General features: G+C 43.4%; 2 protein-coding genes and 1 pseudogene across 3 annotated transcripts; 1 reads left to right on the top strand and 2 right to left on the bottom strand.

The window, feature by feature from the left end:
- Positions 1-1576: 1576 nt before the first annotated feature.
- LOC143888610 (uncharacterized) lies at positions 1577-2050 on the top strand. Its single transcript, XM_077393052.1, has one exon. The coding sequence runs from the start codon at positions 1577-1579 to the stop codon at positions 2048-2050; it is 474 nt and encodes a 157-aa protein (XP_077249167.1).
- A 37818-nt stretch (positions 2051-39868) lies between these two features.
- On the bottom strand, positions 39869-56512 carry LOC143887682 (U-box domain-containing protein 35-like). 2 transcript variants are annotated; one of them, XM_077391811.1, is made up of 10 exons: positions 55949-56512; positions 55748-55845; positions 53293-53414; positions 48667-48849; positions 47280-47610; positions 45718-45819; positions 45169-45597; positions 43067-43583; positions 41905-42254; positions 39869-40289 (listed from the first exon to the last, which is right to left on the bottom strand). In XM_077391811.1, exons 1-10 carry the CDS (start codon positions 56121-56123, stop codon positions 40101-40103), a joined length of 2496 nt encoding a protein of 831 aa, XP_077247926.1. In that variant the 5' UTR covers positions 56124-56512; the 3' UTR covers positions 39869-40100. The 2 variants fall into 2 exon arrangements, with proteins under 2 accessions (XP_077247926.1, XP_077247927.1); XM_077391812.1 differs by having other exon boundaries at positions 55945-56124.
- On the bottom strand, positions 44946-45064 carry LOC143889084 (5S ribosomal RNA; annotated as a pseudogene).
- Positions 56513-72089: the final 15577 nt, after the last annotated feature.

Genomic DNA, 72089 nt, shown 5'->3' with positions numbered 1-72089 from the left:
CCTTGGAATAACTATTCTGACCTCTGAACCTCTGAAATAACTGTTCTGAACTCTGAACCTCTAGAATAACTGTTCTGAACTCTGAACCTCTAGAATAACTGTTCTGAACTCTGAACCTCTGGAATAACTGTTCTGAACTCTGAACCTCTGAAATAACTGTTCTGATCTCTGAACCTTTGGAATAAATGTTTTGACCTCTGAAATAACTGTTCTGAACTCTGAACCTTTGGAATAACTGTTCTAAACCCTGAATCTTTGAAATAACCGTTATGAATATATGTTCGGAATTTTGAACCTTCAAAACTACTGTTTAGAACTTTGAATCATTGGAACCATTTGAATAATTAAAATTATCTGAACATGAACCCTTGATACCTTCTGAACACTTATGTGGAGGCTTGGATTATTTCTACACCTTGCCATATAGGGGTAAAACATTTGGCAACTCTGGACCCACCGTGGGGGTAGTACACTGGAACTTCTGGCCCGTCAGTGGGATAAAACGCTGGCCCTGTCGACTTGTATCTGAACTTGAGGAACTAGTTCTGACACCGTGGACTGTCGGTGGATAAACAATAACATGTCTTCTGGCCATGCCGATGATTCTGAAGTGTATTTGAACTCTGAACACCACACGGCTTTGACCATAGCTTTTGAATTATGAAAACCTCTGACTTTGATCAGAACTTAGACATTGAATTGCTTATCACACTTTAATTCAGAACCATATTTTTCATGCACACATATTTACCTTGTGCCTATTATTCAACTGTGAACTCAGTCTTCTGCTTTGACTCTAATATCCAAACCATATTAAACCTTGGCATGCTTAGACTGTACTTTTGTATTTTATTATGTACTGAGCTTTTCAGCTTTGGACTTTGACTCGGAAATTAGTTTATTTGTTTTCAGATTCTTTAGGAAGTGAGTACTTTGAATAAGATGTAAAGACCATATTATTTATTTCCTCGTTGACTCTTTGGGGAGAGATGAGATTTGATTTGACTCTAATGGGTTCGCATTAATTGAACTTTGATATTTCAGTTATGAATTGTCAGGTTATTTTGTTATTGCTTTGTAGCCTTGTACATTTGTGGGATTCGTCTTGTAGGTGTACGGCGCTGCCACGTTCTACGCCCAGGGTGGGGTTTGGGGCGTGACAGAAAAGTGGTATCAAAGGTTAGGCTTTAGGTCCTAGGTAGAATCATTTGAACAAAGGACTTTGACTGTGAGAGTTGGGGATTTAGATAAGGAGCAATTTGGAAGCGCTTGATGGGTTTGTGTGTATTGGGGACGCCTGATAACACATAAATCAGTCGCGCGATCAGGGCCCAGTTATAAATTCAAATGCACCTGTGGACGCTTGGGAAGCATGCGAGTTTGTGATTGGGTAAGAATCATGAGAAATATGTGATGGGTAGATATTGGCTCCAAAAAGGGAATGCGTTGTATTACTATATGAATACACTATATGTATAACCGAATCAGTAAGATGTGTCCTGTCAGAATTTGAAATAGAGAACTGTTAGCATATCTTATCTTGCTTGAGTTGTCTGATTTTGATGTGATTTTGGGTATGAACTGGTTGTCTGTCCATCATGCTTTAGTAGATTGCTATAAGGAGGTAGTGAATTTTGAAATTCCGGGAGAAGAGAATTTTTGTTTTGAAGGGAGTGGAGCTCACACGACTCCTATAGTTTTGTCTGCTATGCAAGCTTGTGGATTTCTTAGACAAGGTTGTAAAGCTTTCTTGGCCTCAGTAGTTGAGGTCAATGATAATGATATGAAGATTGTGAACGTCCCTATAGTTAGGGAATTTGTAGATGTGTTTCCCGAAGACCTTCCAGGTCTACCTCCGAATAGGGAAGTTGAATTTACTGTTGACCTAGCTCCTGGAAAGGTGCCTATTTCTAAGGCCTCGTATCGTATGAGACCTTTAGAAATGAAAGAATTGAAAAATCAGTTGGAAGAACTCTTAGAGAAGGGTTTTGTGCGACCCAGTGTTTCACCATGGGGAGCACCAGTGTTGTCTGTTAAGAAGAAAGATTGAAGTATGAGATTATGTATAGATTATAGGGAATTGAACAAGGTTACCATAAAGGATAAATATCCGCTTCCTCGGATAGATGATTTGTTTGATGAATTGCAAGGGGCATGTGTGTTTTCCAAGATCAATCTTCGATTGGGATATCATCAGTTGAGAATCAAATCAGAAGACATTTCGAAAACGGCCTTCCGTACTTGGTATGGCCATTATGAGTTTCTTGTTATGCCATTTGGTTTTACCAATGCCCCGACAGCTTTTATGGACCTAATGAACAGGATATTCAAACCATTATTAAACCAGTTCGTGGTTGTGTTCATTGACGACATTCTGATATATTCTAGAAGTCAGTCTGATCACGAGCATCATTTGAGAATTGTCGTAGAAACCTTAAGAAAAGAGAAGCTTTATGGAAAACTGAAGAAATGTGAATTCTGGCTTGACTAAATCTCATTTTTGGGTCATGTGGTCTCTAAAGACGGTGTCTTAGTAGACCCATAGAAGATTGAGGCAGTAACATTATGGAATAGGCTGAATAATGTTCCTGAAATTCGTAGTTTTCTGGGATTGGCGGGATACTACCGCCGTTTCGTTCAGGACTTTTCACGTTTGGTTGCACGTTGACCCGTTTGACACGGAAAGGGACAAAATTTATTTGGTCTGAAGACTGTGAAAAGAGCCTTCAGGAATTGAAAAAGAGGCTAGTTTTTGCTCTCATCCTAACTTTGCCTGTTGGCGAAATGGGATTTGGCTTTACAGTAATGCCTCGAAGAAAGGCTTAGGCTGTGTGTTGATGCAGAATGGCAAAGTGATTGCGTATGCTTCACACCAGTTGAAACCTTATGAAGAAAATTATCCAACTCATGATTTGGAATTGGCAGCGGTTGTGTTCGCCTTGAAAATTTGAAGGCATTATCTGTATGGAGAACCTGGTGAAATCTTCACTGACCATAAGAGTCTGAAGTATATCTTTACTCAGAAAGAATTGAACATGAGACAGAGGCATTGGCTAGAACTGTTGAAGGACTACGACTTAACAATAAGCTATCACCCTGGAAAGGCTAACGTGGTAGCTGATGTTCTAAGTCGGAAGTCGTCTGTGAATTTGGCAACTTTGATCACTTCTCAGAAGTATATCTTAGAAGACCTCCGAAGATCAGAAATAGAAATTCGTGGTCCAAACTTTGGGGTACTGATGGCAGCACTCCAAGTACGGCCCACATTGTAAGAGATAATCAGAATAGCTCAGAAATCCGACCCAGAATTTTATAAAATCAGAAATAAGTTAGAAGATGGATCTGAATCTGAATTCCGAACTCACAATGACGGTACCTTGATTTTGGTAACCGCATTTGTGTTTCGAATGACTCTGTTCTGAAAATAAAATTTTGAAGGAAGCGCACAGTTCGCGTTATTCTGTACACCCTAGAGTTATGAAAATGTATAAAGACTTGAAATGAAATTTCTGGTGGAATAATATGAAAAGAGAAATACCTTAGTATGTATCTCAGTGCCTGACTTGTTACGTGATTAAGGCAGAACATCAGAGACCACCCGGAACATTGCAACCACTTCCCATCCCAGAATGGAAGTGGGAGGAGATTACGATGGATTTTGTGTCAGCTCTACCTCGTACTCCCTCAGGCAATGATTCCGCATGGGTAATCGTCGATAGATTGACTAAGACAGCTCATTTCATACCCATCAGAACCAGCTTGACTTCTAAAAGGTTGGCCTGGTTGTATGTTGATCAGATAGTTAAGTACCATGGTGTGCCTAAAGTCATTGTATCTGATAGGGACGCCCATTTTGTATCTCAGTTTTGGAATATCTTGCATTCAACAATGGGATCTTCCCTTAAATTCAGTACATGTGGGACCCGATCCCGCGAGAGGGGCGGCGCGAGTGACGCCACACCCTCTCTTGGTTTCTCATACCCACGCGGTTGGCGTGTACTTTTTATTATTGATTTAATTCATTTTTCTGTGAACTTGGGATTACTAAAGCAATCCGAACTCCACGTAAAAGAGAATGACAAAGTCACCACCTAGATGAGGGATCTATGACCCGTAAATGACTAGAAATCTAGATTCGCTACCTGATTACGAGAATGGAAGGTACGGGGAGTTACCACCACAAGCACCATTCTTGCCCGATAATCCGGTCTTCAATTCCAAAAGTTAACTCTCTTGAGTTTTTTTTAAATGACTCATTTAACTCTTTATTAATGTGCGAACTATATGACATGCATCCTGAAATCTAATTTCCATGTATTCCATAGTGTGTATCTTGATTTTTCTTGATTTGTTTGGATTCAATCTAAGTGAATGTTCTCCTAAAATTCTAATTTGAGAAAAATCCTATATATTTAGTTAATTTAGTTAAGAATTTAGAAAAAAAACTAATATACAAAACCCCACCATTTGTGGTGGGCCGACTCGTGCTCGGTATGCCATTCAAAGCATCCAAAGCTGTCTACGCATCCAAGCCTCAATGGTATCAGAGTCGATCGTAGTTCGGTGCCTGAACTAAGCAATGTGCCTAAGACATCTAGGACACCAATCTAGACTGGAAGGACTGTTTCAACAGTTTAAGAAAGATTATTTAGTTCAAGTTGAGTAGATTTTATTATCCTATGACCCCATCTAAGATGTTATATGGTCCTATCTAAGTGCAAGACATCCCTTAGACTAATGCAGGTGAACCTACATCCTAGGTAACTAGGCTTGTCCTATGGGAAAAAGGGGTAACTACTGTAAATAGATCAATGACTTAATTGCTAATAATAGCAATCGGTCGTGATGAGGCTGAACTCCCTAACTTTAGGACCTCCTAAAACCTAGAACATGACGTAAGTGTTCCTAATTGGTTTTAAATGTCATTACGAAGAGATACCGTTATCTAACGGTTCCAAAAGCATGGATCAAATGATCTTAATTTATTAAGTTAAAAATTTTCAATTTTTCAAAGAGTTTCAATTCCTAACATCTAAGGAATACCAAATGCTCTAGGACTTGACGAATTTCAGCCTTGAGTTGCATTCATGAAAGGGAATCGTGCTTTCCACCCTTGCATAATTTAACTCGTAAGTTATAGTATGTTATTGCCTGGCATATTTCTCAGGATTTTCGTGGACAGTGGACCTCGGACCCAACAACATACTATAATTTAAATGCTCAAATTATTAAGGATTGATCGCAATTAAGATACGATTATGAACACAATCTTGGTGATTAAACTATCATAGCAGAGGAAATCAATGACTCCTAAAGTTTCTATTTCAATAATTTAAAGATTGAATATATAATAGCGCATTAGAATTTTTTTGGAAAATTTTGACAACAATTTGAATTTATTTTGATTTTCTTAAATATTTTAAAGAAATTCAGTTCAGATTAGAGATTTACACATCAACTTATAGCAAATCTATTCCAATTAAGCTGGAATTTTTATAGTAGCTTTCTCTTGACCAAACAATATTACTGTAAAATGTTCATAAATTATAAATATGTTTTGCTATCAGTTTTCCAATGTTGAAGAGTTCTGTCCAGATTATAGATTTACACAGTAACTCATAGTCAATCGAATCTAAAAAAGTTCAAATTTTTATAGTAGCTTTCTCTGGACCAGATTTAATATGGCATGCTTGATTTGGCATAAAAAATCATAAACAAGAATCTAACAGCAATTGAAAAATCTTAAAAATTTAACAGGAGATTAGATCAAGTCTTAGTTACTTCTCATCCAAATTTTATCTCTGGAAACTATTTTTTTTTTTTGAAAATTAGTTTTTTCCAAAAATACCCTGAAATTAAATAAATTTTAAACCCCATAACAAAAATTCAAAATTCTTCAAAAAATTTGTACTATTTCAAAACCTTAAAAGTCTATTATGTTTAATTTTTTTATTAATTTTGACCTGTTTTGATATCTTTTTAAATTTGATCTTTAGAATTTTACCCCTTTAAGGGTAAAGTTCAAAAGGTCAAATCGTGGTCAAAACAAAGTCAAAATTTTTGAAAATTCCAGATTTATATACTTTTTAATACACAAAAGACTCAAATATTAAAAAATTTAAAACATTTTAAAGGTTTATTAAAGTTGCTTTGTAAAGTGGATTTAAACCCTCTTAATTTCAAAATTAGATTTTAATATTAAAAAATAGATTTTTCAAGAAATATTTTAGATTATGAAATAACCTAAACCTGATCTCATCTCCTCAAAATTTCACATGCAAACAATTTCATCTTCATAGCTTTTCAAAAAAAATCACAAATTCAATCCTAGCATGCTTCTAGTTTAAACTACATGAAAGAGGGTTTTGGAAGACCAACCTTGCTAGCTCTCCTTGTCTCTAGGGTAAGAAATCTTTGGATATACGCTCTGACTTACCCTTTTAATCGCAAAGAAAATCCTGAATAGCCTCCAATGTTGAATATGTTGAATATATAAAAGCACTTTGCGTAGAACCAAGTGATAGAGATGAACATCAAAGCAAACAAAACAATGGAACAAATTCCAAGATGGAGGAGAGGGATGAAAATTTCTAGAGAAAAATCAAAGGTTGTGCTTGCTTTGTTTTTATAGAAAAATTAGGGTAGATTGGATTTGAAAGTTTCCAATGTGAGGACTCCTACCTTTAGTTAGTTTTCAATTTGTGCTTTGACTTACTCATTCTTTGATTTTCATATTGAACTTATTTCTAAACCTTATTTCTTGCAAGCTAAGCAATGCTAAATTACACAATGAAGATTCTTAAAGATCAATCTTGAAGCCTTCTCATATAGGAAACTAGCTTTTATGAATAATTTTCGTCCAAAAAGGGTTGCCCAACGTTTGAGCTCATTGTTGACCAATTTAGAGGCTGATTCAGGAAAAGTCATAAACTAGAAAGTTGTAGATCTTTTTGAGACGTTCGAAACAAGTATAATAATAAATTTTTCTGGACGAGAAGGTAAAATGTTATGGCCGTTTTAGTAACCTGATCATACAAGCCCTTTCTAATTATAACTCTTCCTTTCTTTATTATTTTTTCAAAACAAATATGATGTCACCAACCACCTCATCCCATGTTGGACGTTTTTGCATGTGGCCTCCTCATGTGGGGCGCCCACTTATGTAGCCGACCCCATGGGTGGGTCCACAAGGACCCCCACCTTGTGAGCTTTAGCCCAATGGGCCTTATGACATGTATTTTTGGTTCTTTTTAATGAAAATTCAATAAAATCCTTTAAATTTAAAATTTTTATTGATGAACCCAACCCATATGACATTTATGGTGCACCATCGACATATGGTCGAACCATCCCCTTTAGAAAAAATAATTTTTCAGACCAAAATACCCCTATTCGACCATTACACATCTAAATGCGACCGAAATACCCTCAAATTGGTTCACCCCTTAAAGGGGAAAGTTAAAAATGGAAAGTCTTTATGGTGAAACTTCAAAAATAGAAATTTTTAAAATTAGGTCCTTTTGGTGGGCAATATCTAACAGGATCATTTGGTACCCCCTGAAAATACCCAAAATGCCATTGACACATAAAATTTCCAAGTCAAGCGAAACTCCTGTGAAACTCTAAATTTAGCAGGCTTTCCAAAATTCATGAAATGATCTAAGATTCCTTAGACACACACCCTAGAGGTCAAATGAAACATATTGTAAATGACCAGATTACCCCTGAGGTACAAAATTTGGTGAGACTAGGGAAAACCCTGAGAAATTCTAAAAATAGCAGGTTTTTCAAAATTCATGGAATCGGTCAAGATTTCTCAGACAGAACTCGGGGGGTCAAACGGGACAGATCGGGAATGACCAAAATACCCCTGTAATGCGAAAATGGGCAAAAATGAGGGAAACCTTGAAATTTCAAAAACTAGCAGGTTTTTTCACTTGCTTGGAAACTTGTACTTTCATCTTGTATCTGAACTTGAGGAACTACTTCTGACACCGTGGACTGTCGGTGGATAAGCAATAACGTGTCTTCTGACACCGTAGACTATCGGTGGATAAACAATAACATGTCTTCTAACCATGCTGATGAGTCTGAAGTGTATTTGAACTCTGAACACCACATGGCTTTGACCATAGCTTTTGAATTCTGAAAACCTCTGACTTTGATTAGAACTTAGACATTGAATTGCTTATCACACTTTAATTCAGAACCATATTTTTCATGCACACATATTTACCTTGTGCCTATTATTCAGTTGTGAACTCAGTCTTCTGCTTTGACTCTAATATCCGAACCATATTAAACCTTGGCATGCTTAGACTGTACTTAGAGTAGTATTTTATTATGTACTGAGCTTTTCAGCTGACTGTGGTTATAAAATATTTTCAGGTTTTGACCCTCGTGAGGTTAACGAGGAACAGGACGCTTCGTTTTGGAATTTGGACTTTGACTCAGAAATTAGTTTATTTGTTTTCAGATTCTTTAGGAAGTGAGTACTTTGAATAAGATGTAAAGACCATATTATTTATTTCCGCTTTGACTCTTTGGAGAGAGAAGAGATTTGATTTAACTCTGATGGATCCGCATTAATTGAACTTTGATATTTTAGTTATGAATTGCCAGATTATTTTGTTATTGCTTTGTAGCCTTGTACATTTGTGGGATTCATCTTGCAAGTGTACGGAGCTGCCACGTCCTACGCCCAGGGTGGGGTTTGGGGTGTGACACTAGGGTTGAACAAAATGCTTAGGGTTTGTTTTAGCCTCAAAATGATATATTTATAGGCTTTCTTAAGAAACCCTAATCCAAGCCAAATTCCAACTGACAAAAATGCCCCTCTTTAGACACCCTCATTTTTCTACACTTTAACCTACGGTAGCCCAATACTGATCAGTGGAATTTTTCCTCTAAATCACTCAATCTCACTCCTAGTGTCCGGAATGTCCAAAATGTGGCTCGAAAAATTGGAAAAATGCCTTGTTTGATGGCGTGAGTGTACTGAATATTGTAAGAGACCCTATCTTCTGAATTTATATACTTGAAGCGTCAAAACCCTAATCCAACTCAACGGATCATCAATTGGGATAAAATTAGGTAGGGTTGCTTCACAGCCCGGGCCCTAATTCTGTTCCGAGATCCAATTTTTATCGAATCATCAAATCAAGGGCTGAGATTAATTCGGGTGTTTTCTCAATAAATTATGGTCATTTGGTCAAGATTAAATTAATCAGGGTCGGCCTCAACCCCGATCGAACATTGAGTCGCTCAATTGAGGAAAAACCCTGTGAAAAGCCTTAGATCAGTTCTAATAAATTAGAGCCGTCAAAATTATTCAATCCTATGATCAACAACAGATTTTAAACTCATCAATTGATGGTTTGAAGGCTCGGATTATTGATCCAAAGTTGATCAAGTTGGTTGGTCCAATCGAATTGCCTATTTGATCAACGTTGGGAAAAACGATCTACCGTTAAAGACCGACGGCTCTTATTGGACGAAAAAAATTAAATTTGAAATTTATATGGAAATATTGGGCTTAAAAGAATCAGAAAAAATCAGAGAACAAGAATTGGTAAATTTCCTAGAAAACTAGAGACAAAATCTCATAAAAATGTCCGATTTTTACTTTTCTCGTACTTTCTCTCTCCTCTCATCACACGTTTTCCCAAGCTTGGGAAAATGTGCCATGCTTTCCCCTCTATTTTTTGGAATATTGAGTAGATATTTTGAGATTTGGTGAAAATCTTTAATAATTGGAGAAGGGACATGTGGCACAATCTCAGTAGCTTAAGCAATTCAAGCGGACACATGTCCGTATCCAATTGGGTTGGCCTCTTACTAAAATTCCAGTAAAGAGAAAAATTTAGATGTTTCCTCTTTGCTCTCTAATTCTTCCCAAGTTGCAAGATTTTGTGAGACACATGGCCTCATCTTGTGCTCCCAATTTGTTTCTCAATTTGTAAAAGCCAAATCTAGCCGTTTAAATTCTTTCTAATTCTCAATTTCCATGCCCTACATGAACATTTCTATCGCCTAAATATAGCAACCTTGCTCACCCATTCACTTATAAATACCCCTTCATTGCTCCATCCCAGGACACAATTAAAAACTCCAAGAGAGCCCAAAAAATTGATTCTTAACTCTCTCTCTCTCTCTCTCTCTCTCCAGATTTGTCCCACTTTTTCCTCTCTCTCTATCTCCCTCTCCCATTCCATAACCGGCCACTTATTCTTCGCCCCCTCACCTTCCAAGCTTTAGGGCCTGTTTGGTTTGCAAGAAAGGTGTGGAGAGAGCTGGAAAGGAAACCCTTTTCCACCTTTTCACATCTTTCTAGTGTTTGTTTGTAGACGGAAAGGAAATCCTTCATGGATTGCTCTTTCCATTTTTTAAATAAACTCGTCGCAAATCCCCGAATTTCTTTCTGTCTGAGAACTTGGAATGCGTGTTTCCTTTCCACAGACGGAAAGAAATATCGGGGTTGTATCACAACTTATTATGTCTCACATACTTCAGTGATGTCTAGGGTTTGGTCTGTCATTGGGTTTGGTTTCTCGATTTTTCCATTATGTTCTTATTGATTAGTTTCTGATTTAGGTTTTTCCTTGTCAGATCTCAGATGTCTGTATATTTTTCTTCTTAGCTGTCGACTTTAAGGGTTTTTTTGTAGATAATCTGGGCTGCTCGATTTTAATTTCAATGAGGATTTTCCCTGATGGAGTGGGCACGGTAAATTGGATGCGAGTGGTTTATTGCAATCGGTTGATTGATTACATGCTCCAAAAAGGCATTACTCCTTATGCAAATTTGTACCACTGTGATCTTCCTGAAGCACTTGGGAAGCCATACAAAGGATTGATAAGCCGCCAAGTTGTGTATGTCTGATTGCGAAACTTTTGTATTTTGTTCAATAGTTGAGGACTGGATTCCCTTTTACTTTTAAATGATATAAAGTCTAGATTGTGGTATGGAGTTCCGTCTCTTGTAGATGTAATTCCTCATTTAGGCATAATTTTTTTCTGAATCATCCTATACTGGATTTGGATCACATGAGTGAGTGCCATGTTGTCCCACGACATGTTGGTGTACATGATCAAGAGTGTTGATTAGAAAATTATAATGCACATTTGGGATTTAAATGTAGAGAATTCCTAACCATCTCGACTCGCATGGAATGAGTCGTGGCTGTTAATCTAGCGAACTACCGCATGGGTTCTCAAATAGAACTAAACTCATAGAAATCCTATTATCATAGCTATCCATCAATAGCCTACTTATGTGACAATCATAGAAGATAGAACAGAGAATTAGAAACATCCAAATTTCAATAAGAAAAATGTAGGCCCATTGGTCATTATTAATCACTTATATAATGTGCTTACATTTCTTTTCCCAACAACATGTATCCAAACAAGAGAAATATCTTCCTAGTAAAAAGCTTTCTATTTCATGTTTCTTGTTGGAAACGACGAAATGGATTTCCATGGATAAGGAAAAGAAAAGGGTTTTCCCGGAAAGCCTTTCCAAGGTGGAAAGAGCTTTACTACAAACCAAACAGGGCCTTAGTTAAAACTCACCCCCAATCTCCTCAATCACTTCAAAGCTTGGCTGAAATTGAAATCAACATCACCAAAGGTCTTCTTCAACTAATCAAAGTGATACGTGCCTAGATGGTCCCATTTAGAATGAAATAAATTACTTTCTTATTTAAAAGAATAAGATCAGATCTGGTAAGATCTGATATATTTAGTAGCGTGGTTCTAGTAAGATCTGATATATTTAGTAACTTGATAGATTAGAATACTAATTTAGATTAGTATAATCTTTATTTAATTATTTTTATATTTATCATAAGATATTTCGAGATCTTTCTATGTTTATCTGGGAGTGCTTTATATAAGCACATGCTACTGTAATGGAAATCAATGAATGAAAAAATCGTATTAGAAATTGTGTCTTTCGCACAAAGGAGGATTGATCCTTCCCTCGAAGTGGATCAAGAGGCTGATCTTCCCTCTAAGAAGATCAATCACGTTACGAACCGATTCGGGTTTGTAACACAAAGATCTCATCAAGGGACTACAAGAAATCAAAGGAGTTAAAGGAGGGAGGACCGCCATCAAACCCCGAAAGAGGTAGGCCAAATTTTGTTTTTTATGTTCGCATGAAAATTGGTTTTGAATTTCGTTTCCTCTTATTTCTTTTTCTCTTCTTTCTTTTTGATACCTCAAACCCATAGTTATCCCATGATTCAGTGCAACCCCGAACCGATAGTAAGAACCCCTAAGTCCCAAATATACCATACATCATCTAGACCCCCATCATACCCCATAAGATTCCTTTCCAATGAAACCCATCCAAACCCACTTCTCATAGCTATCACCTTCATCCTATCACAGCCTATCATAGCTGTTATCCCATTCATCCATGTCAACCATGCAATCGACACCCACTCACGCCCATACTAGCCTGCGAGAAGTACCGGCTGACACTCAAACTCAACCATGTACAACACCCATCCATACTTAGGTTTAGTCACGATCAATGCACCCCCAACACCCAGCATTGCCTAAACTTATACCCAGCTTTGCTACGACCAAACAGCACCCTAACCTTGCTTCAACCCACGTCCAAAGAAGCACATAAACCCACGCAATTTTACCCTCAAACCTGCATGCATCTACCCCCAGATCAGCGTGTATAAAGCCTAAACTATGCGGAGTTAGCCATGCATCCATCCCATACCTAAAACCCAAAACCATGACTATCTAGGCCCTTTGACTAAACTACATGTGTTGTTCATATAAATGAGTGTTAAACCCATCTTGAATGACCGAACCGATGCACTATTTGAATGTGTTGTGCATATATTGAGTGTGTTGTGCAAATAAATGGATGGCCAAACCCACATGTGTTGTGCATGTAAATGGATGGCCGAACCCCCTGATGGCGTCTGAATCCGGGTCTGTGATCGCGCGGTCGGTAGAGGGCCTCCGCGGGGTCTGCAATCACAAACAAAGGGGGTCAGGGGCTCCGGGGTGGGTCCCGGACGACCACTTTGACCAATCAATATAAAGGACAGCAAGGAGGAGAGAGAGTTTTGGCCGGGTTTACCAGGACCAAGGCACAGATTCTGTTCTGGGCGTGTGGGTGGATGGGTCGGAGGGGACTAACTGGGAGAGTGGGATTAAGTTCCCAGCCTCCTCTGTTGTAGTCCTCCCTCTTTTTCCGGTTGTTTCTGTGAGGAGTTAGTCAAGAAAAAGCTCCCTCCTTCTTTCCCTTGCCTCCCTTTTAAAGGGTGGCGTGTGGGCCTCTTCATCATTATGGTGAGAAAATCTTCCTTAGTAGGATTGGGCCGTCCCCCTGTCCGGACGGCACGCATGGCTTTGGTAGGATAATCTCTTCCGCAATTTGTGATAATGAGTTTTTGGGAGACGAGAAGGCGACTCGTGTTGTGGTTGAGCCGCCTTGTTGTTTTCCCTATGTCTTTCTGCATGATGGCGGGGCTCTAGTAGTGCATGTGTGACACGTGGCGAGCAAAGGGGGCGGTGCCGTATTTATGTCTCATCATAACACCCCCTTACTCCTTTGGTCCATTTAATGGGCCAAGGGAGTAATGTTGGTGAAATATCGTCATGGCGAGGACATTGATTGGGGCGCCGGGATACGAGGAGTCGTGCCGTTTTATCCGATGGTTATCTTTGGGGAATGGTGGCGTTATTATGGGTTGCCTTGTCTCGAGTTTAAAAGCAGGATCATCCTGGCATTTCGTTATCACCTCGTTTCCTTTGTTTTTGTCGATATGTCTGGTTCTCCTTCGCGAGTTCGAGGTAAGGCTCCTCTTTTCCCAGAGTCATCGGGTGATCCCGACCTGTCTTCTGATTCGGAGGGGGACCCTTGCGGCCCGCTGGTAAAGGGCTAGGACGGATCTGGGCCCTCCCCCGGGTTTTTCTCCCCTTCGTCTCTCTTCGTTGCCTGGAAGGGATAAATCGTCTCGCTTCCGTGTTGCCAGGGAGTGGTCTTTCTTTTCCAAGGTTTATCGGCAGGGGATGGAATTGCGTGACAGGGTCGTAAAGATGGACGGGGAGATTGAGGACCTGAAGCGGAGAAACGCGGATCTGCAAAGGAGGGTCCATGCCCTTAATGAGCAGCTGCTGGAGTATGAGGTGGACCCCTTGCTGGAGAGCTCTTGGGAGGAAGAGGGGGATTCTCTGGAGGAGGAGTCTTCTTCCAGTAGCTCGGGTGATTAGCTTTTTTGGGACCAGGCTTCCTTTGCTTCTTTGTTCCTTTCCTTTTTTGTACCGGGCCTGCGTGCTCTGATCTTTGGTTTTTTTTCTCTTTTGTAGGCCCGTGGGCCAGAAGGATGTGACTATGAATGGATGGCCCCTTTTTTTTGTGATGTGTTTCTTATGTTGCTTCCCCTGTCTTGTTTGGTTGCTTTTGCACTGTGTTTGGCGTGGACTGCCCTTGTTGTGGTGTTGTTGTTTTTTGTTTGAATCCGTACGGGGTTCTAGGCCTTTATCTGGTGCGCTAGGCTTTTTCGCCCGTTGTGCTGGTGTTCCGAGTGCTCGCGCCATGGCTCAAGGCCCGGACGCGCGTTCCTTCTTTGGCGGGATTACGGTCGGACCTTCTTGCTTGATTTCCTATTTCCGGACCCTTCCTTTTGGTCAGGTGGGGGGGTCGGGTGATTAGTGGTGATGAGGGTCGGACGGCGGGTGACGCGTGTCGCAATCGTGCGGTCTCGCCGCTTCCCAACGTCTTTCCCTGTGACGGCTGGGTTTTGCGGGTGTAGGGATAACACGTGGCGGGGTGTGAGTGCGGCGCCGTTTTTTACGTCCCATCATACCTTTGGTCCATAGGACGAATCGAGGTAGAGGGTTTACTAGTCTGGTCAAAGAATATCGAAGGCATTTATGAGGGCCTTGGAATGCGAGAAGGAGTGCTGCCTTGTCCGGCGGTTCCTTCCCGAGGAACCGTGGTGCCGCCGCGCCATGCTGATCATTCATTGAATAGGAGGCGGACACGCGTTGGGCAAGTCGCTTCGTTTTCCTGCCCGCTGGCTTCTCAGTTGGCTTTATAAATGACGACTCTTTTCTGTTTTTCTTACGCAGATCGCTTTTTTGCTCTTTTTTCTTCCTTTGCTATTTTTCTGTCTTTCTTCGGGACTCGTCTGAGATGTCGCTGCCTTTTGAGAGTCTCACTATTGGTGACAAGGGGAGGGCTACCTTCGAAGGGGGTTCCCCTAGCAGCCCTGAGACGAACCCTGAGGGGCTGGAGCCTCGACAACCAGTTCCTGAGACGAGCCTGCCTCAAAGGTTTGTCCCACGTTTTCATCCTCCTCCCCCCTACGAGAGGGAGTCTCATGAAGCTTTCGTTCACCGCAACCGTTCATTCTTTTCCTACGTCCACCGTAGGGAAATGGAGGTCTTCAGCCGGATGATCGACATGGACCGGGAGATTGCAGCCTTGCGTGCGGAGAACGATTTGCTGAGGAACCGAGTGTGGTGGTTGAATGACCAGAGGGCGGCGAGCCCAGCGGGTCCGGTCTGGGGGAGCTCTTCGGAGGGGGAGCGTACCGATGGGGAGCTTTCTGACGCGGAGAACTCTTTCAGTGGCCATTCGCTTTAGGCCGGAGGGAACGGGATGTGGGAGGCCTTTGGAGGGGCGCTTTCCTCTGTTTTCTCTCCTCCCTCCCTTTTTTTTGTTGTTTTTTTTTTGTTTTGGGGGCCTCCTGGACTCGGGCTTGCTCGCCCTATCTTTTTTATCTTTGCTTTCCTTCCCCCTTTTTGTAGGCTTGTGGGCTAGAGGGGGAATGGTTGTGAATGGCTTCTTTTTGCATTTCTGACTTGTACTTCATGCTTCCTTTTTATTCGCGCAGTAGCTGAGCCTTTTGGATTTTTCCATCTGGTGGATTTGTTTGCCGGGCCCTTGTGACGGGTCCCGGGCCTTTCTTCATGCACTTGGGTTTTTCCATCTAATGGATTTGTTTGCCGGACCCTTGTGACGGGTCCCGGGCCTTTCTCCATGCACTCGGGTTTTCCCATCTAGTGGATTTCTTTGCCGGGCCCTTGCGACGGGTCCCGAGCCTTTCCCCACGCACTTTGGGTTTTTCCATTTAGTGGATTTGTTTGCCAAGCCCTTGTGACGGGTCCCCAGCCTTTCCTCATGCGCTTGGGTTTTTCCATCTAGTGGATTTGTTTGTCGAGCCCTTGCGACGGGTCCCGAGCCTTTCCCCATGCACTTGGGTTTTTCCATCTAGTGGATTTGCTTGCCGGGCCCTTGTGCTGGGTCCCATCTTCGGATACTCTCTTTTCGTTGGGCGGGGAGGACAGGGAGATCGCTTGCTGGGGAAGCCATTCAGTGGTAGGGGCAGTGACGTCTTTTCAGCCAGCGGAGACTGGCGTTTCGATTTTGGCGGTTCCCTCGAATTTCCCAATCGGCGCCACGTGTCCACGTCCCATCGGATTAGACAGGGAAGGGGACTAATCGACGCGTGTCGAAACCCTAACTCTTTTTAAGACCCCTTTTTTTTGTTGGGGATTTCATCCTTGCTTTTCCTTTGTTTCTCTCGGGTGAAGTGGGCTCCCTTCTCCGCTGGTTCCTCCAGATGCTGTTCTTCACCAACTCCTCTGGTCTTTTGTCCTTTCCTGCTTATCTGCCTCGGTGAGTTTCGTGTTTTTTACTTCGTCTGTCGTTTGGTTGTTTTACGATGTCTTCAGAGTCAGTAGAAGTAGTGGAGAGGGTTCTGCCAAGGAAAAGGAGGCGGTTGGTAAAGGGTGGGGATGGTGGCTCTCGAGATGAGCAGCAGCCTAGGGAGTTGGAGGATAGCTCCGGGGCTTTTGGGTCATCATCGGGGGCCACTCCCCTTGAATCTCCCTTTCGTGCTTCTTCTGCTCGTGAGACGGAGATTAGGGATATTCGATCTGGCTCCGTCATTCGCCCTGGCCCGGTGGCGGGTTATAAGAGCACTTTGGGAGAGGGGGCGGCGAAGAAGATTAGGAGGGAGTTTCACATTCCCGATGAATACTGGATTAGGGTTCCCTCTTTTAGGGAGGGGGTGTGCGAGGGTGGCACAGAGGAAGAGGTGGCCTTTTATGTCGAGGCTTTTCGGGCGGCGGTCAGGTTCCCGCTCTTGGGTATCATAGTGGAGGCCCTCGAGTTCTACCGGGTGGCTCCCTCCCAGCTGGCGCCTAATAGTTGGCGTACTCTTTTGGCCTTTGTGGTCAAGACGGGCCTTCACAAGGTTCAGCCTACCCTTCGTCTGCTTCGGAGTTGCGTAGCCCTCAGCCCATTGGTGAAGGGGAAAAACAGCTGGTTGTACCTGACCCAGCGTCCCCAGGTAAAGATCGCGGCGAACTTGCCTTCCTCCATCAAGTAGTGGAAAGAGGAGTTCCTATTCATCATTCCTCCGTCGGATGCGGATTGGGGCTTTCCCCGTTCTTGGAGGCGTTCTGTCGAGTGGCGAAGGAAAGCCCTTCCTAACGAGTCTGACTGTAGCAGATTTGATTTGGAGAAACTTGCTTCCGGGGAGCCCGTCGACGTTTTAGAGTTTAAGTGGGAGAGGGGCCTGAGGAGGCTTGGTTTGGTGGGCACCGTAGAGGGGAGGGTCCGCTGTATGGGTGAGGGAACGGGGGAGAGTTCTGCCAGCCGTTGTGGTGAGCCTTCTTCCCCGGGTTGGTCTCTCCCCCCCTGCTTCCCTTTTTTTTTTCTTTTTTTCCTTTTTCTTTTATTTTAGCTTGCTATTTGCTTCCGGTTGAGTCACTGTTATGCTTCTGTTTTGGGCAGCGGACATGTCTTCTCCTGACGGCGTTGGCAGGGGAAAGGGGGTCGCGGTGGCGGCGACCGGGGGTCCGGCTGCCCGTAAGAAGATCCTTTCAAACTTTATGGCAGCGGCCAGGGTCGAACGGACGCAAACAAGGCTTCCCTCATCCGCCCCGTCGAGTTCCTCTGGCCGGTCAGCCGGGGCGAGGGGTCAGGCCCCCTCCCAGGGAGTCGGAGCCCCCTGCTAAGAGGGTGGCTTCTTCCGGTGCTGATAAGGGAAAAACTAGCCGGGGGGCCTGTCCTTCTGCATCTTTTGTGGAGGATATGCCGAGTCGGCTGGAAGGGTCGGTTATGACCAAGGTGCTTCTTGAGCTGATGGAGCTTTCTCCGGAATTTTATCGGGCGAGGGGAGAACTTTTTAAGCCCGACTGGAAGGTCGGTGTAGAAGACAGCATTCTTGCGAATCCCCGGGTTGGGGTGGAGTTTGGGTTGATGGCCGCCCTTCCTGGTGACAAGGCTGAGTTGGAGAGTTTTGACCGTAGGGTCGTGAGGGCTCGGTATCTTCATTCGATGTCCTGCGTAAGTACCAGATGGTGGGCCCTTCTGTTTTTCTTTTTCCTCCCCCCCCCCTTCCCCTTTTTTGCTGTTTTTGCGGCAACCTTTCTGACATTTTTTGCCTGTGGTGGGGGCTTTTGTAGGCCCAAATTTTTGCTAGGAAGATGCTGCAGTATATGATCGAGGAAGAGTCCGAGATCGGCGATTTCCAGGACCGAGTCCGTAAGTTGAGCGAGGACCAAGAGAAGGGTCAAGCCGAAAAGGCGGCGTTGGAGGACACGGTTACCCAACTCAGGGCGGAACTTGGGGTTTCCAAAGACGTGAGGAATCGCACGGCGAATCAATTAGTTGTGGCCTAGGAGACCTTCACTACGGAGCTGGCAAAAGCGCGGGAGGAGTGGCGGGACTCCGAGGAATTTTTCAGGTTCGCCGCCGCCTTCAGCGTTGATATTGAGATAGACGCTTTTGCTGAGTGCCGGCGGCGTGTCCGCGAGGTTGACCCCTCCTTTCCTCTGGAGAAGCTGATGCATGAAGCTGAGGAGTTTACTCCGGGGGGGTCCTTTGCCGGTGCCGACGGATACCGCGAGGCCGGCCGAAGATCTGGCGGTTGCCCCGGAAGCTCCTATAGTTACTGAGACTCCTGCGGGAGCTTGGTGAGGCTCGGGCGCCCTTTGGATTTCGTTTTTGCTTCTTTTGATGGTTTCTGTAATAATATTGTGGACTTTTTATGCCATGTACCGTTGTGTATGCCATGTGCCGAGGGCTGTTCGAGCCTTTTGGTGTTTGAATTGCCATTTGTTCGGTGAGAGCGTATTTGGTGCACCCCAGTGGGGCATCTTATTTATGGAAGGACTATCTTCCCCTCGAGTGATCAGCTCGGGGTCAATGGGTCCCGTCTGCCCTTTAAGGGGAGGTCATTTTTTTCATGGGGAGCGTTTTAGGGTATTCTCGGGGGGATCAGCCTCGATGCTACCTCTGTCTCACTCCCTGTCTTTTTTTCTTTTCATGGGGAGCGTTTTAGGGTATCTTTGGGGGGGGGGGCGGTGGCCCTGATGGTACCTCTGTTTCACTCCCTGTCTTCTTTCGGGTCCCTTATTTATCATGGGCCGGAAAGTGGAGATGTGTACGGCTTAAGTAGAAACGCTATCCCATTGATTTGTTAAAGAGGAAAATACATCTTTGCTTCTAGAACACAAAAGAGAAACAAACAAAACACTCGTCATATTTTTTAAAGGAAAACACGGAACTTACCCTATCTTTTCACTGGTAAAACTCTCGAAGGTTGTCCATGCTCCAACTTCGAGGGACTGGGGTCCCGTCGAGGCGTTCTAGTTGGTAGGCCCCGGGGCGGAGTGCCCGAACGACCCTGTATGGTCCTTCCCATTTAGGTGCGAGTTTCCCGGAGTTGCGGGGGTCGGATACCTCCGCCCGTCGTAGTACTAGGTCTCCAGGCATTACCGAGCGCTTTTTTACTCGGGTGTTGTAGTACCGTGCCACTCTTTGCTGGTAGGAGGCGATTCGGAGGAGGGTCTGTTCTCTTTTTTCGAGCACGAGGTCGAGAGTGTTCCGGAGGAGTTCGGAATTTCCCTGTTCGTCATAATTCTCCGTGCGGAGGTTGGAGAGGCCGATTTCCAATGGAATGACTGCCTCGGCCCCGAAATTTAGGCTAAAAGGGGACTCCCCGGTCGCAGTTCGTGGCGTTGTTCGGTAGGCCTAGAGGACGCTAGGGAGCGCTTCTACCCAGTTCTTTCCGGCTTCTCCCAGTCGCTTTTTGAGGCTTTGGAGTAAGATTCTGTTAGTTACCTCTACCTGCCCGTTGACCTGTGGGTGCACTACGGAGGTGAAACGGTGTTCGATGCTTAGATTATCGCAGAATCTGCCAAACTCCGTACTTGCGAACTGGGGTCCGTTGTCTGTTACGAGTATTTTTGGAATGCCGAAGCGGCAGATCACATCATGATAAAAAAACTTCTCCGTTGCTTTCGAGTTGGGCTTGGCCACGGCTTTGACTTCGACCCACTTGGTGAAGTAGTCGATGGCGACATACAGCATCGTGTTTCCCCGCGGGGCTTTTGGGAACGACCCGAGCAGGTCCATCCCCCACATGGAGAAAGGCAGGGGCCCTGCCATTGCGGTGTAAGGGGTGGCCAGTTGGCGGGGGGTCGTGGCGAACCTTTGGCACAGGTTGCATTTTTTGACGAACTCTTTGGCGTCCCTGAGGATCGTGGGCCAGAAGTAGTCGTGCCTTACGATTTTTTGAGCCAGGGTCTGGCCGCCGCCGTGGTCCCCACAGATTCCTTCGTGTACCTCCCGTAGGGCGTAATCCGATTCGGAGGGTACCAGGCATCGGAGGTACGGCCATGTGTACGACCGTTTGTACAGTCTGGGCCCATGGACCACGTAATGGGCGGCTCTTGCGATTAGGCATCGGGCTTCCAGCTTGTCCTCGGATAGTATCCCGTCCTTTAAGTATCGCATGATGGGGTCCATCCAGTTGGATCCTGGAGGAATTTCTAAGACTTGTACCTTGTCGATACTGGGGTGGGGCAGTATTTCTGTGAGCACGGTGCCGAAGTCATGAGTCTCTTCGGCGGCCATTTTTGACAATGTATCCGCTCGATTGTTCATATCTCGCGGTACCTGGAGGATCTCTACCTATGCCATTCCCTGTAGTTTTTCTTTTACCTTCTGGAGGTATCTCTTCATTCTGAAGCCCTTGGCTTCGTATGTTCCGTTCACCTGGTTGACGACGAGCTGGGAGTCGCTGTGGACTTTTAACTTTTCTGCACCGAGCTCTGCGGCTAGGCTTAGTCCTGCTAGCAAGGCTTCGTATTCAGCCTCGTTGTTGGAGGCTTTGAAATCTAGCCTGAGGGCGTATTCCAGTGTGAATCCTTCTGGGCCGCGGAGGACCACTCCTGCCCCGTGCCCTGTTTTGCCTGCTGAGCCGTCAACGTGCAGGGTCCAGTGAGTCTCGTCGCTCCGTTCTGCTGAGCTCGGCGCCATGTCTTCGCGAGCCGTTTGTTCAGTGGGGCCCTTGCCATTCTCTAGTATTGCTGGTTCCGCGGCCAGGGCCGTGGATTCCACTATAAAGTCAGCGAGGGCTTGGGATTTGATAGCTGGCCTCGGGCGGACTTGTATGTCGAACTCTCCTAACTCGACGGCCCAACTTACCATCCTGTCCGAGGTCTCTGGTTTTTGGAGAATTTTCCTCAGGGGTTGGTTGGTTAGCAGCAGAATGGGGTGGGCCTGGAAGTAGGGGAAGAGCTTCCGGGCGGCGCAGACGACTGCGAGGGCGAATTTCTCTATGTTTAGGTACCGGACCACTGCACCGTGGAGAGTCTTGCTCACGTAGTACACCGGATGTTCCCTCTTGTCGCTTTGCGTGGCCAATACCGCACTCACCGCTGTGGGGCTGATGGCGAGGTACAGAAATAGTTCCTCCCCCGGCTCGGGTTTGGCGAGTACGGGTGGTGTCTGCAGGTATTGGTTCAGGGCGTCGAATGCTTCTTGGCAGGCCGGTGTCCACTCGAATTCTTGTATATTTTTCAGTTGTTTGAAGAAGGGTTGGCATTTCTCCGCCGACTTTGGCATGAATCGGCCGAGGGCCGTGATTCGACCCGCGAGCCTTTGTACTTCTACCGCTGTCGTCGGGGGTTCCATGTCTAGGATGGCCTGGATCTTTTCAGGGTTGGCCTCGATCCCTCTCTGGCTAACCATGAACCCTAAGAACTTTCCAGAAGTTACTCCGAAGGCGCATTTGGCGGGGTTCAGCTTCATCCGGGCTCGCCGCAGAGTGTTGAAAGTTTCCTGAAGGTCGGAGATGTGCTTGGAGGCTTCTAGACTTTTCACCAACATGTCGTGTACATACACTTCTATGTTTCTTCCGATTTGGGCCCGGAATAGCTTATTTATGAGCCGCTGGTAGGTGGCGCCCGCGTTTTTTAACCCAAAGGGCATGACAGTGTAACAGTAGACGCCCTGATCGGTAATGAACGTTGTTTTTGGGATGTCTGGCTCGTGCATTTTCACCTGATTGTAACCCGAGAATGCATCTAAGAAGGTGAGGAGTTCGTGTCCGGATGTGGCATCGATGAGTTGGTCTATGCGCGGGAGGCGGTAGGGGTCCATTGGGCAGGCCCGGTTTAGGTCTGTGAAGTCTATACAGGCCCGCCAGCCTCCACTAGCTTTTTTTACCATGACGACGTTAGACAGCCACTCAGGGTATCGGATTTCTCTAATGAACCCGGCTTGTAGCAGCTTCTCCACTTCGACCTTTATGTGGGTTTCACGTTCTACCGCGAAGTTCCTCTTTTTTTGCCGGACGGGTTTAAGGGCTGGGTTCACGTTTAACTTGTGAACGGCCAACTCCTTAGGTATCCCGGGCATGTCCTTGGCGGACCATGCGAACATGTCTTTGTTTGCTCAGAGGAAGGTGATCATCTGGTCTCGCAGGGGGCCTTTCAGTAGCGAACTTATCCGGACTTGTCTGTCTGGCTGATCTTCGGCTATGGGGATGGAGTCTACCTCCTCGGCGGGTTCTCCTCTGATTGTGCGGGCCCGCTGCCGGGGGTCTTCACTACCGATTGTGAAGTTTTCGGCCGGAGCATTGGTTCCTCTTAGGCTCGCTGCGTAGCACTGGCGTGCAATCATCTGCTGCCCCCGGACCTCCCCTACTCCGGTTGGAGTGGGGAATTTCATCTTGAGGTGGGGGGTGGAGACCACTGCCCACAAATCTCTTAGAGCTGGGCGCCCAATGATGGCGCTATAAGTGAACGTGCGGGACCTGTAGCCCGTCGAGGTCTTCATTGGAAATAGTAATGATCTGGTCTTGTCGGGGCGGATCCGTTCGGGCCTTTTTGGAAGGCATATCCATGGAGAACACCCGCTCTGCATATGCCCACCGACCAGCTGTTGTCGGTCCTCCCGCTATCGGTCCTCCCTCGATGATATTGATTTTTCCTATGATGGTAGGCGGCTGTTCGTAGGCCTGCGGTTGGTCGGGGAGCTCGTCTTTCCGGGGGCGCTGGTGGCGGTGTGTGTCGCGCCTGCTACGGGATCGACGTTTGCTTTGGGAGCGATGCCTGCTCGGGGATCGGTGGCGGCTAGTGGATCGGCGGCGGCCGCTGGACCGGCGCCTATCGGGTGACCGACGCCTGCCTCTGGGCTCGTCGGGTGGATGCTAGACTTCGCGCGAGCTTTCGCCAGGGCTCCTGAGATATTGATTCAGGTGGCCCTCCTCGGCCAGCTTTTCCAGCTGGAGGCGGAGGTGGAAGCAATGGTCAGTTTCGTGGCCGTGTCCCCGTGGAATTCGCAGAATTTTTTAGCGGAACGCTTCTTTGGGTCTGTGGCCATTCGCTTGGGGGGGTCAGGAGACCCTGATCCCTGATGGCTAGTAGGACATGGGAGAGGGGAACCTTTAGTGGGGCGCTTCCCAGTCTTTCGAAGACGGGGATGGAGTTCCGGCTCGCCTGTTTCTGCTCGGCCGTCGTTGTTTTTTCTTTCATCGGGGCCGAGCTGGTTCCGCTCTCGGGCGCAGGCTTCTTCTGCCCGTACGAACTTGTCAGCCTTGGATTCAAGTTCATGTAGGTCCCGTGGCGGCTTGAGGGTGAGATGCAACTTGAGATTCGGATCGGTGGTGGCATGCTTTAGTGTGGCGACCGCTATTTGGACGTCCATGTTAGAAAGTTGGGCCAATTCGGCGTTGAATTTTAACATGAAGTCTCTTAGGGTCTCGTTTCTTCCCTATCGGAGGGCTAAGAGGGCGTCCGCCGGATCATGGCGGAGGCGGTTGTTGGCGAACCTCGTGCTGAACTTTCTCCCGAATTCGTGGAAGGATGCGATGGAGTCGGGCTCCAATCTCATGTACCTATCGTTAGAGGTTTTTCTTAACAGGGAGGCAAAGGCTCTGCACATGAACCCGTCCGACGAGCCTCGGAGCGTCATTACCCTTTTGAAGGTTTGGAGGAACTCGAAGGGGTCCGTGCTTCCATCGTACAGGCCGAAGCGGGAGAGGTCTATGCCTGCTTCTGCTGGGGTTTTTAAGACCTCCGAGGTGAATGGGGATGCCGTTTCCCTCTCCCATTCGTCGAGGATGTCGTGGGCGTAGGGCTTTTTCATTTCCAGTTTTACCTCTCGGATTTGCCTCTGCAAGTCAGCTATCGGGTCGGTGCTGGGCGGTTGCGCTGAGGTTGCTACTTCTTCCGCCCGTACCGGGGGCGGTTCCCAGAAATGAGTAGCCCGAACAGGGGGAGCGCGGCTTAGCGTAGCCTGCCTCCCGCTGTCTCGCTGGTGTCCCCTTGCTGCGGGGGGCAAGGGGCTATTCGCCGACGGGGATAGCGTTCGGCGAGTCGGTGCTCGCTTTTGCCGGGGATGACGCTCCCCGGGCCGTTCCTTGTCGCCTTCGTCATATGCTTCCGTCTGGTCCTACGTTGTCAGGGGCCTCTCCGGAGCTGGAGCGTTCGGCGGGGGCAAGCGTTGGAGTAGTTCTCGGCGGAGTTCGTTGAACATTTCCATGGTGGGGACCATCTGCGGTGTGCTGGAGGAGGGCTGGTGTTGGCCCGAGAGCGGTGAGTTGGGCTCCCGGGAGCTTGAGGTGTGGGTTTGTGCGCGTTGAGCCTGGCTCCTGGTCATTACCCCTATTTCTTGCTGTTGGGTGTGGTTTCTCATCGCCATAAGGCGTTCAGTACTCGACGAGTCCCACGGATGGCGCCAATATGATGGCGTCTGAATCCGGGTCTGCGATCGCGCGGTCGATAGAGGGCCTCCGCGAGGTCTGCAATCACAAACAAAGGGGGTCAGGGGGTCCGGGGTGGGTCCCGGACGACCACTTCGACACCCAAAGTCAGATCCTTCGACCAATCAATATAAAGGACAGCAAGGAGGAGAGAGACTTTTGGCCGGGTTTACCAGGACCAAGGCACAGATTCTGTTCTGGGCGTGTGGGTGGATGGGTCGGAGGGGACTAACTGGGAGAGTGGGATTAAGTTCCCAGCCTCCTCTGTCGTAGTCCTCCCTCTTTTTCCGATTGTTTCTGTGAGGAGTTAGTCAAGAAAAAGCTCCCTCCTTCTTTCCCTTGCCTCCCTTTTAAAGGGTGGCGTGTGGGCCTCTTCATCATTATGGAGAGAAAATCTTCCTTAGTAGGATTGGGCCGTCCCTCTGTCCGGACAGCGCGCGTGGCTTTGGTAGGATAATCTCTTCCGCAATTTGTGATTATGAGTTTTTGGGAGACGAGAAGGCGACACGTGTCGTGGTTGAGCCGCCTTGCCGTTTCCCTATGTCTTTCTTCATGATGGCGAGGTTCTGGTAGTGCATGTGTGACACGTGGCGAAAGGGGGGCGGTGCCGTATTTATGTCTCATCACCCCCTATGAACGAACTCATGCATGTGCATGTGCATGTGCTGTATGCATTTATTAAAATAATTTTGTATATGTGACACATGCGTCCCCTAAAGTACATGTGTTGGGCACATTCAACAGATTTAATCCAAACCAACCCGAGCCGCTTCCAACTTGATGCAACCCGAACCCCAACCCGGCCCGACTCGGACAGAAACTCAGCCCCAACCCGGTTCAACCCTAACCCCCAACCTGGTCCAACTCGGACCCGATCTTACCGCACCCCAACCCACCCCTAAGTCGCACCCCTAAGCCGTAACCTAAAGCCGCACCCTAAGCCGCACCCCTAAGCCGTACCTCAACCGGACCCGTAACCTCGATCCACACCCAAAACCTGTACCCCAAACCCGCATTGTACTCAAAACCACCACCCTAACCTGGCCTCTCCTACCTAGCCGCGCCTAACCCGGGTCTGACCCGACTCAACCTGAGTTCGCCTGGACCTAACCCATCTCAACCACAACCTAACCCAATCTAATTCAATCCAACCCAATCCGATCTGACCCGGGATCCAACCCAACTCTAACCGGACCCACTCGGTCCAACCCCAACTCAACCCGGTTCGGCTCCATCCAATCGGTCCATCCAGGACCTAGTCCGATCCCAACACGCAATCCCTAACCCGCAAACTGACCCCGAACCGGAAGTCGAACATGAACCCGAGTCCTAATCCCAGCCCGATTCCCAACCCGAATCTGAAATCAAGTCCAACCCTCCCTAGTCCAGTCCACCTAGCCGCACTACACCCCAATCCGCACCTACCTCACGCCCCTCCCCAACCCATCAGACCCCACCATTTTGCACCATTCATCATTGTTTTCCCCATCCATTTAATATTTCCACCATCAGACCATACATCATCATTTTTTTCTTTTCTTTTCTCTCTCTACTCATCACATTAGTTTCACATCCATCCCATACCCCATAGCTTTTAGATTAGTTTCATGGCCCTTAGATTAGACCCATATCCTATGTCATGGCCATATACACCATATCATACACCCAACATCCCCTTATCTCATGCCATAGCAATGTACCCATAGCCAAAATTAGTCATAAGGCCATCTAAAACCCATTCCAACATACGGACAGCCATGATTAAACCTGACCCACTCAACCTGAACCTAACCTCGTCCAACCCAAACCCCAATCCGGGTTCAACCCGGACGGAACCCTACCCAACCTAGACTCAACCCGGACCATAACCTACTCACCATAGGCTACCGTAATCCACTTAAACCTATCCCAACGGAATGCATCTTAATCCCATGTAACATGGCCTACTCGGTCTTGTGCACCAAAACCTAAACAGTACACTCCAAACTAATCACATTCATCATGTATCCCATAATCTTACACATGTCCACACATCCTCACCATCAACACCATATATTAAAGCCATCTCCCACGCATACCCAATTATTCATTCGGTCATCCCAGTTAGCCTCATCCTTCATCAGACCAACTACTTACCTCATCCTCCACATCTTGTAACCCATGATTGCATAACCATACATCACATCTGTGCATGCTTCTCTACACCCACATTTTCCTATACAACAACCCAGCATCTAGTCTTGCATATACCCAATACTCCCCCACTTGCACATGCCTGGCACACACCCGATCCACTTGAACCCAATTCGCACTACCCGAGACAACCCCGAGTCAACCCAAACCGGACCCACCCGGTCCGACTCTACTTGCCTAAGGAATTCAACTAACCCAACCTGGTCCAACTCGGACCCAACTCAAATCAATTGGGCTCAACCCGAGTCAACCCAACTTCAACCCGAGTCAATCCAAGTCAACTCGACTTAACCCAAGACAACTCAATCCAACCCAACTCCAACCTAAACCGAGTTGACTCATCCCTACAAGCCAAATCAAGTCACACCGAGTCACATCCTTACAAGTCAAACCGAGTCACAACCGCGTTGCACCCTCCCCTCACCCAAACCGGGTTACATCTACTTTCAATTTAACCAAGTTAAACCTCGAAACCTGAACCCAATTCAAAGTTCCAATATCCAAAAGTACAATTCTAAGATCCAAATCCGAGTTTCCAATCCAAGCTCTCATTTCAATCTCAGACCCGACGGAACTACGTGTGGCTTGATCCCCACCACGGGGTACGTAGACAACTTGGCAAAACCAAGTTCAGTCGCACATTTTTGCACCTTTCTCCATCATTCTCATTCCCCTACACCCTTCTTCATACTTTCCATTCCCCAGTCACCATTCCAATCCCTTTCCAAAAGCCCTTTCTTCTATTGTTTGTTATTGCATGTTTAGTCATTTTTGCATGATCTCACATGTTTAGTATAGTTTCTTGTCTTTTCATGCTAGAAATAATATGTTACTTGCTTGTTATTCTTAGAATTCGCATGCTAGGCTGTTTGTTTCAGTTTCTTTCATGATTAGAATAATTGTTTGTATGTTTAATTATTTGTGCTCAAGTTTGGAACTCTAAAATAATTCGAAAATCTAAAAGAATCTAAGAACTTACATTCATTGGAAAATCAGTAATTCAAAATTTTAAATTTCAAAAGCATAAAAGCTTTAGGTTCTCAAACTTAGAAATCACACACTAGGTTCCCCAATAGAACTCTTAGAATCCAAAGTTCACAAATATACTGAAAATGCAACATAGGAACATTGCATTAGTCTTAGAAGCATGTAACGTAGTTCACACAATTCAATCAATCTAATCCAACTCAAACCAAATCTCATCAATCTCAATAAAACGTCAAAAAAATAGGCATGTAGTTGCATGTAGGATGCACTCCTGGCCCGCATGAGTCTAAACTGTGAAGGCCAAATCATTAGTAATATTTAGGTCTCTCAATAAAAATAAGCATTTAACCCTTTTAGTTAAAACTTAAACAATTAAAGCTTTTAAAAGTAAAGACCGACATTTCTCAGGCAAGAAGGGTGCCTAACATCTTCCCTTCTTGTAATCAGATAACTTACCCGACTCGAAATCGTAGACCAAATTTACAGAGTTAATTATGGGTCCTAGATCCCTAATCTAGGTAGTGACTCTAGTCATGGCTTCTTTCGTAAGTTGGGGTTTTCATCTCAAATTTACGAGAAAGGTGATCATATTTAAAATCAATGGACAAAAGCGCTATCATAAAACACACCCTCGTGGACCACGGAAAAGGGGATGACCCTCCAGACGGGATCCACAGATTGGCGACTCTGCTGGGGATTGATTACCTAACTTTACAACTTTTAAAAGTTTTGGCCATTTAGGTTATAATTAAAGGGTATAAATGTGAAACAAAACACATAAAAAATTCAAAAACTCAAAAATTCAAAGGAAAAAAAAGCCGAAACGAGAACTAAAAGATGTTGTGTGCTTAATTGTGTGGGAACAAAAAGTGAAAATCAATTCTACATGATCAGAAAATGTAAAGAACAAAATGTATCTTGTGTGAAAAGATGAACCTTGGTGTTGCTCTATTCATGAACAAAAAGGAAAAAGTGAAAACAATAATCCATGTTCATAAAATGTAATCACCCAAACCTTCAAAAGATTAATTAAAGGACTTGAGGGATTAGATGTGACTCCCCAAATTGCACACTCTTACATCACTTGCATCCACACCATTGCATATCACATGCACACACGTCCTATTTTGTCCCTCGGAATGCGTCTCTAGCATGGTGGGCTGGGAGTGATGAGGATCAAATTGATTATAGTTAGGAGATGGATAAGCAATTTGTCGTGGTTTGCATAGAAGCAGAGCAGAGCATTGAGTTAGGGACTACTGAGTGACAACACAACTTTGAGCCTGAGCCATGTACAAAGGGTCACTCCATAGAGTATTCTTCTTCTATACTGCATCATGATGAGCATGAACCTATAGCATATGTAGAGCAAATCATATTGTGTTAGATGAGTGGACAGCGGATGGCTTAAATGCTAAGATGATAGAGGGGGTTCTTGATATAACAGAGATTAGTTTTGAGGAAACAAAGGAAAATTTGGAATTCACCTTGACAAAGGTGAAAATTCGGATTTAGTTTGAATCGAGTTTTTTACTCGTGACGATTTACAGTAAGGATACATGGCAAATATAATTGTGTCATGAGAATTTAGAGGTAGCAAACAAATGTATGATCAAGAGCAAGGATAGAAAGAAAACATCATCAGTATTATTATTGTGATGGAAGATACAGACGAGAGATGGTTGTATTGGTATAAGTGATAAGCCAAGGATTCAGAGACTTGCAAGAGAAATATTCGTGTTTGATCCCGACATTGACATCATACTTTTCTTTAGCAGAGTAGAGGGGGACAGAATCCTAGCTTGCCTGTTGACCCTGGTCTATATCCCCCTATTAGGATGGAGCTGAACTTGCAGAGAAGCTCTTTAAGGATTTCAGGAAAGGAAGGTTTCCCAGAATGTCACACTAGGTGAAGTACCCAACATAAGTAAATTCACTTTAAAGAGAGGGTATTTTTGTCCAAAATTAAAATATGGAACCTGGAATATAAATATTAATGTTAGGTTGATTTTTCTCCAGAGAGAACCTTAATTGTAAAAAGTGGTGGCCGAGAAGCTCTGGAGATGCCGGAGGATTTTTTGCACAGTGGAGAGATCGATCTGAGGTAAGAAACATGTTTGGATTGTATCTTTATTTTAATATCCTCGATTTGCATATAGATTTGAGTTTTGATGGGATTTTTCTCCCATTCTCATCGTATGGAGAAGTTTCGACAAGAATCTGGCAAGTTTGTTGGTGTCTTTGGAAGCCGCTTACCCAAGCTTTCCAACGGAACCAACTCGCTGGATTTTGATAAGAAACAAGGAAGTTATGGCTGTCAAAGTGGGAAAACCTTAGAAGAGGTTGTGCTCGGATGAAAAACCCAGTCACCCATCCATCCGAGGTTACTATTTATCGAGTTGTCCCGGGCGAACGTCCCTGATTTGGATAGGGTTCCATGGATCAAACAGACGTCCATCTGAGGGCATTGTTTTCGGTCTAGGCCTTGACAGACATCCATCCACGGTTCTTTTTACGAGATAGACTCCTTTCGATTCTAGGGGTTTTCACATGGTTCTCATGTTGGTGCTTTGGGCCTCGTGCGAACTAATCCTTTTTTATCTTGGGATGATTTCATTGATAGGTGATTGGTGCTTAGGTTCTGAAGACCTTTGGGTTTCTGTTCAAGGAAAGTAATACTATATTGCCTTAGTGTTTTGACACCAAAATCTACTTGTGGTGACCTTGAGGAATTAGGGTATTTCATGCTTCGTTGATAAAATTTGAGTCTAGCACGCTTTGGTATTTCATCGTTCGTGTTTTCATGCTCCGTTGAACTATTTCTAACCTCTATGCTATCGGATTTTTAGTTATGTGAAATTGCATCTTTTGAGAACTTTGATAATCTATCATGAAAGTATTTAGGAATATGTTTCGTAGCACCCAATATTTTCTTGCGAGCTTCAGTGTATGTTTTTCGACAATTGCTAGTCGACGGGTTGTGTATACCTTTGTGATCGTCACTGTATTTGATGTTCGGGCACTTCTCATGGAGGCTATGATTTGATGTGAACCCCGCCAATGGGAAATAACTGTTGGAAATTTGGATCCCACCAATGGGGTTAAATGTTGGCCCTGTCTACTTGTATTGTGTAGGAACAAGCTCCTACCCCGATGACCGCTATTGATCTACAGCGTGTCGATTTGTACATAGGTGCCTTTGTGGATTCTGTGATGTAGTTCAAGCATGTACCCATGAGATTATGTGATTTAGTGAATGTATATGTGTAATTCTGCCCTGATTTTTATTGATTGTGGTGCAAACGATGATTTCTGACATTCTGATTTGTGCCCCATCATAACTATCTACTTTGGCTTTTACTGATCTTGATGCACATGAGGATTTTGCGATTATGCTTGTGCCTAGCCTTGATTATTGGTTTTGGGGTGTATTTATGCTGATCTTAATTCTGATCTATCTGTTGATAAAAGTTTGTACCAATAAGTCTACTTCGGCTTTATTTTTGACAACTTGTTTTACCCTTCTATTCTGTTTGCATCCTGAGACACCACTAGATTAGCACTTTATTATTTTCTAAGTGCCAAGCTCACCTGTGGTTTTACATTTTTCAAATCTTGAGACTCGAGTTACGCAGGGCATTGGAAGGGTGGTCGGGTAGTCTAACACTAGGAGGATTTTAGTTTATTTTGACTTACATTCTTTAGAGTGAGTATTTTGGTTTAGAACTATTGTGATGAATTGTATTGACTCAGCTTTTATACTAGGCTTGGAATGAGACTTGACGGTTAGTAACATTATCTATGTATGTATGGACTGTAGTTGCTCTGGTTACTACTAAGAATTATTCCGGATAATTTTTCATTGGACTACAAAAGTCTTACATGCTTGTTAAGTTTACCTTGAGAGCATGAAGCGCCTGTCGCGCCTTCAGGTGGGGTCGTGACACCAGTAAATCACTCTTTTACCCAAACCGCCTTTGAGTCTCTAAGTGCCACATGTCAGCTTCTCATTGGATGATGATTTTTACCGCGACGAGATTTATTGGTATGTAGTTATCTTTCATGCATTAGTAATTTATTTTTCTAAGCACTTTGTTGAGTCAATTATAAAATTTAATCATCTATTTTCTTTGCTCTGATTGAAAAATCCTTCACTTTCCCTTTTTTTTCTCCACCAATCTAGGTTGATCTTGGATGAAAGTGTTTCTGATCAAAGATCCGCCTTTGAATTGACCATACTTCTTACACTAATTAGCACTTCCTCTTGTTCTATGGATTTCTTTTGATCTTTTTCTGCATTATTCACATATTGGAAGATGATAATTTTGGACCCAAAAAGTCTTCTTTCAAAAATTTCTTGCTAATAAACTTAGATGCACAAACTATATCAAGACCCTTCTTCTTTGGGACATTCAAATTCTTTTAGTCTATCCTGTAACTCCTAGAGTACAAAATTTTACTTTGTTTTTTGTAATACTCACCAAAACCATCAAAGGATTGTGATAGGGAATTGAAGATTACATCCCCTAAAGTGGTGCTTTCAATCATGGTCCCAAGGAGTTCCAAATATTTTAATAGGCTCTATTGTATGACCCTTCACAGACTTTCATATTTATATGCTAAGCAGGTTACTATGGCTTTGTTTCTTAGAGGTAAAATGGGTGTAATTTTACATCCGTTTTAAGTAGAAAACTTGGTGTATTATTTGTTTTACGCCCATTTGAAATCGACATTACCTACGAAGAGAATCATATCCCTCATATAATTACAAGTTTGGAGGTGATCTTTTAGAACTTTATATATAAAGCTTATTATGTGGACCCTAACAATGCACTCAACAATATGCCAATTTTGGTATGTCTTCATACCAGATGTTAAGTAGGAGGTGTAAGGTGCCTTAGAGAACAAAACTAACTTCCTCAAATTGCAATAAAGTGAAGAATTAATACTTGCATTCCATAAAATTCACTAGTAAGTACCTATCTCTAAGAATCAATTTTGTGTATCACCGAAAAATTTCAAGTATTTTGAGAGTTATGATAGAAATGGTAAAACTCGACTGTTTTCGGCGTGCTGATTTTTGACCTACTCTGATTGAATGACCATAACTTACTCAATTCAACTCGGAATTCAGTGAAATTGGAACTGAATCGAGCATCTCAAAGTCTAGTTTCTAACGGAAGAAACGGCACCAAAAATTTTCAAGTATTTTGAGAGTTGTGATAGAAATGGGGAAACTCGACTGTTTTCGGCGTGCGGATTTCTAGCCTGTTCTGATTGAACGACCAACCATAATTCACTCAATTAAACTCGGAATTCAGTGAAATTGATACTAAATCAAGCGGATCAAAGTCTAGTTTCTAACGAAAGAAACGCAGCGAGTAATTCCAAGTATTTTGGAAGTTATGACAGAAATGGTGAAATTTGTCCATTTTCGGCGTGCTGATTTCTCGCCTACTCTAATTGAACGACCATAAATCACTCAATTCAACTCGGAATTCAGTGAAATTGGTACCAAATCAATCGTCTCGAAGTCTAGTTTCTAACGATAGAAACGGCACTGAAATATTTCAAGTATTTTGAGAGTTATGACAGAATAGGCAAAAAACTTAACTGAATTTCAAGTTGAATTGAGTGAGTTATGGTCTTTCAATCAGAGTAGGCCAAAAATTAACACGCCGAAAACAGTCGAGTTTCATCATTTTTTCATAACTCTCAAAATGCTTGGAATTTTTCAGTGCTGTTTTTTCATTAAAAACTAGACTTCACGCCGCTCGATTCAGTACCAGTTTCACTTAATTCCGAGTTGAATTGAGTGAGTTATGGTCGTTCAATCAGAGTAGGCCAGAACCGGCATGCCGAAACCAGACGAGTTTCTCCATTTCTGTCATAAGTCTGAAAAATACTTGGAATCCTGACAAATAGATCAGTAGTCTTATTATTATTTTGTATCTTTCAATTCAATTAGATCATTTCGTTATGAAAGCCCCCTGAGTTTTGGTTTGAATCTATAAAATTGAGTTTCTAGATGTAGTTCAATTTTGAAAATTCAAAGGAATTAGAATTTTTCATCAATATTGATTTAATTTTTCTAAGAAATTAATAGATCTAATATTCTTCAACCCTTCGATCTACTTCATGAATTAAAGGAATTTTAATTTTAATTAAGATTCACCATTTCATAGATCTCCAATCAAGAATTGATGTATTTTTCATTTCCAGTTTCTTCAATTCATAGATCTTTTTTCTTGGAACATTTGGTTTGAATTCATATCATTAGATTTAAACCATTTGAATTTTCTTAGTTTTATTTAATTTATTCTTCTTTAATTCAAAGTGCTCGTAGTGCTATATCTAATTTAAAATCGATGTCATAAATCAAGCAAAAATAACAGAAATTTAGGAAGAGTTCTATGTACGAGGAAAAGGCGGGCCCCTGTAGACAATTGCCCCTATTATTAGCTATCTGTAAAAGACAGATGGACAATTAAAAGGGGTGAAACAGAGGAGGAGGAGCCAGTGGAGGAGGAGGAGGAGGAGGAGGAGCCGGTTTTGGTGTTAGGTGTGAGGCCTCAAAGAAAGGGTAGATCGAGTACCTGAAATTACAACTGGGCCGTCAATTAAAAGGGTGCATATCATGTGCAGTGGAGGAGAAAGAGCATCTCTGTGGAGGAGGGGAATCTGACCACCGGATCTGCCTTTGCTGGTCTCCGCCTACCGAATCTGACCTCGCCAATCCCATATTCCTCCATCCCCATTTCACCCCCACAGATTTCAGATCTGAGAAAGGAGAAGAAGAAAAAGGACTTTGGGCTAGGGTTTTGCTTCTCTTCACACATAGAGAGAAGGTTGGGTGTCTTCTCCGGTGAGATCCCCGTGACCCCGACAACACTCCAGGCAGCCACCATCGTCTTCAACCTCCGGCAACCCTTACTAGATCCGGTCATCATCTCGCCACAACCTCCAATGAAATCTGATCAGTAGAAGGTTGGATTTCGAGTTCAAAGGATTTGGGATTTGTCCTCGAGACGCCCATTAGGAGTACAGACGAACCAGTAAAGGCCTCCGGCAAGGAGGGCGGCTGTGAAGAAAAGGGTTAGAGAAGACGGATCTGGACCTTGTCACGTCCTCTTCCACTATATCGAGGGAGACGACAGAGGAATCGCCGGCGTCAGGATCGACGATCCGGAAAGAGATCTGCCAGGTGAGCAGGTGAGGGAAGGAGGTGGGCGAGAAGAGGGAGGAGGGCGGGGGAAGGCACGCGTGCTTCCCGAGGAACGATCGGATGTTAGATCGGAACGGACCGTCGAGTCAACGGTGGATCCGTCTCCGATCGCCGGAAAAGTAAGGAAATAGTATAGATCGGCTGTCACTCGCCTCTTCATCCTCTTCAACGGCCGTCCGCCCCCAGATCTTGCTTGGATATAAACAGACAGAAGCAGAAAAGTCTGACGGTGGTACAGATCCGGCCACTTTTTTCCGGCTTCTTTCTTCGTTGCAGAGAGAGAGAGAGAGAGATGAGATCGGAGGGTTTTTGAATCGCATCTGCACCGACCGAGATCGGTGGATTCGCTGAGTCGTCTCAGGATTTCGGTCTCATCGGGTGGAGGGAGATCGTCCATTTTGGAGAGTGAGAGAGATTTGCGCCTCTGTTTTTCTTAAGGTCAAATGGAGGGCCTGGACTCTTCTCATGATGGCTCTGATGAGGATATTCCTCCCCATCCATTTGGGCGTCTAAACTTCTGGTCTCCTGGCATCAATGCTATCAAAAATTCTGCTGCAAGCGATTCTGAGATCGAACCTCTTTCTTTCTCTGATCTGGTCAAGCACAAGATCGACCTGATTCCTAATCCGAATAAGACTTTGCTGGACCTCCGCGCTCTCCGTGATGATGAAGGCTTTAATAGCATTCGGCTATCAGTTCCAGAGAAGATGCGATATCTCAAGCTTATAGAAAAGGAGCTCAGCTCTCCTACTTCGAAAGCTTCTTCATCATCCAAAAAGAGAAAGAATGGGAGAAGAAAACCAAAGGCCCAACCTCAAATCCATATTGAGGGTGAAGAAGATATATACTCCCTTCTTAGCTCAAAGTTGCAATCTCAGAAGGAAGCATTACTCTTATCTGAATCGGATCCGTCCTTCTCTTCGGAAGTCCAACCTTGTGAAGCTGAGTTCTCTCTTGGCAACCCCTGCTCTCTGAGTGAAACTGCTGGACATGACAACCATTCTGATGGAAAAGGTGTAGAGATTCAGATGGGATTTGCTAATACTATGAGGATAAATGCCTCGGTATTGGGGTCTCCTTCTGAACCGCTCCTTTCTAGTCCTCCTCTTGAGAAAAAAGCTTCTCCCCCTGATCTCAAGTGTAGCGACTGCTGGCCTCTCCCAGCTGGTCCTACCCCTTGTACCTTTCGTCTCCCATCCCCCTCTATCAATCAAATTGCAATTGGCTCCTGTCAGATGCTGGCCAACTGTCCTCCCAGCAGCTCCCATAATCCTTCTGGATCTCTCCCTGCTCGAGCTAATGGATCCATGGATTCTGCTCCCTGTTTCATTTCTTCTAGACCAGCTCCTTCCATCTCCTCAATTTCAGAGGGCAAATGGAAGGAAGTGTTTGGAAAGAGTCGAACCAAAGCAGTTGATACTTTTGTCCCTTTTTTCAACCCGGTAACTTCTGAAGATGGCATAATAAAGGCAGCTTTCAAGGAGGGTGATTTTATTGAAGCCAAGTCTAAATGGGAAAACTGTCTTCTGGGTTATTTTCTTGGTCGGAGGCCCTACTTCTCTGCTCTTAAAAATCACTTATTGAGAATCTGGCAGCTGAAAGGGGACTTTGATCTAATTGCTCTCCCTAATAGCTTTTTCTTGTTCAAGTTCAACCTGGAAGAGGACTGCACTAAAGTCCTGGAATACCCCACCACCTTTGGGGGCCGTGCTCTCATCCTGCAGAAATGGTTTCCAGGCTGTTCTTTGGAGAAGCTGAAACTTTCAACTATCCCAATTTGGATTAAATTTCCTGCATTGCACCTGAAATTCTGGACTCCTACAGGTATTGGAAAGCTATCTAGCATCATTGGCAAACCTTTATACATGGATTCTCACACTGCTGAGGCCTCAAGATTACAATTTGCTAGAGTTTGTGTCGAAATAACTGCTGAAAGCCCCCTTCCTGATGTTGTCCACATCCAAACTCCTACTGGAGATGAAACTCAGGTTGTAGAATATGAATGGAAGCCCAAACCTTGCAAAACCTGTCTTGATTTTAGTCATTCTTCTGAAGGATGCCCTAAGAACCAAATGCCTCCTCCCCTTCTCTCTCAGCCCATCTCGTTTGCTGTTCAAAACAGAAAGGAATGGAGGCCAATCACTAAGAATAGTGATAAAGCTGTTCAGCTAAGTTCTGATTCTCCAATTGCTCATAATAGGATCAGCTTGGATCATCCTGAAACCCCTTCTACCAATAGTGCCTTATCTAGAAATAAATTCTCAGTCATTGGCTCTGATATCCCCGAGACATCTACAAAGCAGACCAAGCCTCCGGACCTTTCTCTCTCTTTATCGTCCCCATCGTCTGAAGGTCCTTGGAATTTAGTTCAGAGCAGAAGAATAAAAAGGGAAAGTCAGCTGCTTCCCTCCTTAAGCCGCCATCCATATCCCCGATCCCCTCTACTGGAATAAGGTCCCCATTTCGTGGGCTCATTCCGGGAGGCTGATCATGAATTGGGGTCTGCTTTTGGTGCTGGTGTTTTTGGGTCTGCTGTTAGCTCTGGTGCTGTTTGTTTTTGTGGTAGCTGTTCGAATTTTGGCAGTGTTGTGGCTGTTGTTTTCATTTTGCTGAAGCGGTTAGGTTGTTCTCCTTTGTTTGTCTTTGCCGTTTTGTTGGGTGGCCTTTGGCTCCCTTTTGATAGTTTGTTTGCCCTTCTTCTGATGTGCGAGGGGCTTGCTTTTCTGTTTTCTTGTAGTATCTTTATTGATCTTTCTTAATATATCTGGTCGGGGTCCGCCTAACCCCAGCTTACCTATTTCAAAAAAAATAAATCAAGCAAAATTATTAAAATTTAAAAAAAAAGGTAAGGCATTCAAGAAATTTCAATCAGATCGATTTGGTTATATCTAGAAATCTTTGACAAAATTCATTAGAGCAAATCAGAGATGATAGTTTTTTGTTTAATCTAAAGCTATCTTATTTCTCATCTTATTATCATGTTTGTTATATTGATTTCTCACTCTATATAGTAGTATTTAATGCTTAGGAATGTTTAGAAATAAAAATTAGCCTTGCTTAAATTAGACTAAGTTTGATTATATATATACTCAAAAGTTATAATATCTTAGTAGAAACTGGTTTATAATTGGGTGAAGTTGCTACCTAACACCTTCCAACCTCATAACTAGATCGTGTTCTTTTCCATAAGAATAGATCAGTCAAATCAAAGTCAATTATGGCCCTAGATCCTACTTCTAAGTGGTGACTCTTCTAATTCTCACATAATTAATTCACATGAATTATTTGAGAAATTTCTCCATTTCCTACTTCCTTTGCCATTAAGAACCGGTTTGGATTGTAGGAATATTTTCGAGGAGTTTGCAAAAGAAAACTTCTCCAAATTTTCTTGCTTTTATATAGTTTGATTTAGAATGAGAAAAGCAAATTGAGCCACATAAGTTCAAGTTTTAGTTAGATGGAACTTTAATTTACACTGATATCCCTCCAAATAAGAAATATAACTACACCATTTTCTTAGGGGGATAATATTTCCCCCTCGCCTCTGACAGATAAAATCCCCCCCTTTAACCTTATTCGTTACGTTTTAAAGGCAAAGAAAAATGTTAAAGGGGGTGAATTTATCCTCAAGCAGTGAACCATTCTCACATAAACCGTTGGGGGGGGGGGGGGGGGGGGGGGGGGGGGGGAATATGATTTCCCTTTTCTTATCATGGAGATTTAAAAACCCCTTTTCTTATCATGGAGATTTGAAAACTTCCTAGGAAAATTTTTCCGTAAGAAATATTTTTCCTGCAATCCATGCAAAGAGAAAACTAAATCCATAATTTGGATATTAATTTTCCTTGCCTACAACATTTGTTTCACCAAGATTGCAGTGGTGAGATTTTTAAATTGTGGACTAAGCCCATTAATGACCCTATATAGCTTGTCCATGCCTGAAAAAGGTTTTTGGATGCCTTCTAGTTCATCATTATTATTATTTGAGCATTCCAAGTTTCATTTCTTTGCCACATTGGGATTAATCAACTTCATTATATTATTTCTTCTTTGCAAATAGTCCGTATTTGTTTGGATTTTCAAGAAAAACATTTCTGGTGGAGATTTTTTTCTTGGGAAAATTTCCTTTCCACGGTTCAAAGGGAAATGATATGATTATGGGTAATTCAGAGAGAGATATAATCATAAATTGAAGGTCCCTCTAAGTAAAAATTAAATAAGGTTGGTTTAGTTTTATCTTTTTCGTGTGTAAAAATTAGTAGGAAATTTTAGATACATTTTTCCTTTCCAAACAAGGGCAACGGTGCATCATTGTTCCAACTAGGGCGCTTACATTAGTGGATACATGTGCCCCCTATGGTTTCTAATGATCAATTTATGGTCCCATCATTTGAACTAATGGGCATGGGTGAAATGAATTGATTTGCAAACCTCTCTCATATATACTACTAGAAAAAAAAAATGGAGAAAAAAGAGCCAAATTACATTAAATACTCTAGCTCCCTTTCAATTCAACCACCTAAGTCTCCCGATCAGTGCAATAGGATGTGTCCATTTATCTATCTCTTGACTCAAAATGGGAGTAGGTTTGAAAAAACAAAAAAATACAGCATTTCCTCTTCCCTCAACATGCATCTCTCCCGTCCTTACTTACTCTTTAGTTACATCATAGGGAACCATTCTTCTTGGCATGGCTCTTGGGAACCTCATGGCACCCTCTTCTGTCGTCGATCTCCATTGAGGAGGTGCTTCTTTGGGACTGCTTGTCATTCCTCTTGGGCTATTCGCCATTTCTTTTGGGCTGCCTACCATTGCTTTGGGACTGGTCGTCATCATTTCCTAATTTAAACATAAGAACATAAACATGATTACAAATAATTCCATAGAAATATGAAATAAAGGTGATCACGTTTTTTTTTTTTTTCACGACCAAGATGGTCATGAAAATATTTTAGGTGATCATGTTTTTTGTTTTCGTTGATGATTTTGTGTTCACTTGCTTTCAAAGTTCGTAAACAGATTATTTTTTTAACTAAGTCTCAACATGTTACAAAAAGGACTAATAACAAGAAGCTCCAATCCATGTTTCTCATATTGTGTTTGTTACTAATCATGAAACTAGGTCGAATTTATATAATTGCATATTGAAAATTAGCTTCATAAGACTACCCTGAAATGGTTATGTCAAATTAAAAATATTATGATAATGCTATATCGGTGTATCATTAACAATTGGATGGCTACAACAACCAAATACAATCCATGGTTCAAAAGGTCAGGACATATGTACTCCAATCATTTTTATTATTTTTTAGGAGAATTGTAGCTTCTTGCGATTGTTTCTGTATTTTTCTCTCTTTTAAAGTGTATTTCAGTCGTTAAGAGATGTTGTAGATTATTAAAATAATGAATAAAATATCAAGATGGGTGGAGTTAAGTATTCTGATGTAGAATAAGCAATAGGAATGTGACCAACATGAGTTGAGATCGCAAAAAGTAGGTTCAATGAGAAAATACAAGGATTCAATGAAAGTATATTTCCCTTCTAAGAGAGCACAGAACTCCCTCTGCCTTTATCTCGGATGTATATAGTGCTTGCATATTGAAGTAGACTCATGAGACCAAGATCAATGCCAGACAAGGCTACCTCGATAGAATACAATTTGGGTGCAATATGTTATATGCTACTACTCAAAGTTCTTTCAAAATATAATTTGCTAAGAACTTTTATATACTCGAAAATATATTGAAGTTAATTGAATATCAGTCTACAAGCCACCTTTACCTGTAAATCCCACTAAAGACATTTATGATATTAATTTTCTAAATGGGGTTTGACCAATAGGGTAGCCCTTTGCTGCCTTTTCTGCAAGGGATCCTGTGAGTCTAGACTTCCTCTAGAAAGTTTAATAAACTTTATGTTGAAATTGTGAAAAATCTTGGAGGGAACTAGCTTCCTTTTATCGCTTTTTTGCTTCCAATTTTCTTCTCACACACAAGTGGGCCGTTATTAGATATAATTTTTTTTATCAATCTCACACTGCTCATTTATGAGATTCCCTTTTTAAAGTGCAAAATTATAATCATGACCTTGATTTGTGACCATTTTCTTTTTATTTATACATTTTCATAGATGAGTTTTGATGATTAATTTTGGAGAAATGACTATATAGCTCTAACTGTCAGAAGTTTGTTTCCAACACTAGTTAGGGCTAAACGTTGAGGGCTTCCTTCTACATATACATAAGATTAGATCAATCACTTGGGGGCCGCACATGAAATTGCATGTGTAATTGGAACCGTTGATCTTGTAGGCCATCACGGGCCAGCTCAAATGGTGCTGATCCTACGCCGAACAAGATCTCAATCATAAGAGCCAACAAAACTCAATGGTTTAGCTTTCTTAGGAAACCCTAAACAAGGCTTGATAGAGAGGTACAGAGAGATGACTTACTTGACCACCTAGAGGTGAGCGGCTACGTAACGGTGTGTGTGGCAATCCGTTGCTCCCAGTATTTATGCGCTGCCCAAAATTTGGCTGCGAACGTTGTGGGGGTGCCCCGGAGTTGCCATAGTTGTTACCACTACTTGTGTAACTAGCATTCATGTTGCTGCTGCTATCTTCATATGAATTTTTGCCTCCAAGTTTTCGCAGCCGATTGAGCTCAGGCAAAATAACAGTTGCAAGGTCGGGCCTATCTTTCCTCCTTAGCTCTGCACACTTGAGTGCCATCTTAGCATACCCTAGTGCCTCTTGCACCGGCCAGTCCGAGACCGATTGGTCAAGCATATCAGCAAAGGTACCTGTTAAAGTACAAAAGATTAAATAACGCCATCTCCAACAACTTAAACTTTTGGAGTAATGGGTTGTTTCACATGGTATCAGAGCGTTGCCTTGGTTCAAAACTCCTTGGTATTAAAAATCCACATGTGGCCAACCCTAAAAAGGAGGGGCCACACGTGTGGGAGGGGGTGGGTGGGGGTGTTAAAATATAAAAGATTAAATAATTCTGTCTCCATCAGCTTAATCCTTTGCAGTAATTGGTTGCTTCACCAATTCGTTATATATGGATGATGAAAATCCATTGATACGGAGCCAATTCCAATAGACTTATTGAATGTTCTCATTAGCGTGCTCAAGCAGGAATTGAACCTACGAATTTGCCAATTATAAACATGGTTTAAAATTTCGGTTTCAGTACCGGTTTCGGACCCCTGGAATTTCGAAATTTTGGTTGAAATCCGGTACCACAAAGAAAAGGGTATTTTATTTAATATTAAATTTCGGCCGAAATTACCAAAATTTAGGTAATTTCGGTCGAAATTTCGGTAAAAGATTAAAATAATAATAAAACAAAATGTTTTTTGGTTTAAATTTCAGGCAAAAACGAAATTTTGACCGAAATTTCGGCCGAAATAAATGACCGTTTAGGGGAAAGGCCATTTCGGTGTCAGTCTCCACCGAAATCCGAAATCAGATTTCGGTCGAAAATTAAAACTATGATTATAAGTTAGTCGCTTTAACCATCCAGCCATCGATGCTTAACAGAGATCATCGTACACTTTGAATAACCAAATTGCAATTGAAATGAAATCTTTAGGAGGAACCAATGTACCTTTGTCGATAGCCCTCTCAACGTGGTGGGTTAGCCCCATCGGAGGCTTGGCGGTTACGATTTGAAGCAACATTATGCCTAGAGAGTAGATGTCCGATTTGATCCCAAGCATCCCCGTCTGTTGGTACTCAGGATCAATGTAACAAAATGTTCCCGCCGTGGATGTCATGCGATATTGGGTCACGTTATCGGCCACCGATGGGGGCACGAGCCTTGCTAGACCCACATCGCTTATCTTGCTAGTGTAATTTCGGTCTACTAAGATGTTTCCTGGCTTTAGGTCGCGGTGCACCAGGGGCTCGGGCTTGGCCTGGTGGAGGAATAGTAGGCCTGTTGCAATCTCGGCAGCGATCTTGAAGCGAATGTGCCATGGAATGGGAGGAGTGTTCCCTCGACGAAACAATCTGTCTTCTAAGCTTCCACTGTCCATGTACTCGTATACCAAGCAACCATATTCTGGGCAAGCGCCCAGCAATAGAACCATGTTCGGATGTCGAATGCAGCTCAGTACCTCTACCTGCACACACATTAACATTAACATCATCCTTGCATGTTTTTTATAGACCGGGATATGAGTTCATTTTTCTTTACGATGTATTTATTCAATAATTTTGAATCCCGGCCCGTTGGATATTCACAAATAACATATGGGGAATTGATGAATTATTTGAGAAATTCATATTTAATATAACAAATGCAAGAATTTTTGAAATAAAGTCTCGGAAATGCAGGAGCTATTCATTTTTAGGAAAAGAGAAGTAAAAGGGTGGAAATGTCAATTACCTTATAAATAAGAAATCATATTTTCAATCCTTCACCACCATTTTCTCATACTTTTGTTGACCTCTTCTAGAGAATGACTTTAATTTCAAGAAAAAGAAAAACAAAAGGAGTAGAAATGCTGAGAAGGGGGTGAAAATGTCATTTTCATTTTTTTTTTTTAATTATTGTCAATCTCAATGGGTCGATTTGAGTCCCAGGAAAGAATGTGGAAATTGGGTTTTTGATTGATTTTTATCATCAAATTGCTTAATTAATCAAAGAATTCATAAAAAATGTTGTCCAGTTGGATTATTTGATAGATAACTGGACTTGTGGTCATGAAAACCGTAACATTTTTTACTTTTCATGTTCTTTCCTAAGAAAGTGATTCTACCAAACTGACCAAATAAGAAAGTCTAAGCACCTTTTCATGACCCAACTATGAATAGCAGCACATCGTGATGGACTTACCTTCCGGCCGTTACTTTTGGAGAGGCGTCACTAGTGACATTTGGGGAAAAGGGTAGAAATATCCCAAGATGCTTAGGCTTTGTCTTATTATTATTAGGAAGGGAATTGCTAGCGTCCATCGCAAAAGGCATTTAGCGACTGGTCTGTCACATGTCAGATCAGACCACCCACCTCGTGAATGGAGACAAAGTTGTTGCCTTCATTCATGAAGTGGCTGGTCTGACATGCAACAGACCAGCTAGGAAATGCCTTTTGCGAGAGACCCTAGCAAATCCCCATTAGGAAGGGAATTGCTAGCGTCCATCGCAAAAGGCATTTAGCGGCTGGTCTGTCACATGTCAGACCCCCCACCTCATGAATGGAGACAAAAGCTGTTGTCTTCATTCATGATAAGAAAATGTTGGGTGCAATCATACCCTGCCAAAATGTCACATGTCAGGCCACCCCCCTCTCAATTTCACAATGGCAATTTTGCAGCCCCTCTTTCTCACCAGAGAAGTCCCACCTCATATTAAATAAATTAATAAGACAAATTAGGTATGAGGTGGCTCTCCTCCCCTCCAAAAGAAGAGTTGTGAAATGGCTTTCTGCGAAATTGCGTTGCCATTCCTTTATTTTTATTTTTATTTTTGGATGATAAAAGAGAGTGGAGCAACATGAGGACTTCTAAGGAGGTCACCCATCCAACTACTACTCTTGCCCAAGCATGCTTAACTTCGGAATTTTGATGGGATCCAGTATATTTGTGCCGGTATCATTGCACCCTACATTTCCTTATTATGGGATGATCGAGTATATATGTGCTGGTATGAATGCACCCAACATTTTCTTATTATTACTATTATTGCCACTATACATCAACTCCTTACCTCTTGTTGGAATTGCTTCCTGCCCTGGGCTGCATCTGGTCTTAAAACCTTAATTGCTACCGGAGTATGATCCAAAGAAGCTCTATAAACAGGCCCATATCCACCTTCCCCGATTTTCAATGCTTCGCTGAAGAAATCAGTTGCAACTTCAATCTCTTCTATAGTGTACTTTCTGTATCGAACATCAGTATTTGCCAAAGCATCCAAGGCTTTCTTCTTCTCTGCAGCCTCAAGAGTAGCCTTTATCTCTGCGTTCTTTCTCTTCATCGCTTCTATCTCGGCGATCCTCTGTGCTGCTTCAGCTGCTTCAATGGCAGCTTTGCACTTGGCCTTCTCCAACTCAGCCATGGCAATGGCGGCCTCTTCTGAAAGCCTTGCTTCCTCAAATTTACGGGCTTCCACCATCTTCCATTGATGAAGTTCTTGAGCCTAAGTTCAATTAACAAACAGTGCAAGTCATTATATAGTTGTCGTGTTCTCTAATGGGTGATATTAATTAATAAAATGAAAACAATGTAGCAAAGAAGCATTGAATAATTATACTTTTACCTTTTGTTTTGCTGAGAGTGCTTCTTTGCAAGCTGTGCTGTACATGTCCATGGTCTGCTTCAACTCCAACTTTAGCCTTCTCATTTCAGCTTCCAAGTCTCTCTGCATTGGATCGAAGTGAAGATTGTAGCTAGTTTTACAATCAAAATGTGATTTTGACGAGGAAATTACATTTATAGTCATTGTTTTCAAAATAATGGCACTCCTCAATTTAGTAAACACTTTGTGTGGAGAGCTTTTAGCTAGGGACTTGTACACAGCACCCTTTAGGCCCTATTCAATTTTTATTTGGGGTTTTTGCAAAAGAAGTCTTCTACTTTGCTTTATTTGCATAAAGAATCTTCTAGTATGAAAATTTGCAAATAGAGTCAAAGTCACATTTGAGTGAATTTTGCAAATCAGGTCATGCTATCAATTTGTGACCAAAATACCCTCAGTGGATTGTCTTTTACTCATGAAAAACCCAAAATGTCCTTATAGTTAAAAAGGTGAAAATTACCAAGTAAAAAGACCAAAATACCCGTGATGCTCAATAAAATATTTTGATAGGGTGGGTCCCAACAACTGAACTCAAACCCATGCATTGGTTGGGGCCCACCATTTTGCCTCATGTTTTGACGAGGCAGTTACCACGTACGGTCTACAGCCGATCCCATGTATAGGGTGGGCCCCCCATTTTACACCTCATGTTTTGATGGGGTGGGCCCATTATTTTACACCCATAAATAATATGGGCCGAGAATGCTATTATGTATACAGATATGTTATTCCCACACCATTCATTCCAAACATATTATTATTTGTCATGGGAATTTAAGTTTTTTTACAAGGTAATTTTTATCTTTTCACGTATATGGACAATTTGGTCCTTTTATGAGTAAAAAACAATCCACGGTGGGTATTTTGGTCTCAGATTGATGGCATAACCTAATTTGAAAATTTTCCTAAAATGTGATGACTATATTTGCAAATTGTCAACCTAGAAGACTCTTTTTGCAAATAAAGCAACAACTTATTTTGATAAAATTCCTTTTTATTTAGTCGGCCGACTCGGACCTTCAGTTTATGATGATATCAATCTAAATAAAGCAAAGACTTATTTTGATAAAATCCCTGATGTCTTCCAAAACGAGGCCCTGAGGTTCAATTTGCAAATAAAGTCAACATAAAATCACCTTATTTGCAATTAGGTCATATTTTTAGAGAAATGATATCAACTCAACCATGTTTTAATAATTGCACCAAATCTTCTTGTCTTGTATTATTTTAAGAACAGTCAAAAGGTTATTACAGTTCCCAAAAAGCTCTCACAAGCCAATTAAGAAAGAAAAGACAAGCTGAGCTAGTGAAATTATTGAAACATGGTTGTGCTGATATCAGTTCCCTTTTTATTATTGCATTCATTATCTAAAGAGGGCCTTTAGCAATTAAGTAGAAAAATGTAACATAAAGAGAAGAGTGTCATTGGTCAAAACAAGGCTTTAAATGATGGATTGATTTCTTATTAAGAGAGAGAGAGAGAGAGAGTTAAGGAGCAAGTAATGTTGATGAGGAGTGCTTACAGAAGCCGACGTGAAAGAGGCACGAGGGCTATCGGTGGAGATTGTGGAGAATTCGACACCTTCGGCGCCCAAGTCAGTAGATTGAAAGCCTTGTTTTCCAAGGAAGTCTAAGCCCTCAGAGAAGGATTCGCGAGAGTTGGAGAGGCGAGGGGGGCGTATGGAACCATCTACATAGTCGGTTAACATGCTGGGAGGGACAGTCTTTGCTGTGGAGAGAGGTCTCACCTCCCTTCCAGGGGTCCTCATGTAATCCGGTGCTCTCTCAAAAGACCTTCTTTCAGCTAAATAAGCTGGAGCTGGACTTCTCATACCTGCCCTAGCAAAAGGGGTTCTGTTTTCCACACAAAATATTGAACAATGAATACAAAAATCTCTAGCCATGAAATCCATGCACCCTATTATATGTCGTATCATTTTACTAGTATATAGAGAGAGAGGCCAGGGATAAGGGATAAGGGGGGAATATATCACTTCCCCTCAAGGAACTGCAAAATGGTGGGCCCACCCCATCAAAACATGAAGTGCAAAATGGTAGGCTCACAGTATGCTTGGGTTTGGCTGGAGATGGTGGGACACACCAATCAAAACATGAGATGTGAAATGATGGGCCCCACTCCATGAAAATTAGGGCAAGCTATATATTCACCCCCTTTTGTTCCCCGAAAACCACCTCTAGTGTATTTACGACTGCTGCTTTTACACTACAAGGAGTGGCCCAAGAAAGAAAAAGGGGACAAATATATCATTTCCCGTGTAAAATTTTACCCGAGCCATATCCTATGCACGGTTGAATGGAGATGGTGGCCCACCCCATCAAAACATGAGGTGTAAAAGTGGGATCCACTACGTCAAAAATATGATGGGTAAAATGTTATTCCCCACCACATCGAAACACTAGGTTCAAAATGGCGGGACCCATCCTATAGGCATGGGTTTTAGTGGAGATGGTGGCATCCACCTTTCAAAACCGGAGGTGTAAAATGGTGGCCCCACCCCATAAAAAAGGTGTAAAATTGTAAGCCCTGCCTTATGCATGATTTGTGTGGAGATAGTGGCCCCATTCCATCAAAACATGAGGAATATAAAATGGTGGGCCTCACCCATGCTATGCATGTGTTAAAAAAATTCAAAGGAAAAAAATTCCAATAAAAAATGTTCCATGGAAAAAAAGTTTCTAATAAATATTTTTCATGAAAAAGAAAACAAATGCCAAAGGAAATATTCGCGTTTATAAATTATAAAAAAAAAACCCATCTACAAGGGCTCCCCCATTGTTAGATCTCAACAAAGTGCATTTACAAATGCATTTTCTTGACATGGACCAATGGGGGCGCCCAAGTAGCTGGTTTTTGGAAGGGTGCCCTTAAGTTTATCTCATGAGACTTACCTGACAGCATCGTCAGGATCGACATTAGGAGGAAGGCCAGGAGTAGGAAGTTGCCTCTGGACAGGTGGAGGCCGATTTGCTGATCGAGCTGCCATCACCTTTCCTTTTGCTATGACATACAGTGCGCAGAAGTCCGGTGTAGATTTCGCTAAGCCACTCGGAACATCAGGGTTCCTGAATTTTCTGCATGGAGGGAATAATGACAACAAAGAACAATCACCGTAAGAATCTGTGAGAGAGAGAGAGAGAGAGAGAGCGTAGATAGCAAAACATGATTCGGCAGAGAGGGGGGTGGAGTGTGGGGAGTCTAGTTTAATATGGCAATGGTTAAAAAAAACGTAGTAAAACAATGCAAATACAAAAAAGAGGGATGATGAACTCACATGAGCCCTTGCATAAACCGGCTACAAGGGCTCCTCCATTGGATCCACGTGTCATGAGTTCATTTATAATGGCATTGATAACTGTAGAAGCAAATGACGTGGATCCAATAGAGGAGCACTTATAGCTGGTTTATGCAAGGGCTCCTGTGAGCTTAGCATCCCTCTACAATAGAAATCGTTTAAAATTATGTAATTTACAACGGGCGATGATATTTTCACCCGCCCCCCAACGGGCCGCACGGATAGCTACAGTGACACGTGCCGTGCCAGCACGGCGCGAAGTCGGGGGCCGTGCCGGGCTTGGTTGGGCGGCACGGCCCGGTTCCCCCCTTCAGAAAATGTTTTTTTTTTAAAACCCGAAAATACCCCCCAAAAATTATTTCAAACGTCTAGTTTTGGGGGTATTTTCGTCAAAAACATATATTTTCATAAAATCATGAAAATACCCCCCTCCCCAACAACTCTTTTTAGGGGGTATTTTGGGAAGTTACTTTTTACCAAATTACCCCCGCCCAACAACTAGTTTTGGGGTATTTTGAATTTATATCTTTTACCTTCCCTAAATACCCTCCCCAACAACTCTTTTTTGTAGATATTTAAGTCATTTCATGTCTTTCACCAAATTAACCATTCTCAGGCCCCAACAACTAGTTTTGGGGGGTATTTTAGATTTTTATTGGTTAAATATTTTACCTTCCCTAAATACCCTCCCTAACAACTCTTTTTTGTGCATATTTAAGTCATTTCATCTCTTTTACCAAATTAACCCCCCCAACAACTAGTTTTGGGGAGTATTTTGGGAAGTCAAAAAATAACTCACACAATCCTATCAATACAACTTTCCACCCCCTTCATTTCTCACCAAAGCTCACTCTCTCTATTATCTAAACTCTCCAATTAACTTCTCTCTCCCTATTCAAGTTCTCCCTCTCTCTCTCTCCCAATCAACTTCTCCCTCTCTCTCCAATCTACTTCTCTCTCTAGTTAGTAGCACTAACTACTCATCAAGAGAGTGGGGATTGGCGATCAACAAGAGGGCGAGATTTTGCTCAAATAGATTGAGATTGGTACCCATTTAAATATTTAATTCTAATTCTCCTTTCACTAATTTTTTTTAAACCTCTCTTAATGGCCGATTCGGAAGAACTTTTCTGCCCACAACATCTGCTATGACAACAACCAAGTCATGGGCAATGATGAGTTAATGGAAGCTTGTTTTGGAGGTCAGTGGAGTGAAGACGAGATTGAATTTGAAGTCGAAAATGAACCCAACCTTAGTGCTAGTGGGAGCCAAGCTCCTTCTCGCTCTAAAGTTAAAAAGGGTAGAACTTCAACTGTTTGGTCTACCTTCACTCGTGAAGAGATAAGAAGTCCCGATGGGAAAGTAGAAGTTAGGGCAATTTGTAAACATTGTAAAATTGATCTTAGTTGTAATGTTTCAGGTGGAACGGGCCACTTAAAAAGGCATGCCGACGCTTGTGGTAATAAGCATGGCCCGTTAGACCCTAAGCAAACCCAACTAAGTCATACGTCTAGTTCAATAGGAACATTTTCCTACTCTCATGATAATAAAAAAAGAGAACTAGCCGCATACGTTATACACTCCGAACAACCATTTGTTTTTGGAGAAAATAAACGTTTTGAAAAATATGCTAAACAAGCTTTAAATCCTACTTTTAAAATGGTACCTAGAAACACTCTAAAATCAGACAGTTGTAAACTTTTTAATGAACGTAAACAACAACTGATTTCATATCTTGAAGGATTTAATGGAAAAAGTGCACTTACTTTCGATATTTGGAGTACCAAAAAGGGTTATTCATATATTTCTGTAACCGCACACTATATCAACTCTAATTGGCTTTTAGAAAAAAGAATTATTAGATTTAGTCTTATTGATTACCTACATACTGGAAATGTTATATCAACACATATTTTAAATACTGCTCGTGAATATAATATTACAAAAAAAATTTGTTCTATAACTTTAGATAATGCTAATAATAATACTTCCGCAGTAGAGTTATTAAAAACTGAATTGAAACCTATTTTAAGTGAAAAAAATTTTTATATTAGATGTGCATGCCATATTTTAAATTTGGCTATGCAAGATGGTTTAGCTTTTATTGACCCACAAATAGAAAATATTAAAACTTATATTACATTTATCAATTCTCCAATGTCTAGAAGACAAGAATTTGCAAAATTATGCAACAGCTATGGAAAAGAATTTTTTAAATTCAAATTAGATGTTAGACATATGTGGAATTCAACTTATTTAATGTTGAAACATTGCCTCCCATATAAAAATTTAATTCAATCATTTGGTAATGAAAATATACCTCAATCTCTCAGTTACACTGTAGGTCTTCCAGATTGGAACACTTGTGAGGGTTTCATGAGTTTTTTTGAAGTTTTTTATACTACAACTAATGTTTTTTCTGTTGTTTACAAACCAACCTCAAACATAATTATGAGTAACTTATATAACATCACGCTTACTTTAAGAATATAGAACTGAAAGACATGAACAAATAATTGAAGTCATGGAGGCTAAATTTAAAAAATAATTTAATGAAATTCCACTTTTATATTCATTCAGTACAGTAATGGACCCTAGGTTTAAGTTACAAAGTTTAGAAGTCTAGTTAGAAGAGTGCAATAACAACCTCGGTGATGATCCTGAAGATTCAGGGAATAATATAAATGAAATTAAATCATTATTAAGGTCTGTGTATCATATATATAAGGTGGAACATGGACAAAGAAGACCCAGTTCTTCTACGAGCTTGAGGCCTAAAAATAATCCAATTTTTAATTTAACAAGCCTAAAAATAGCAAAACCTAGTAGTGTTGGTGAAGTATCTTGCAATGAGTTATCATGTATTTGGAAAGTGAACATTATATCAATCCCGAAGAATGGGAAACTTTTAAAATTTTGCCGTGATGGAAAGCAAATGAGAAAACATATCCAGTACTATCCGTCATGGCACGTGATCTACTAACCCCCCGGTGTCTACAGTAGCATCGGAGTTCGCTTTTAATGCAAGTAATAGGGTTTTAGAAGACAAAAGAACCAAAATGTCATAAAAAACATTGGAGGTATGTGTATGCTTGAAGGACTGGCTTGATGCAGATGCTAGGATACAAGGACTGGAAGGCTCAAACTAATCATCTGAAGATTGCTGACGACTTTTAATTTAGAAGTTGTTGTAATTTCAAAGTTGCATTTATTTTTTCTCTTTTCTTTCCTTTAATGTTGGTGGGTTAGAGGCAAGGTTCTATGTCCTCCTCACCTCCTCTTTTCTTGTTATAATATTTGATATTAATAAAATTTAAAGGTGTTGCCTGGGTTCCTGGATAAATATTCCGAACGCAATCGATCTTTGTTTCTAAATTATTATTGTAAAGTAATTGCAAATGAAATTACAAAAGGGGGACCAAGAGAATTGTAAACAAAACTTGACAAAAGGGGACCAAGAAAATTGTTCACAAAATTTGAAAAAAAAAAAAGAGTTTTTCTTTTAAACAGAACATTTCTCGGAACTCCATGGTAATCCACGGAATTCCGATAACACTTCTCGGAACTCCGTGGTAATCCCCACAAAGTTCTGAGAAATGTTCTGTTTCAAAAAAAAAAAAATTCTCGGAATTCTGTGAGGATTCCACGGAGTTCTGAGAAATGTTCTGTTTCAAAAAAAAAATTCTCGGAACTCCGTGGATCCCATGGAGTTCTGAGAAAAATTTTAATTCAAAATAAAAAAATTACACGGCCGGCACGGCCCGTGAACCCTTCCGTGCCATGCCGTTCCCTGCCCGGCCCGGCACGACACGTTTGCCACCTTGACCCCCCCCCCCCCCCCCCCCCTTTTCCGCAATACGCATACTGCCCCCTTATAACGTGAACAGTGGGCAACTTTAACGCTTTTTGACATCAAATCACGTTACAAGGGGGCGAATGTGTACTGCAGGGGGTGAAAATATCATTGCCCTGTACAAAATATAGTGGGGGTAAAGTTGGCAGAAAATGCGTTCTAAACGTGTTTAAATTTTTTTCCAAAAAGAAGTTTTTTAATGTAAAAGTTTAAAGGGACCATTAAATGGCAAACCATTAAAACGCAATTTGAAAAAACAGAGTTTTAGTGGTTTGCCAAAAAAAACGGAGTTTTAGTAACTATGAGAGAGAGAGAGAGAGAGAGAGAGAGAGAGGGAGAGAGGGCGGGGGGAGATCAAATGGAGTTACCTGGTAATTGCATTCCTATTGGAGGCACCAACGACGATGTTGTTGATGTAGTTGGCATTGATATAATCAACTAGGGCTTTCGAAATGTCTGTATCTTCAAGAACGACCTCCTTCGCTTGTACCTGTAGTCACATTTTAGCAAATCTACCACCCTTGGATATATCAAGGTTTTAAATTTCAACCGAAATTTGAAATTTCTAGTTTCAGTCGAGACCAAAACCGAAATTGGGTAAACTTGAAAAGTTACAAAATTTCGACCGAAATTTCTTTCAGAAATTTACGGAATATCACAAAAAATCTGGATTTTTTGTGTTATTTAATATTTCCCAAAATTGCAGCCAAAATTACCAAAATTCCGGCAGAAATTTCAGTAATTTCAGACGAAATTTTCTGTTTGATAAAATATTACTTTATTTGATTTCGTTAGATGTCGGCGAAAATATCAGTTTTGGTGAGGACCGAAAAGCATTCCAAAACTGAAATTTGAAACCATGCCTTATCCATCCCTAAGGCTCTATTTGTTATAGATTTTGAGAATTGATTGTGAGTTTAAAACTGATTATTGGACTCAAAATCACATTTAATTTGGAGCCCATTAATCATTTTGGACTCAAAATCCAAAACAAACGGGGCCAATGCTGAAACATTTAGGTTGCCCTTATCATTTTAGATTTTAAGAATTGATTTTGACTCCAAAATAATCAGTTTTGGACTCAGAATCCATTCTCGAAATTCAAAACAAACGTGGTCTTAGAGAATAACCCTAACACGACTAAGGCCCTCTTTGTTTTGGATTTTGATAACCGATTTTGAGTCATAAACTAATTTTTGGACTAAAAATTAGGCCAGTTTTCTATTTTGATAGCCGATTGCAAGTCCAAAAGTGAATATTGGACTCATTTACGTTTAGTTTTGAGTCCAATAGTAAGTTTTCTGAGTCCAATAATAAGTATTGGACTCAAAATCAAATTTCAAAATCCAGTATCTAGATGTCTAAACCCTAGCCCTATTCATTTTGGATTTTGAAAATCGATTTTGAGTCCAAAACTGATTATTGGACTCAAAATTGCGTTTAATTTAGAGTTTAATAATGAGTTTTGGACTCAAAATCCAAAACGAACAGGGCCTTAGGCCTTAGAGAAAACCCTAACATATCAAAGGCACTGTTGTTTTGCATTTTAACAGATTTTGGGTCCAAACCTGATTATTGGGTTCAAAATTACGTTTAGGCCCGGTTTGTTTTGGATTTTGATAACTGATTTTTTACTCCAAAACTGATTATTGGATTCAAAATTACATTTAGGCCCGGTTTGTTTTGGATTTTGATAACTGATTTTTTACTCCAAAACTGATTATTGGATTCAAAATTACATTTAGGCCCAGTTTGCTTAGGTCTTTTAAAACCGATTGCGAGAACAAAACTGATAAGAAGACTCTCGGCATGAACTAGCTTATTCTCAATTAAATCCTGTAGTCATAATTGCAAAGCTCGGAACTGGGAAGAATGAATTCGGGCGAGACAATTTTTTAAAAGAGTGGGGGAATGTTTCGGAGGGTTAAAAAAAATGAGAAGAAGGGTAAGTGTTTTTCCATTATAGTTCTTATATTGTATATACTCCGTTTTCTATACAGGTACAAAAAAAACACGATTAGGCATTATGTTTGGATGTGACTTCAGTTTTGACTACAATTTCTTCTTCATTAATTTTGAGTTTCTTGGGAAATTTATAATGACTATGAGACAATTTTTCCGCAAATCCATGTTTAATTTGGAAATTTTGAATTAAATTAAAAGGTTGCTGTTTATTCAAAGAACTCTAGACTTTTTTAATTATTTGGAATATTTTTAGTGGGGCAAAATTGGGTTTTTGATGATTTTTTCAATTATTTGGAGAATTTTGTAAATATGCCTGTAGCAATAAACAACATTGCTCCATGTGGAGAATTGTCCATGCAATAAAGACACAATCTCTGGGTAATTTATAGTGTGGTTCATCTTTCTATCATTGTTTTGTGTATGCTATGTTGTGTATGCTATGGATGCAAAGGAGTGATAGACTTATGGGCGCCCTTGTAAAAAGGTCGCTCCTCTCGGTCCTTATAAGCAAAGTGCATCTATGGTTTTATGGTTATAGTTGTCAACGTCATTTCAATACTTTTGTTGTCCTCCTAATAAATACACTTCCTTGCTATGGGCACCCTTGTAATGGGTTTTCTGGAAGGGCGACCTCCCGTCTATCATTCTCATAAATGAATGAGGAAATCCACATATTATAAGACGAGTTTTTCTAACCTGAAGGGAGCCCTTCCAAGAAAATAAAAAAAGGGATGAAAGGCGCCCCCATTGGTTGTAAAACACCGAGGTGCATGATAATGCACCTTGGTGTATTACAACCTTTCATCCCTTTTTTGGAAGAACACCCTTCAGTTTAGAACCCCTCAAGAAGAAACGTACCCCTTTTCGGGCACAAAAGCCACGGAAGGGGAGGAAAAGCTGTTGAATCTCGGCATCCATTGGGGAGGCCGTGCCAGCTTCGGCCATGGAGTAGCCCTCTGCAAAACCAACAACGAAAAGAATGATGGAAGAAAACTATGACAACGATAATTGTTATAGCGTTACATTGATGGCAGACAAAGAAAGAGAGAGGGTACCTACGGGGCATGGAATTTTTGTTCTTGACATGGACAAGGATTAAGTGCGGGTTGTTAAGGAGAAGGTGGTCCACCGCCCATCTCACCGCGAATTGGCTATTCTTATCCTTGTCTATGCCAACTACGGTGGCATTTTGCACCTGATCTTCTGAATTGTAAGGGCTACTGTGGTTGATCATTTTGTTTAGGGGTGCAATTTGCTAAAAATGTATTAAAATGAGCCTGAGCCTGACACAATTTTCCGGTAAAATGTAAAAGCTAAACCCCAATTTCCAAAAAAATGACCCGAGTTGCACCCCTAAGTTCAATCTTTGTGTTGTTCGTGTTGAATTCTTCTTTCTTTCTTCTTCCTCCTCCTCCTCTATCACCTCGTAAGATGAAAGTAATTCACTCGCAACACTAATAATATTACGACCACGACCAAGACCACCAAACCAGGAGAAGGAGAAGGAGAAGGAGAAGAAGAAAACACCAAGGGGAAGAGATAGGAGAGAGGGGAATAGCACAATACACACCCTGTGGGCCCCACCTGCCCAGGCAAACAAACTAACAGCCTTGGACCAAGGAACCCACCACCTCTACTATCTTTAAAAGGATCTGTTTTTTTCCAACCCCACATTTTCGGAATTGTCCTTTTATCTTCCTTGTCTAATTGATGAATTTACATCATTCTCTTCTTCCCCCTCAACGCCACTTTGAATGGTAGCAAATTTGCCAACGTGTTAATTCAACTGAAGTTGAGAAGTTTCAGGTCTCAGTATAGACTTTTTCAAACCGATTTCATGTAGCCGTTGAACGTTTTTAAAAAGAGAAACTTGGGAGTCTATAGGGCCTGAAAGAATGACGAATTTTGTTTGGGCCCCAACTTATGGGGCCCCACACTAGATTCATCCAAGCCTTTAATCTCGGAGGCCTCTCTTAGATATGCTCCCGCTTAAAAAATCAATCCAATCATGCAATTAATTGAAGCATCAAATAATATATGTAGGTTTTGGCAATCTCTTAAAAAAAAATTAAAAAATACACATTATTCGATGTTAGAAGAGGATGATTGGCTTAGGTTTTTAGGTCATGAGAGATCCAAATCATGGCCTGTAGACGGTTCAGATAAGTCAAGGGTTGGACCCACTATTACATAGTGGGCCCGCCACATTTTATTACAATGGGGTCGCGCCCTACTGGACCATTCCACCTCATTTTTTACTCCTATTTACGTCCAAATTGCTGCATTTGATGTAAGAAGTGGTCCCATCTTGGCAAATCTAGATCAACCATCCAGAAAGGTTAATGCATTTCACATGGGATGTGGGCTGCATTTTGGCGAATCTATGTTGATTGATCACGAATACCAAATGGGGCCAATCAAGGGTTCAACATAGATGATGGGTCTTACCATAACTTGTTAGATTTACGTGGTCAGGCATTCTAAGAAGGTCTCATTATAGGGGTTTGACACATTCAATGGCAATTTTTGCATCCTGACATGACTAATCTAGATCAACTAGGCATAGACAGATTAATATTAGGAGCATTGAAAATCACATTATAATCTTAAAAACATATAAAATATGCATCCCCTTAGTTACCATTCCCACCATCTTTAATAAGTCTTTTCTATAAAATCACAAGGAAAAATTGCCAATGGGGGACATCAAAATACGAGAATTGCCAATGGGGGACACACTTTTGAAAAATTGTTCGAGAGGGATGAAATGAGGGTTATCAACTCTCTAAGAGGGGGTTATCGACCCTCTAAATGGGATTATTAAACTCTCAAAAGGGGGTTATCAACCCTCTTTAACAATTTTTCAAAAGTATGTCCCTCATTGGCAATTCTCATATTATGATGCCCCCCATTGGCAATTTTTCCAAATCACAATTGAGAGATTTCCGGACAAGTCAAGGAAAAAATCACTTTTGAGATAGACTGGGAAAACATCTCTTCTTGATGAACAAAAACGACTATGATACAATGCACATGTGGCAAATGTTCTTGGTGATAAGAGTTGTTGATCTGATGGACCAACAAAAGGCGACCCAGGTCTGATGCAGAACATAGATCTTAAAAGCATGATACCGGCATGTAAATATCAACGGCATAAATAAATTTTTAGGACGTCTTTTTTCATCAAGGGTCTAGAATCATTCGATGCAAGATCAAGAGCAATAGGCCAGACTTGAGATCACCATACAAATGCCAATATTTCCATATATATCTCCTACCTAGCCATTTTCCTCATGCTTTTTTTTTTTTTTTTTTTTTGAAATGGTGGGAAATTATATAAAAGTGGATTTTTAACGGTAAAGGGTCTTTCAAAGACAAAGAGAATTACCTTCCAAAAACAGGCGCATGCCTCAAAGTGTTTCCTTAGTGTCCTTTTCTAGAGTGTACAATTTATTTAAAGCCAAATTTAAGAGCGAATGAAACAAACAAAGATGTAACAAAAATGATGCTAGGCAAAAATATTTCCTTCTAATAATATCGTTATTAGAATATAGGGAAAATGACCTAAAAAAAACTCTTTTTTGGACTACTATTTAAAAAGCAGTGGAGAGTTTAAAATGACCAAAGTGAAGTACTTTCACTGTTCACAGATTTTTTTGAGACAAAATTGCCCCTCCCGCCCATCTACATGTCAGAAGTCTTTTGAGAGAGATAAAAGTATTATTTTATCCCTTTCCACATCTCAAACGTGACTTCTACCTACCACCAAAGCTTTCTTATTCTTCTTCTTCAACAACACATTTTCCTTCTACCACCATTAAAGCTACGTTTGGAGTTTGGAAGCTAGGTAAATCTGTGTAGGTAAATTGTGTATGTAGTTTTGTATATTGTGTATGTAGTTTTGTAGACTGTGTAGTTTTGTGGGAAGAGTGTGCAGAAGGAGTTGTCGAAACTCTTCCCACACTGGTTGTCCAAATTTGTTCATTCGATTGTATTGGATTAGATTCCATCCACTCCACTAGTGGTTGTGGATTGTTGGAATGGTGGTTGAAGCTGTGTAATTAGTGGTTGAAATGATATCTATTGCGGTTGCAACAATGTCAATATTGCCCAATGTCATTAAGGAGTTGTGTTGTTCGTGGACTGGTGTTGGGTTGTCCAAAAATTTTTAACTGATTGGATTCCATCCACTAGTGGTTGATGATTGTTGGAACAGTTGTTGAAGCAGTATAATTACTGGTTGAAATGATATCAATACTTGTTGCAACATTGTGAATAGTGTTTAATGTCAGTAAGGAATTGTGCAAACTCTATCCCGCAGTGGTGTACGGTCGTCAAATTTTTTTCATTGGATTGGATTGGATTCCATCCACTCCACTAGTGGTTGAGGATTGTTGGAATGGTGGTTGAAGCTGTATAATTACTGGTTGAAATGGTATCAATAGTGGTTGCAACATTATGAATAGTGATCAATTTCATTAAGAAGATGTGCAAACTCTGTCCCGCACTTTCATAAGGTTGTCCTAATTTGTTCAATGGATTGGATTCCATATACTTGAAGCTCACTCACTGATTAGATTGGATTTCATCCACTCCGCGAGTGGTTGATGATTGTTGGAACAATGGTTGAAGGTGTGTAATTACTGGTTGAAATGATATCCATAGTAGTTGCAACATTGTGAATAGTGGTCAATGTCATTAAGGAGTTGTGCAAACTCTGTCCCGCAGTGGTCTAGGGTTGTCCAAATTTGTGCATTGGATTGGATTCCATCTACTTCATGTTCATTCACTGATTGGATTGGATTCCATCTACTCCACTAGTGGTTGATGATTGTTGGAACAGTGGTTGAAGCTGTGTAATTACTGGTTGAAATGATATCAATAGTCGTTGCAACATTGAGAATAGTGCTCAATGTCATTAAGGAATTGTGCAATCACTGTCCCACACTGGTGTAGGGTTGTCGAAATTTGTTCATTGGATTGGATTCCATGTACTTTATGTTCACTCACTGATTGGATTGGATTCCATCGACTCCACTAGTGGTTGAGGATCGTTGGAATGGTGGTTGAAGCTGTGTAATTAGTGGTTGAAATGTTATCTATTGCGGTTTCAACATTGTCAATATTGCTCAATGTCATTAAGGAGTTCTGTTGTTCGCGCACTGGTGTAGGGTTGTCCAAATTTTTTTAATTGATTGGATTCCATCTACTTCATGTTGAGTGATTGGATTGGATTCCATCCACTGGTGGTTGATGATTGTTGGAACACTTGTTGAAGTTGTGCAATTACTGGTTGCAATATTATGAATAGTGCTCAATGTCATTAAGGAGTTGTGCAAATTCTGTCCCGCACTGGTGTAGGATTGTCCAAATTTGTTCATTGGATTGGATTGATTCCATCCACTTCACTATTGGTTGAGGATTGTTGGAATGGTGGTTGAAGCTGTGTAATTACTGGTTGAAATGGTATCATCAGTGGTTGCAACATTGTGAATAGTGCTCAATGTCATTAAGGAGTTGTGCAAACTTTGTCCCGCAGTAGTGTAGGGTCGTCAAAAATTTTTCATTGGATTGGATTGGATTCCATCCACTCCACTAGTGGTTGAGGATTGTTGGAATGGTGGTTGAAGCTGTATAATTACTGGTTGAAATGGTATCAATAGTAGTTGCAACATTATGAATAGTGCTCAATGTCATTAAGGAGTTGTGCAAACTCTGTCCCACACTTTCATAAGGTTGTCCTAATTTGTTCAATGGATTGGATTCCATCTACTTCATGCTCACTCACGGATTGGATTGGATTCCATCCACTCCACGAGTGGTTGATGATTGTTGGAACAATGGTTGAAGCTGTGTAATTACTGGTTGAAATGATATCCATAGTAGTTGCAACATTGTGAATAGTGGTCAATATCATTAAGGAGGTGTGCAAACTCTGTCCCGCAGTGGTTTAGGGTTGTCCAAATTTGTGCATTGGATTGGATTCCATCTACTTCATGTTCACTCACTGATTAGATTGGATTCCATCTACTCCACTAGTGGTTGATGATTGTTGGAACAGTGGTTGAAGCTGTGTAATTACTGGTTGAAATGAAATCAATAGTGGTTGCAACATTGCGAATAGTGGTCAATGTCATTAAGGAGTTGTGCAAACTCTGTCCTGCACTGGTGTAGGGTTGTCGAAATTTGTTCATTGGATTGGATTCCATGTACTTCATTTTCACTCACTGATTGGATTGAATTCCATCCACTCTACTAGTGGTTGAGGACTGTTGGAATGGTGGTTGAAGCTGTGTAATTAGTGGTTGATATGGTATCAATAGTGGTTGCGACATTGTGAATATGTCATTAAGGAGTTCTGCAAACTCTGTCCCGCACTGGTCTAAGGTTGTCCTAATTTGTTCAATGGATTGGATTCCATCTACTTCATGTTCACTCACTGATTGGATTGGATTCCATCCACTCCACTAGTGGTTGATGATAGTTGGAACATTGGTTGAAGCTGTGAAATTACTAGTTGAAATTGTATCCATATGTAGACACCCTAATTTTGCTACACTTTAACCAACAATAACTTAATATATTGATCCGTGGAATTTCACTGGTAAAATATGCATCTTCACATTCCTTGAAAATCAAAATGATAAAGAGATGTACACGGCAAGATGATTTGATCCGAAAAATTGGAAAAATGCCCTGATTGGTGACTTTACAGTGTTAAATCCATGTAAGAGTCCATCTATCATGGATTTATATATTTTAGGGCATTAATATCTCGATCTGACCTTACGGATCATCAATCGGGATAAAATAAGCTAGGGTTACTTCACAACCCGGTCCCTAATTCCATTTTGAGACTCGGTTTCCGTAAATCGTTAGATCGAGGGCTGATTGTTGACCTGGGTATCTTTCTTTACAAAGAATTTGTGATCATTTATTCAAAATAATATCAATCAATGTCAATCTCAAATTTGGATTAAACATTGGGCCACTTTAATTAAGCAAAAATCCAGTGAAAAATTACGGATCAAGGCGGGATAAGCGAGATCCGTCGAAATCGTCCCATTAAATCAATGTCTCAACTATTGTCAATATCATGGTTTAATAGTTCTAACCGTTGGCCCAAAGTTGATCGAATCAGTTGGTTCGTTTGGACCACCGATTTGCTCGATCTTTGAAAAAAACGATCTACTGACGAGATCGGGGGCTCGCATTGGTCAAAAATTTCAAAATCAGTATTTCTATGGCAATATTGGGCTTAAATGAAAAAAGGAAAAATCAACGATTCCAACGGGGAAAGAATTATCGAAATCGGACTTCAAAATCTCCTGAAAACCGTGTTTTCGATTTTCACATTCAAAATATTTGAAAAGTCTTTTACAAAGATTCTAGGATATTTAGAGATCTCATTTCTTCCATTCTTTCGATCTCTTAAAGATTACAGGCAATCTAAGCCATCTAAGTTGTTGCTATTCTCAACAAAGGCAACCAATTTGGACGTTTCCCTTCTCTTGCAATTTGCTTCCAAATCCACAAAGATTCCAAGGACAAGTGGCGTCATCCTGACCTTAAATTGTTCATAAATATTTAGTGCTTGATCCTGGCCGCATAAGTGCCTGCCATTTTGAACATGGCCATGGGTAAAATGGAAGATGCCAAAGAAGAGGGAGAATATTCTAGAAAAATTCGATCTTGACCATTATTTCCCCTTCCTTTTTGCATCACTGAATCTCCATCCACACCTCTAGGACCCAAAGATGGTAACTTAGCTCCTCCCTCACCTATAAAAACCTCCCTCCCCCTCTCATTAGAGAGAGAATTTCTCAGCCCTCTCCTTCCGTCGAATTCGTCCATACCTCTCTCTCTCCCTCCATCATTTTCCTCTCTCTTTTTGGCTGTGGAATATTGCATTGAAAGCAAGGAATCATTATTCTTCATCATCAAAAGGAGACTTTCATCAAGAGAGGTAGGCCATTTAATATTTTAAATTTTAATGGTTAAAGCATGCAATTTTCTCTTTAGATTTTCAGAATTTACAAGTTTGGTTTTTCCGAGCTTGAAAAATTCTGAATTTCGAATTTCAAAAAAGGAATATCTTTGATCAATCTTGGTCGATTTCCAACAAGCTAAAAATTGTAAAGTTTTCTCGATTCGGAGACTGGAAGCTTTCCAAAAATGGATCAAAGATCAAAAAGGGAATTGCATGTATACATAAATATTAAATTTGGGAATGTTTTGCTTGCTTCCTCTCCCTTCCTCTTTCTCCTTTTCAACCCTCAACCCCAATTCAGCCCATACACTTCCCATTTTGTTGTGTGCACTGTGCGTATGTTTCAAAGTGTTTAAATGAATCTAAATATGCATGCATGTCGCATGTGCATGTATGTCTCACAGACACTGTACGTGCAAACCTGCTTCCTATATGTTCATTGTGTGCATACCCCCAAACAGTTTAAATGAAATTAAATGCTTATGCACATAAGTGTGTCACATGCACTGTGAAGCCCAATTCCTTATACATTGCATGCACTGTGTGCATTAAATCAAACTACTTCGGGTCCCTTCACCACAACTACACTACCTCCATTTAACATCTCATTTAACTCACCATCTGGACCCACTCGGTTCAACCAAATCAGTTCACCCAAGCAACCCCGAATCAACTTGGACCCACTCGGTCCAACTCTAACTCAATCCGAGCCAACTCAACTCAGCTCCGTTCAACCCGGACCAACCCGGTCCCGCCCGGATTAGTCCAATTCCACTCGAGCTAACCCAGTCTAACCTAGCCCCAACCTGAGTCCAACTTGGACCGGAACCTTAACCCGCACACTAAAGCCACACCCTAAGCCGTACCCCAACCAGACCCAACATTGACCCTGATGGGACACAAATACGGCGTCGCTCTCAGATATCGCCACGTGTCGTCGATGCACAAGTAGAGCCTAACCATCATGAAAAAAGGCGTTGGAAAACGGTAAAGACCATACGATCATGACACGTGTCGCCCTCTCACCGTCCAGGCCTCATCATCACAAGTTATGGAAGGAAATATCCGGCAAAGCCACGCGCGCCGGCAGAGCAGGGGGACGGCCCAATCCTACAAAGGAAGGTTTTCTCTCCATAATGATGAAAAGGCCCGCGCACCTCCCTTTAAAAGGGAGGGAAAGGAAGAAGAGAAGGAGGGTTTTTTGAAAAGACTTCCCCCATTCTCAGCTCCCGCAAAACAGCCGGAAAAAGAGGCGAGGCAACAACAGAGGCGATTAGGAACTCAATCATACTCTCCCTGCTAGTCCCCTCCAACCCCCTCATCCGCACACCTAGAAAAGAACCCGCGTCTTGGTCTTGGTAACCCTGATAAAAAACTTTCCCTCTTCTCGCTGTCCTTTATATTGATTGGTCGAAGGATCTGACTTGGGTGTCGAAGTGGTCGTCCGGGACCCACCCCGGACCCCCTGACCCCTTTGTTTGTGATTGCAGACCCCGCGGAGGCCCTCTACCGACCGCGCGATCGCAAACCCGGATTCCAATGCCATCATATTGGCGCCATCCGTGGGACTCGTCGAGTACTGAATGCCTTATGGCGATGAGAAACCACACCCAACAGCAAGAAATAGGGGTAATGACCAGGAGCCAGGCTCAACGCGCACAAACCCACACCTCAAGCTCCCGGGAGCCCAACTCACCACTCTCGGGCCGACACCAGCCCTCCTCCAGCACACCGCAGATGGTCCCCACCATGGAAATGTTCAACAAACTCCGCTGAGAACTACTCCAACGCTTGCCTCCGCCGGATCCTCTGGCCCCGGGGAGGCCCCTGACAACGCAGGACCAGACGGACACCGTCCCCATCGGCGAATAGCCTTTTGCCCCCCGCACCTAGGGGACACCAGCGAGATGACGGGAAGCAAGCCATGCTAAGCCGCGCTCCCCCTGCCCGGACCGCTCGTTTCCAGGAACCGCCCCCGGCTCGGGCGAAATAAGTAGCAACCTCAGCGCAACCACCTAGCATGGATCCGATAGCCGACCTGCAAAGGCAAATCCGAGAGGTAAAACTGGAAATGAAAAAGCCCTACCCCCACGGCATTCTCGGCGAATGGGAGAGGGAAACGACATCCCCATTCACCTCGGAAGTCTTAAAAACCCCAGCAGAAGCAGGAATAGACCTCTCCCGTTTCGGTCTGTACGATGGAAGCACAGACCCCCTCGAGTTCCTCCAAACTTTCAAAAGGGTAATGATGCTCCGGGGCGCGTCGGACGGATTCATGTGCAGAGCCTTTACCTCCCTGTTGAGAAAGACCGCTAACGACTGGTACATGGGATTGGAGCCCGACTCCATCGCATCCTTCCACGAATTCGGAAGGAAGTTCAGCGCAAGGTTCGCCAACAACCGCCTCCGCCACGATTCAGCGGACGCTCTCTTGGCCCTCCGACAAGGAAGAAACGAGACCCTAAGAGACTTCATGTTAAAATTCAACGCCGAATTGGCCCAGCTTTCTAACATGGACGTCCAAATAGCGGTCACCACACTGAAGCATGCCACCACCGACCCGAATCTCAAGCTGCATCTTACCCTTAACCACCCCGGGACCTGCAGGAACTTGAATCAAAGGCTGACAAGTTCGTACGAGCAGAAGAAGCCTGTGCCCGAGAACAGGGCCAGGCCGGCCCCGATGAAAGAAAAAGCAACGACGGCCGAAGGATCATGAGGCCATGGGCCAAGGCAAAAACAGGCGAGCCGGAACCCCGTCCCCGTCTTCGAAAGACTGGGAAGCGCCCCACTAAAGGTTCCCCTCTCCCATGTCCTACTAGCTATCAGAGATCAGGGTCTCCTGAACCCCCCCAAGAGAATGGCCACGAACCCAAAGAAGCGGTCCGCCAAAAAGTTCTGCGAATTCCACGGGGACCACGGCCACGAAACTGACCATTGTTTCCACCTCCGCCTCTAGCTGGAAAAGCTGGCCGAGGAAGGGCACCTAAATCAATATCTCAAGAGCCCTGGCGAAAACTCGCACGAGGTCCAACATCCGCCCGACGAGCCCAGAGGCAGGCGTCAGTCACACGGTAGGCGCCAGTCCAGCAGCCGTCGCTGATCCACAAGCCGACACTGATCCCCGAACAGGCATCGCTCCCGAAGCAGACGTCAATCCCGCAGCAGACACGACACACGCCGCCACCAGCGTCCCTGGAAAGAGGAGCCCCCCGAACAACCACAGACCCGCGAACAGCCGCCTACCATTATAGGAAAAATCAATATCATCACGGGCGGGCCGGCGGTGGGAGGACCGGCGATAGTCGGTCGGCGGGCATATGCAGAGCGGGTGTTTTTCATGGAAATGCCTTCCAAAAAGGCTCGGACAGATCCTCCCCATGAAGACCAGATCATCACTTTCTCTCACAAAGACCTCGACGGACTACAAACCCCGCACGACGACGCACTGGTCGTCAGGCTAGTCGTCGCCAACTTTGACATAGGAAAGATCCTGGTTGACACGGGAAGCTCCGTCAACGTGTTACACCTCGGAACCTTCGAAGAAATGAAACTGGGCCAAGAGAGGCTGGGACCCGCAGAGTATTCCATCTACGGGTTCTCCGAGACATCGGTGCGGGTCAATGGCAAAATCGACTTACCCGTAACTTTCGGGACGTACCCCTCCAAAAGACCATCCTGACCACCTTCATGGTTGTAGACATACCTTTCACCTACAGCGCCATCATAGGGCGCCCCGCTCTAAGAGACTTGGGAGCTGTAGTCTCCACCCCCCACCTCAAGATGAAATTCCCCACTCCAACCGGAGTAGGGGAAGTCCGGGAGCAGCAGATGATAGCACGCCAGTGCTACGCAGCAAGCCTAAGAGGAACCAACGCTCCGGCCGAGAACTTCACGATCGGTAGTGAAGACCCCCAGCAGCGGGCCAGCACAATCAGAGGAGAGCCCGCCGAGGATCTAGACTCCATCCCCATAGCCCAAGATCAGCCGGAGAGACAAGTCCGGATCAGTTCAAGTCTGGATCAGTTCCCTGTTAAAAGGCACCTTGCGAGGCCAGATGATCGACTTCCTCAGAGCCAACAAAGACATGTTCGCATGGTCCGCTAAGGACATGCTCGGGATACCCAAGGAATTGGCCATTCACAAGTTAAACGTGAACCCAACCCTTAAACCCGTCCGGCAGAAAAAGAGGAACTTCGCGGTAGAACGTCAAACTCACATAAAGGCCGAAGTGGAGAAGCTACTACAAGCCGGGTTTATCAGAGAAATCCGGTACCCCGAGTGGCTGTCTAACGTCTCGGTCAAAAAGGCTAGTGGAGGCTGGCAGGCCTGCATAGACTTCACAGACCTAAACCGGGCTTGCCCGAAGGACCCCTACCCCCTCCCGCGCATAGACCAGCTCATCGACGCCACATCCGGGCACGAGCTCCTCACCTTTTTAGATGCCTTCTCGGGTTACAATCAGGTGAAAATGCACGAACCAGACATCCCGAAAACAACGTTCATTACCGATCAGGGCGTCTACTGTTACACCGTTATGCCCTTCGGGTTAAAAAATGCGGGCGCCACCTACCAGCGGCTCGTAAATAAGCTATTCCGGGCGCAAATCGGAAGGAACGTTGAGGTGTATGTTGACGACATGCTGGTGAAAAATTTGAAAGCCTCCAAACACATCTTCGACCTTCAGGAAACTTTCAACACCCTGCGACGAGCCCGGATGAAGCTGAACCCCGCAAAATGCGCCTTCGGGGTAACTTCCGAAAAGTTCTTAGGGTTCATGGTTAGCCAGAGAGGGATCGAGGCCAACCCCGAAAAGATCCAGGCCATCCTAGACATGGAGCCCCCGACAACAGCGGTAGAAGTACAGAGGCTCGCAGGGCAAATCACCGCCCTCGGCCGATTCATGCCCAAGTCGGCGGAAAAATGCCAGCCCTTCTTCAAACAACTGAAAAATATACGAGAATTTGAATGGACCCCGGCCTGCCAAGAAGCATTCGACGCCTTGAAACAGTACCTCCAAACACCGCCCGTACTCGCCAAACCTGAGCCAGGAGAAGAACTATTCCTGTATCTGGCCATCAGCCCCACAGCGGTAAGTGCGGTATTAGCCAAACAAAGCAACAAGAAGGAATACCCGGTGTACTATGTGAGCAGGACTCTCCACGGTGCGGAGGTCCGATACCTAAACATAGAGAAATTTGCCCTCGCAGTCGTTAGCGCCGTCCGAAAGCTCCGCCCCTACTTCCAAGCCCACCCCATAGTGCTTCTGACTGACCAGCCCCTGAGGAAAATTCTCCAAAAACCAGAGACCTCGGGCAGGATGGTAAGTTGGGCGGTCGAGTTGGGAGAGTTCGACATACAGGTGCGACTGCGGCCCCACCGAACAGACGGCGTACGAAGGCATGAGGCCAGACTCAGCAGAACAGAGCGGCGAGATTCACTGGACCCTGCACGTTGATGGCTCAGCAGGTAAAATGGGGCACGGGACGGGAGTGGTCCTCCACGGCCCCGAAGGATTCACGCTAGAATACGCCCTCCGGCTAGATTTCAAAGCCTCCAACAACGAGCCTGAATACGAAGCCTTGCTAGCAGGGCTAAGTCTAGCCACGGAGCTCGGCACGGGAAAGTTAAAAGTATATAGCGACTCCCAGCTCATCGTCAACCAAGTGAACGGAATATACGAAGCCAAGGGCCCCAGGATGAAGCGATACCTCCAGAAGGTAAAAGAAAAGCTACAAAGAATGAGGGAAGTTGAGATCCTCCAGGTACCACGAGACATGAACAACCGAGCAGATGCATTGTCAAAAATGGCCTGGAAGAAACCCATGACTTCGGCACCGTGCTCACAGAGATACTACCCCACCCCAGCATCGATGAGGTACAAGTCTTGGAGATTCCACCAGGACCAAACTGGATGGACCCCATCATGCGATACCTGAAAGACGGGATACTACCCGAAGACAAGAGCTGCCCACTACGTGGTCCACGGACCCAGGCTGTACAAACGGTCGTACACCTGGTCGTACCTCCGATGCCTGGTACCCTCCGAATCGGAGTACGCACTACGGGAAGTACACGAAGGAATCAGCGGAGACCACGGAGGCAGTAGGATTCTAGCTCAGAAAATCGTGAGGCACGACTACTTTTGGCCTACGATCATCAGGGACGCCAAGGAATTCGTCAAGAAATGCAGCCATTGCCAGAGGTATACAACCACCCCCCATCAGCTGGCCACCCCATACACTGCAATGGCAGGGCCCCTGCCCTTCGCCATGTGGGGTATGGACCTGCTCGGGCCGTTCCCAAAAGCCCCCGGGGGACACACGATGTTGTACGTCGCCATCGACTACTTCACCAAGTGGGTCAAAGTTAAAGCCGTGGCATAGCCCAACTCAAAAGCAACGGAGAAGTTTTTCTATCATGACGTAGTCTGCCGCTTCGGCATTCCAAGGATACTTGTAACGGACAACGGACCCCAGTTCGCAAGTACTGAATTCGGCAGATTCTGCGATAACCTAAGCATCGAACACCGTTTCGCCTCCGTAGCACACCCGCAGGCCAACGGGCAGGTAGAGGTAACTAACAGGATCTTGCTCCAGAGCCTCAAGAAGCAACTAGGAGAAGCTGGAAAGAACTGGGTGGAGGCACTGCCTAGCGTCCTCTGGGCCTATCAGACAACGCCGCGGACCGCAACCGGGGAGTCCCCTTTTAGTTTGACTTTCGGGGCGAAGCAGTCATCCCGTTGGAAATCAGCCTCCCCAACTTCCGCACAGAGAACTATGACGAACAAGGAAATTCTGAGCTCCTCCGGAACACTCTAGATCTCGTGCTCGAGAAAAGAGAGCAAGCCCTCCTCCGAACCGCCTCCTACCAGCAAAGGGTGGCACGGTACTACAACGCCCGAGTAAAAAAGCGCTCGGTAAAGCCCGGAGACCTGGTACTATGACGGGCGGAGGTATCTGACCCCCGCAACGCCGGGAAACTCGCACCTCAATGGAAAGGACCTTACAGGGTCATTCGAGCACTCCGCCTAGGGGCCTACCAGTTAGAGCGCCTCGACGGGACCCCAGTCCCTCGAAATTGGAGCATGGATAACCTCCGAGAATTTTACCAGTGAAAAGGTAGGGTAAGGTCCGTGTTTTTCTGTTAAGATATGACAAATGTTTTGTTTGTTTCCTTTTTGTGGTTACTAGAAGCAAAGCTGTGTTTTTCCTTTTACAAAATCAATGGAATAGCGTTTCTACCTGAGCCATGCGCATCTCCACTTTCCGGCCCACGATAAATAAAGAGTTCGAAAGAAGACAGGGAGTGAGACAGAGGTAGCATCGGGGTCAACCACCCCGAGAATACCCTAAAACGCTCCCCATGAAAAAAAGACAGGGAGTGAGACAGAGGTAGCATCGGGGCCGATCCCCCCGAAAATACCCTAAAACGCTCCCCATGAAAAATAGACCTCCCCTTTTAAGGGCAGGCGGGACCCATTAACCCCGAACCGATCACTCGAGGGGAAGATAGTCCTTCCACAGACAAGACGCCCCACGGGGTGCACCAGAAATATTCTCGGCGATCAAATTGAAATTCAATACCAAAAGGCTCGAATGACCCGGAGCACATTGTATATAAAAAAAAAGGAGAGAAGGAGAGAAGAAGAAAAGAAGGAGAATTCAAAAAGTTATTACAGACCCAGCGTAGAACCATAAAGAAAAGAAGCAAGATAAAATCCAAAGGGCATCCTGGCATCACTGAGCCCCCTCAGGAGTATCAGCGACTACAAGATCTACCAAGGCAGCCACCTGCTCCCCGACCAGCTCCGGTACTTCCACTGGTACCGGCAAAAGATCCTCCGGAACGCCTTCCTCGGCCTCGTGCATCAGCTTGTCGAGAGGGAAGGAAGGATCGACCTCTTGAACACGCCGCCCGCATTCAGCAAAAGCATCGATCTCAATATCCACGCTGAACGCGGCCGTAGCCTTGAGGAACTCCTCGGAATCCCGCCATTCCTCCCGCGCCTTCGCCAGCTCCTCAGCATGCTTCTGTCGAGCCACTGCCAATTTTTCCTCCGCACGGCTTCTCCCACCCACGGTTGTTCGGAGGTCCGCCCGAAGTTGAGCAACAGTATCCTCAAGCGCCACCTTTCCGCTTGGGCCTTCTCCAAGTCCTCGCTCGGCTTTCGAACTCGCTCCTCGAAAGCACCTATCTCAGACTCATCCTTGAGCAGGTACTGCACCATCTTCCTGGCATAGCTTTGAGACTGCAAAAAGCAAACCATTAGGAAATCTCCAGTCGCGGTCTCAAAAGCAACCAAAAGGGAAAGCACAAGCCAGAAAACCGGCCACCCGGTACTTACGCAGGACAGCGACTGAAGGTACCCAGCCCCCAGGGCCCTGCGGCTGAAGCCTTCTAACTCAGCCTCGTCGCCAGGGAGGGCGGCCATCAGCGCCACTTCCACCCCGACCCGAGGATTCCCAAGGACTCTATCCTCAACACCAACCTTCCAGTCGGGCTTAAACTGTTCCCCTTGTGCCCGGTAGCACTGAGGAGGAAGCTCCATCCGCTCCAGAAGCAGCTTGGTCATAACCGACCCTTCTAGACGACTCGGCATATCCTCCGTAAAGGTTGGAGGATGGACCACACGGCCGGTTTTCCCCTGTTTAGCGCTAGGAGGGGCAACCCTCTTGGCGGGAGGCTCCAACTCCGGGTGAGGAGACCTTGCCGTGCCCTTTTCTCCGACCGATCGACCAGAGGAGCTAGACGGCGCGCATACAGGAGGCCTAGTTTGCGACCGATCCAACCTGGCCGCGGCCATAAAATCAGAGGGAATCTTCCTGCGGCTCACCAGACCCTTCGTCGCCACCACGATCCCCTTTCCCATGCCAGCATCACCGGAAGAAGACATACCCGCTGCCAAAAATAGAAAAACAACAACCACTCAGAACAAAGAAAAACAACGACAAAAAAATACATGCTCAAGGCACATATGAACAAACCCAGAAAAAAAAGCTCACCGCGGTGACTGGCGGAACTCTCCCCTCCTCTCCAAAGCTCCCAACAAGCCAAGCCTCTTCAGACCCCTCTCCCATCTAAACTCGGAAACATCGATAGCCTCCCCCGAGACGAGCTTCCCCAAATCAAACTTACTACAATCAGACTTGTCAGGGAGGGACTTCCTTCGCCACTCAACAGAGCGCCTCCAAGAATGAGAAAAGCCCC

The sequence above is a fragment of the Tasmannia lanceolata genome, unplaced genomic scaffold, assembly GCF_043159265.1.
Source record: "Tasmannia lanceolata isolate RefF3 unplaced genomic scaffold, GAP_Taslan_0.1 ptg000012l, whole genome shotgun sequence".
Lineage (NCBI taxonomy): Eukaryota > Viridiplantae > Streptophyta > Magnoliopsida > Canellales > Winteraceae > Tasmannia > Tasmannia lanceolata.
The sequence above is the reverse complement of the archived record's forward strand: the minus strand, read 5'-3'. Positions and strand labels throughout refer to the sequence as shown.

What these genes read in the sequence shown, in the direction of transcription:
- LOC143888610 (XM_077393052.1), top strand. Translation starts at nt 1,577, where the DNA reads ATGAACTGGTTGTCTGTCCATCATGCTTTAGTAGATTGCTATAAGGAG.
- LOC143887682 (XM_077391811.1), bottom strand. Translation starts at nt 56,123, where the DNA reads ATGATCAACCACAGTAGCCCTTACAATTCAGAAGATCAGGTGCAAAAT. An exon ending in GAACAAAAATTCCATGCCCC is followed by an intron (nt 55,846 to 55,948) that starts GTAGGTACCCTC and finishes TTGGTTTTGCAG; the next exon opens with AGGGCTACTCCATGGCCGAA. An exon ending in GCTTTTGTGCCCGAAAAGGG is followed by an intron (nt 53,415 to 55,747) that starts GTACGTTTCTTC and finishes ATGTGACTACAG; the next exon opens with GTACAAGCGAAGGAGGTCGT.